This window comes from Triticum aestivum, chromosome 2A, assembly GCF_018294505.1.
Source record: "Triticum aestivum cultivar Chinese Spring chromosome 2A, IWGSC CS RefSeq v2.1, whole genome shotgun sequence".
Taxonomy (NCBI): domain Eukaryota; kingdom Viridiplantae; phylum Streptophyta; class Magnoliopsida; order Poales; family Poaceae; genus Triticum; species Triticum aestivum.
Window position 1 is genome coordinate 674217115 of NC_057797.1, and position 71136 is coordinate 674288250.

The 71136-nt window shown below is 48.1% G+C and overlaps 4 protein-coding genes across 4 annotated transcripts; all 4 read right to left on the bottom strand.

The window, feature by feature from the left end:
* Positions 1-19110: 19110 nt before the first annotated feature.
* On the bottom strand, positions 19111-20329 carry LOC123185868 (cyclin-P2-1). The gene has a single exon (XM_044597682.1). It carries the CDS (start codon positions 20073-20075, stop codon positions 19380-19382), a length of 696 nt encoding a protein of 231 aa, XP_044453617.1. The 5' UTR covers positions 20076-20329; the 3' UTR covers positions 19111-19379.
* A 22550-nt stretch (positions 20330-42879) lies between these two features.
* On the bottom strand, positions 42880-44346 carry LOC123185869 (expansin-B5). Its single transcript, XM_044597684.1, has 4 exons — positions 44172-44346; positions 43973-44085; positions 43695-43885; positions 42880-43567 (listed from the first exon to the last, which is right to left on the bottom strand). Exons 1-4 carry the CDS (start codon positions 44305-44307, stop codon positions 43222-43224), a joined length of 786 nt encoding a protein of 261 aa, XP_044453619.1. The 5' UTR covers positions 44308-44346; the 3' UTR covers positions 42880-43221.
* A 3928-nt stretch (positions 44347-48274) lies between these two features.
* Positions 48275-49716, bottom strand: LOC123185870 (expansin-B5). Its single transcript, XM_044597685.1, has 4 exons — positions 49460-49716; positions 49270-49382; positions 48989-49179; positions 48275-48901 (listed from the first exon to the last, which is right to left on the bottom strand). Exons 1-4 carry the CDS (start codon positions 49638-49640, stop codon positions 48541-48543), a joined length of 846 nt encoding a protein of 281 aa, XP_044453620.1. The 5' UTR covers positions 49641-49716; the 3' UTR covers positions 48275-48540.
* Positions 49717-62545: 12829 nt separating this feature from the next.
* Positions 62546-63927, bottom strand: LOC123185871 (expansin-B15). Its single transcript, XM_044597686.1, has 4 exons — positions 63722-63927; positions 63472-63584; positions 63179-63369; positions 62546-62932 (listed from the first exon to the last, which is right to left on the bottom strand). Exons 1-4 carry the CDS (start codon positions 63879-63881, stop codon positions 62608-62610), a joined length of 789 nt encoding a protein of 262 aa, XP_044453621.1. The 5' UTR covers positions 63882-63927; the 3' UTR covers positions 62546-62607.
* Between the last annotated feature and the right edge of the window lie 7209 nt (positions 63928-71136).

Genomic DNA, 71136 nt, shown 5'->3' on the forward strand with positions numbered 1-71136 from the left:
CGGTTCATCATGTAACGGTCATAACATAGGGTGACACAGAGCTAGCTCCAATTCATCAATGTAATGTAGGCATGTATTCCGTATATAGTCATACGTGCTTATGGAAAAGAACTTGCATGACATCTTTTGTCCTACCCTCCCGTGGCAGCGGGGTCCTATTGGAAACTAAGGGATATTAAGGCCTCCTTTTAATAGAGAACCGGATCAAAGCATTAGCACATAGTGAATACATGAACTCCTCAAACTATGGTCATCACTGGGAGTGGTCCCGATTATTCTCACTTCGGGGTTGCCGGATCATAACACATAGTAGGTGACTATAGACTTGCAAGATAGGATCAAGAACTCACATATATTCATGAAAACATAATAGGTTCAGATCTGAAATCATGGCACTCGGGCCCTAGTGACAAGCATTAAGCATAGCAAAGTCATAGCAACATCAAGGTCAGAACATAATGGATACTAGGGATCAAACTCTAACAAAACTAACTTGATTACATGATAAATCTCATCCAACCCATCACCGTCCAGCAAGCCTACGATGCAATTACTCACGCACGGCGGTGAGCACCATGAAATTGGTGATGGAGGATGGTTGATGATGACGACGGCGATGAATCCCCCTCTCCGGAGCCCCGAACGGACTCCAGATCAGCCCTCCCGAGAGGTTTTAGGGCTTGGCGGCGGCTCCGTATCGTAAAACGCAATGATTTCTTCTCTTTGATTTTTTCTCTCCGAAAGCAAATATATAGAGTCGGAGTTGGCATCGGAGGGCATCCAGGGGGCCCACGAGGTAGGGGCGCGCCCTAGGGGGGGCGCCCCCCACCCTCGTGATAAGGGTGTGGGCCCCCTGGTCTTCATCTTTGGCGAGGATTTTTTATTATTTTTTCTAAGATGTTCCGTGGAGTTTTAGGTCATTCCGAGAATATTTGTTTTCTGCACAGAAAACAACGCCATGGCAATTCTGCTGAAAACAACGTCAGTCCGGGTTAGTTCCATTCAAATCATACAAGTTAGAGTCCAAAACAAGGGCAAAAGTGTTTGGAAAAGTAGATACGATAGAGACGTATCACCTGAGCCAAGGAGCAAGCAAGAATTAGTAATGCGGCCGCTTTAAAGGCGGCCGAAGAGTTAAGAGCCGAAAAGGCTGCACATTGCGAGAGCAAAGACAAAATGGCCAAGATGGCTGTAAAGTTAAAAGATACTGCCGACCGTTGCCAGTTCCTTGAAGAAGAGAACCGAGTGAAGGCGACGGACCTCAAAAAGGCTACGATGGCGGCCAAAGACACCCGCTCTGCCATGAGGGCAAAGAAGGAAGAGCTGCATGAAGCTGGTGATATTGTGGCTGGGAAGCCCTTTTTGCTGCGGAGGAAGTTCGGATATCCACGGTATGCCCCTCTGGATCGGCTGTGGAGTTCGGCAGACGCATATCCGGATTTGACGGCGAGTGCTATCGATGCGGCCGAATACTTCCGAGATCAAACAGGTCGTGAAGTGGACAAGCTATTCTGGTCGCAGTTTAACGTTCCAGAGCATCCACTTCCACTAACTGATTAGCTTGCCGAATGGGCCGAACTCAATAGATTGTCCGGACTTGCCATGAGGTTCGTCGTAGATCATCTGTGACCGGAAAAGCCGAAGCCGAACAGCTATTTCAGCTTAGTGCAGCAGTTCCTTGGTGCGGTGTCGCGCATCAATGCGATGAAGAGGTCGGCGTTCATAGAAGGCTCGCGGATGGCCCTTGCCCGTGTCAAAGCATACTGGGCGGAGATGGCTGCTACCACTGTTGCGGCGCAGGGTTCGGCCATGGGCCGAGTGGCTGCCGAGCACTATTTTGAAGAAGTTCTTGAGGGTGCTCGTTTGATAGAGGCCCAGTGCCTGAAGAATATTATGTTTGAGTGACATGTATTCCCATTGTAAAAACAATGTTTTTATTAAATTTATCAAGGTTGTATTTATACTTTTGCCCGAGAGTAATATGATGCCTCCTGTGCGGCCATTTATGTATACATGTGTATAACCTGAAAGATTGCAGTCATCGGCTTCAACCCCCACGCATATAATGCAGGGGTGTTTGCAAAAGACGCGTATTCACACTTAATCCAACGTCTTGGTCCTAATAAGGAGGTGATGGCGCAGCGAACTAGGAAACAGGACTATAATGCTTTAACACTTTCACTTAGCCATAGGAGTTTGACAGTGGGGCTACTATATAGCCCCTGGTGGCTCTGCACTCATCCGAATTCGGGGTGCGTACATGCCTGGCCGGGAAACGGCCCTTCGTTAAGGTGGAGGAATTCTAACATTCCGATAGGTCATCGACTGGTTGACCAGTCTCACGCTATATCATGACAGTCAGTTTTCGGCTTTCTCTACTGAGGTGCTCGTCCGAATAAACCAGGGCACAATCGTAGTAGTTCTCCTGGTGTCGCCTTAGCCGATAGAGCGGAACGTAAGGCAGCAAAACACAGGAGCCGGGCAAACCCAACATTTGACCAAAGACATGATTCGGAGCTGATGCATATAAGGCCAAACTCGCGACGCCAAACACTCCCTAAGGTATTCGGTCTTTATGGTGCAAACCGGGCCTAAACAGTGCCCTTTGTAAGAAGCCCCTGGTGTCCAGGTACGTGCATTATTCTGACATGGCCACATGCCAAGACGTCAGCATCCTTCTCAATAGTACTGAGAATCCAAGGGATGTGTATCAACAAGAGACAGTAAGAAAGGTTTACACAGGGTCTTAATCTAAAAAGAATCCTTGGAACGGGTCCCTGCTGCACGTATGCGTCTGTGTCTCCGTTGTGCCGTATCCTGGATGGGTGTAGCATGGTGGTCATGTGTAAAAGAGAGGAACTTAGGTGAAAAGTTGTCATGCAAAAAGGTAGGTTGAAAGAAACCATGTACAATTCAAGATGAGTAAAAATTGCCACTTGTCTGCGCGCATTGAGCCCCTTGTATTTGTAATGGGCGTGTGGCCATCAAACCTATGTGAAATACATATAGCTGCGTCGGACTCGTCTAACCGTGTCCGTAGTCTTGACGACCTATCAAGTGCTTTAGTTGGTGAGGCCATTTTAGTGTGCGGCTGCCAAGGCAGCCGCACTCTCTTCGGCGCGCAGGGATCGCTCAATATTTCCATTTAATGTAATGATGCCACGTGTACCGGGCATCTTAAGCGTGAGGGAGGCGTAATGCGGTATTGCATTAAGGCGAGCGAAAGCTTCGTGTTCGAGTAGTGCTTGATAGCCACTTTGGAACGGAGCAATGTGGAAGGTTAAATTTTTGCTACGGAAGTTATCAGGGAAGCCGAATATAACCTCTAGTAGTAGGGAGCCCGTGCAATGAGCCCCTGGGCCTGGCGTTACTCCTTTAAAGGTAGTATTGCTGTGGCAAATTTTCGTTGGGTCTATCCCCATTTTGCGGATTGTGTCCTGATATATCAGGTTTAGACTGCTGCCGCCATCCATCAGGACTCGTGTGAAGTGGTATCCGTCAATTATTGGATCGAATACCAAGGCAGCCCATCCTGCGCTCCGGATACTTGCTGAGTAATCCTGATGGTCGAAGGTGATAGGTTGAGACGACCAGTGGTAGAACTCCGCGGTGATATGCCCTTGGGCATGTTTATTTGGGAGTGCCACTTTGCTTCTCCCCTTTATCACGTGTACCACGTTTACTGTTTTGACTTCTGGTGGAAATTTCTTCTGTTCCCCAGTGCTTTGCTTGCGAGGCTCATCCTCGTCTTCTCTTGGTATATCCTGCCCCTCATGTTCGGCGTTGAGCTTGCCGGACTGCTTGAAGACCCAACATTCTCTGCGGGTATGATTTGCAGGTTTATCGGGGGTGCTATGGATCTGACATATTTGGTCCAGAATTTTGTTTAGGCTGGACAGTTCATCTCTAGCGCCTTTAGAGGGCGGCTTTTGCTGACCTAGCCGTGAGCTTCTGAATCCAGCATTTATAGCCGTGCTCTTCAGGCTGTCTTCTTTATTCCGGCGCTTGTTATTTTTGCTACATCGTGATTTCCCGTTTCCATCTCTAACTTCGGATGTACTTGGGTCGCTGGTGCTGCATTGGGCTAGCCAGCTGTCCTCGCCCGCGCAAAAGCGGGTCATGAGGCTTGTTAATGCTACCATTGTTCTGGGATTTTCTTGGCCGAGGTGTCTGGCAAGCCATTCATCTCAGACGCTGTGTTTAAAAGCTGCCAAGGCTTCGGCGTCTGGACAGTCGACTATTTGGTTCTTTTTAGTAAGAAACCTGTTCCAAATCTTTCGGGCTAACTCTCCGGGCTGTTGAGTTATATGGCTTAAATCGTCCGCATTCGGAGGTCGGACATAAGTCCCTTGAAAATTTGCCCGAAAAGCGTCTTTGAGCTCTTCCCAGCTTCCAATGGAGCTTTCAGGGAGGCTTTTAAGCCAGTGCCGAGCTGGCCCTTTGAGTTTGAGGGGTAAATACTTAATGGCGTAGAGATCATCTCCTCGAGCCATATGGATATGGAGGATATAGTCCTCAATCCAGACCCCAGGGTCTGTTGTTCCGTCGTATGCCTCTATGTTTACGGGTTTGAATCCCGCTGGAAATTCTTGGTCCAGCACCTCGTCGGTGAAACATAGGGGGTGTGCGGCACCCCTATATCTGGGTGTACCGCGTTGTTCGGATGTTTGTTGTGTTGCATCGTGTGCTGGAGCGCGCTTGCGTGGTCCATAGATGGATCTGGTTGCGCCGTCCTTTTGATGCGAGCCCTCGCATGGATCGCGCATTGGCTTATGTGCGGTGTTGTTTGCCGCTCTATGTTGGCTGTGAGGTCGTCTATCCGGCCAGATGACCATTTTAATTTTTGGTTGCGGGGGATCTAAGGCCTCCTCATCAAATTCAGGTAACAACTTCCGCTTCGGGTAGCTCTTGGTGGGGCGATTACCGCCGTACTTCGCTGTTGTGTTGAGTGCTTTACTCCATCTGATTCTGAGTGTGTCTTGCGCAGCCTTGAGCCTTTGCTTCTGCCTTTTTAGACTCGTCACGATGGCAACAAGCCTTTGACGGGCATTCTGTTGCTCCGGGTGTCTGTCCGGTGTGATGTCGTCCAGACTATTATCTTTGACAGAGTCGGGTTGTTCGGTTTGATTCTCCGTGTTGCCGTGGTCCGGCGATGGTTCACCCTGCTCTAACGCTGGGTCTATATGATCGTTGTTTCTGTCGAGGCGGGATTTGGAGCGGCGCTTACGCCGCCGCTTTGACTGCTTCTCGAGGGGACAACCCTTTGTTGCGTCCTTCCGTTCCTCGTCGTCGTTTTCTTTTGGTGTGTCCACCATGTATACGTCATGTGATGAAGTGGGTGTCCAGTGCCCTATGGGCAGTGGTTCCTGTTCGTCGCCTGCATCATCGTCCATACCGTCGATGTCTTCGGAGTCGAAGTCGAGCATGTCGGTTAAGTTATCGACAATGGCTACTAAGTGGGTGGTGGGTGGGCGGCGAATTTCTTCGTCGTCCGCATCCCAATCCTGCCGGACATAGTTCGGCCAGGACTCTCCTGACAAGGAGAGAGACTTTAATGAATTCAGTATGTCGCCGAAGGGCGAGTGCTGAAAGATATCCGCGGAGGTGAACTCCATGATTGGCGCCCAGTCGGATTTGATAGGAACGGGCGCAGGCGGTCCGGAGTCCGTGGCCGGGGAAGGATCCGGCATTTTGGCAACACGGCTCTCGTGAAGGGTAAGGTCAATATTCGGCTCGATCGCCGCTGACGATACGGCCTCCATGACGGGATCTATCCACCCGTCCATGGATGGCGCAACTGGCTCTGAATTGAGGCTCGGAGCGGCTGCCGGTGCGATCTCCTAAATACGGTCCGATGGTAGAGCTAAATCGTACTCATCGTGACCGTGTGGCGCATAAGGCAGGGGCTCGAATCCCTCGAAGATCAAGTCTCCGCGAATATCGGCCGTGTAATTTAAGCTTCCAAACCTGACCTGATGGCCAGGGGCGTAGCTTTCGATCTGCTCCAGATGGCCAAGCGAGTTGGCCCGTCGTGCGAAGCCACCGAATACAAAGATCTGTCCGGGGAGAAAAGCCTCACCCTGGACTGCATCAGTATCGATGATCGTAGGAGCCATCAAGCCTAACAGCGACGACATAGAGGAACTCTCAATGAAAGCACCAATGTCGGTGTCAAAACCGGCGGATCTCGGGTAGGGGGTCCCGAACTGTGCGTCTAAGGCGGATGGTAATAGGAGGCAGGGGACACGATGTTTTACCCAGGTTCGGGCCCTCTTGATGGAGGTAAAACCCTATGTCCTGCTTGATTTATTCTTGATGATATGAGTATTACAAGATTTGATCTACCACGAGATCGGAGAGGCTAAACCCTAGAAGCTAGCCTTTGGTCTGATTGTTCTTTATTGTGTCCTACAGACTAAAACCCTCCGGTTTATATAGACACCGGAGAGGGTTAGGGTTACACAAGGTCGGTTACAAAGGAGGAGATATACATATCAGTATTGCCTAGCTTGCCTTCCACGCCAAGTAGAGTCCCATCCGGACACGGGATGAAGTCTTCAATCTTGTATCTTCATAGTCCAACAGTCCGGCCAAAGGATAGAGTCTGGCTGTCCGGAGACCCCCCGAATCCTGGACTCCCTCAATGACCTTCTCGAAGAACTTGTCCTTGGGGGCACTTGAAGACGACATGATGACCTAGATCTGTGAGAAAAACAGCTCGAAACAAAGACGAGAGATATTTGCGTGATACAGGAGTCAAAACCTCCGAGAGATTATATAATGAATTTTTACCGACCAAAATACGTAACGTGCAAGAAAACGGAGTCCGGAGAGCGCACGAGGTGCCCACGAGGCAAGGGGCGCACCCAGGGGGTAGGGCGTGCCCCCCACCCTCGTGGATCCCTTGTGTCCTTCCCGGACTGCCTCTTATTTTTCTATTTTTCTAAATATTACAAAACGGAGAAAAATTGCCATTAGAACTGTTTTGGAGTTGGTTTACTTACCGTACCACATACCTATTCCTTTTCGGAGTCTAAAACGTCCCGGAAAGTGTCCCTTATGTATTCCTCCAGGGTTACGGTTTCAATAACATTGGTTTCAACATTTATAGGATTACCTGAGATATGATGTTTGATTCTTTGACCGTTCACCACCTTCGGATTTGTGCCTTCGAAGTTGTTGATTTTTATGGCACTGGAACGATATACCTCCTCGATAACGTAAGGACCTTCCCATTTAGAGAGAAGTTCTCCTGCAAAAAATCTTAAACGAGAGTTGTATAACAATACATAGTCACCTACATTAAACTCACGCTTTTGTATCCTTTTGTCATGCCATCTTTTAACTTTTTCTTTAAACAATTTGGCATTCTCGTAGGCTTGGGTTCTCCATTCATCAAGTGAGCTAATGTCAAATAAACATTTCTCACCGGCAAGTTTGAAATCATAATTAAGCTCTTTAATAGCCCAATAAGCCTTATGTTCTAGTTCGAGAGGTAAGTGACATGCTTTTCCATAAACCATTTTATACGGAGACGTACCCATAGGATTTTTATATGCAGTTCTATTGACCCATAATGCATCATCAAGTTTCTTGGACCAATTCTTTCTAGATCTATTAACAGTCTTTTGCAAAATTAATTTGAGTTCTCTATTACTCAATTCTACTTGACCACTAGACTGTGGGTGATAAGGAGATGCAATTCTATGATTAACATCATACTTAGCAAGCATTTTACGGAAAGTGGCATGAATAAAATGTGAACCACCATCAGTCATTAAATATCTAGGGACTCCAAACCTCGGAAAAGTAACTTCTTTAAGCATCTTAATAGAGGTGTTATGATCGGCACTACTAGTTGGAATAGCTTCTACCCACTTAGTAAGGTAATCAACAGCAACTAAAATATGTGTATATCCATTAGAGGTAGGAAAAGGTCCCATATAATCAAAGCCCCAAACATCAAATGGTTCAATAACAAGTGAATAATTCATAGGCATTTCTTGACGTCTACTAATATTACCAATTATTTGACATTCATCACAAGATACAACAAACTTACGGGCATCCTTGAAGAGAGTAGGCCAATAAAAACCGGATTGCAATACCTTATGTGCAGTTCTATCTCCAGCATGGTGTCCTCCATAAGCCTCGGAGTGACACTTGCGTAGGATCTATTCATGTTCATGCTCAGGTACACAATGTCAAATAATACCATCTACTCCTTCTTTATAAAGATGTGGGTCATCCCAAAAGTAATGTCTCAAATCATAGAAGAACTTTTTCTTTTGCTGGTATGTGAAACTAGGTGGTATAAATTTAGTAACAATATAATCAGCATACAATGGAGCAGTTCGAGAAGCATTTATGACATTTAATTGTTCATCAGGAAAGCTATCATCAATAGGTAGTGGGTCATCAAGAACATTCTCTAACCTAGACAAGTTGTCTGCAACGGGGTTTCCAGCTCCCTTTCTATCAATAATATGCAAATCAAATTCTTGTAGCAAGAGAACCCATCTAATAAGTCTGGGTTTAGCATCTTTATTTTCCATAAGATATTTAATAGCAGCATGATCCGTGTGAATAGTTACTTTAGAATCAACAATATAAGGTCTGAACTTATCACAAGCAAATACAACTGCTAAGAATTCTTTTTCAGTAGTAGCATAATTTCTGTGGGCATTGTCTAGAGTTTTACTTGCATATTGAATAACATTTAATTTCTTGTCAACTCTTTGCCCTAGAACAGCACCTACAGCATAATCATTAGCATCACACATAATTTCAAAAGGTAAATTCCAATCAGGTGGCTGAACAGGTGCAGAGATCAATGCTTTCTTAAGTATTTCAAATGCTTCTACACAATCATTATCAAAGACGAACGGTATATATTTTTGTAATAAATTAATCAGAGGCCGAGAAATTTTTGAGAAGTCCTTAATGAACCTCCTATAAAAGCTGGCATGACCAAGGAAACTTCTTATACCTTTGATGTCCTTGGGACATGGCATCTTTTCAATAGCATCAACTTTAGCTTTATCAACTTCAATGCCTCTTTCAGAAATTTTGTGCCCCAAGACAATACCTTCATTAACCATAAAGTGGCATTTCACCCAATTCAAGACAAGGTTAGTTTCTTCACATCTCTACAAAACTCGATCAAGGTTGCTTAAGCAATCATCAAAAGAGGATCCATAAACAGAGAAATCATCCATGAATACCTCACAAATCTTTTCACAAAAATCAGAAAATATAGCCATCATGCATCTTTGAAAGGTAGCAGGTGCATTACATAAACCAAAAGGCATACGTCTATAAGCAAAAGTACCGAAAGGGCAAGTAAAAGTGGTCTTAGATTGATCATCAGCTGATACAGGTATTTGAGAGAAACCAGAATAACCATCCAGAAAGCAAAAATGTGTATGTTTGGATAATCTTTCTAGCATTTTATCGATGAAAGGTAAGGGGTAATGATCTTTTTAGTAGCCTTATTTAATTTGCGGAAATCAATTACCATCCTATAACCTGTAATGATTCTTTGCGGGATCAATTCATCTTTATCGTTAGGAACGACAGTAATACCTCCTTCTTAGGAACACAATGGACAGGACTTGCCCACTGACTATCAGCAATGGGATAAATTATACCTGCCTCAAGGAGCTTTAGTATTTCTTTTCTTACCACTTCTTTCATCTTAGGATTCAGTCATCGTTGGTGATCAATAACTGGTCTGGCATCTTTTTCCAAATTTATTTTGTGTTGACATAGAGTGGGACTAATGCCCTTAAGATCATCAAGAGTATATCCAATAGCAGCACGGTGCTTCTTTAGAGTTTTAAATAATTTTTCTTCCTCCTTCTCTGAAAGGTTAGCACTAATAATAACAGGATATATCTTCTTTTCATCAAGATAAGCATATTTAAGAGTATCAGGCAATGGTTTAAGCTCAAACACGGGATCACCCTTGGGTGGAGGAGGATCCCCTAAGATTTCAATAGGCAGGTTGTGTTTCAGAATAGGTCCCTGTTTAAAGAACACCTCATCTATTTCCCTTATTTCATTCATAAACATATCATTTTCATGGTCTAGCAAATATTGTTCTAAGGGATCACTAGGAGGTACGGCAATAGAAGCAAGACCAATAATTTCATCTTTACTAGGCAGTTCCTCTTCACGGTGTTGTCTACGAAATTTAGAAAAGTTGAACTCATGAGACATATCACCTAAACCAATAGTAACAACATCCTTTTTGCAGTCTATCCTAGCATTAACAGTGTTTAAGAAGGGTCTACCAAATATAATGAGACAAAAGCTATCTTGTGGGGAACCAAGAACAAGAAAATCAATAGGATATTTAGTTTTCCCACACAAGACTTCAACATCTCTAACAATCCCAATTGGTGAAATAGTATCTCTATTGGCAAGTTTAATCGTGACATCAATATCTTCTAATATCATGCATAATTTCTCTATATAAGTCAATAGGTATTGCACTAGCACTAGCACCCATATCACACAAGCCATGATAACAATGATCTCCTATTTTAACAGAAATAACAGGCATGCCTACCACATGTCTATGTTTATCTTTAGCACAAGGTTTAGCAATTCTAGCAGTTTCATCACAAAAATAAATAACATGCCCATCAATATTATCAGCCAAGAGATCCTTAACAATAGCAATATTAGGTTCAACTTTAACTTGCTCAGGGGGTGTATAAGTTCTAATATTGCTTTTACGAACCACAGTTGAAGCTCTAGCATGATCTTTTATCCTAACAGGAAAAGGTGGTTTCTCAACATAAGCAGTAGGAACAATATGATCATTATAAGTGATAGTCTTTTCTTCAACTTTAATAGGTGCAACTACTTTTACTTCAATGGGAGGATTATATTTAAACCACTTCTCCTTAGGGAGATCAACATGAGTAGCAAAAGATTCATAGAAAGAAGCTACTATTTCAGAGTCAAGTCCATATTTAGCGCTAAATTTATGGAAAACATTGATATCCATAAAAGATTTAACACAATCAAACTTAGGTTTCATACCTGACTCCTTACCTTCGTCGAGATCCCAATCTTCAGAGTTGCGTTTAATTCTTTCCAATAAATCCCATTTGAATTCAATAGTCTTCATCATAAAAGAGCCAGCACAAGAAGTATCGAGCATGGTGCGATTGTTATCAGAAAGCCGAGCATAATTTTTTTGGATAATCATTTCTCTTGAGAGCTCATGATTGGGGGATGAATATAACATTGATTTAAGCCTCCCCCAAGTTTGAGCGATGCTTTCTCCTTCGCGAGGCCAAAAATTATATATATAATTACGATCACGATGAACAAGATGCATAGGATAAAACTTCTGATGAAATTCCAATTTCAATCGTTTGTAGTTCCATGATCCCATATCATCACATAGCCTATACCATGTCAATGCATCTCCCTCCAAAGATAAAGGGAAGACCTTCTTGATAACATCATCGGGCACACCTGCAATCTTAAATAATCCACAAACTTCATCCACATAAATTAGGTGCTCATCAGGATGTAATATTCCATCTCTTGCAAAAGGATTAGCTAGCAGTTTTTCTATCATGCCCGAAGGAATTTCAAAGTAGACATTTTCATTTTCAGTAGGTTCAGTAGGTTGAGGAGCAACTCTTTGCTCTACTGGTCGGGGTGAAGATACCCCGAACAAGCCCCTCAGTGGATTACTTTCCATAGTAACAAGTGACAGTAAATTTCAGCACATTGTATAAAATTTTTCTTACCAAATTCCACCTACCAAAGGCGCTTCACCCCCCGGCAATGGCGCCAGAAAAGAGTCTTGATGACCCACAAGTATAGGGGATATATAATAGTCCTTTCGATAAGTAAGAGTGTCGAACCCAACGAGGAGCAAAAGGAAATGATAAGCGGTTTTCGGCAAGGTATTCTCTGCAAGCACTGAAATTATAGGTAATAGATAGTTTTGTCATAAGATAATTTGTAACGAGCAACAAGTAAAAAAAGTAAATAAAGTGCAGCAAGGTGGCCCAATCCTTTTTGTAGCAAAGGACAAGCCTGGACAAACTCTTATATAGAAAAAAGCGCTCCCGAGGACACACGGGAATATCGTCAAGCTAGTTTTCATCACGTTCATATGATTCACGTTCAGTACTTTGATAATTTGGTATGTGGGTGGACCGGTGCTTGGGTACTGTCCTTACTTTGACAAGCATCCCACTTATGATTAACCTCTATTGCAAGCATCCGCAACTACAACAAAAGTATTAAGGTAAACCTAATCATAGCATGAAACATATGGATCCAAATCAGCCCCTTACGAAGCAACGCATAAACTAGGGTTTAAGCTTCTGTCACTCTAGCAACCCATCATCTACTTATTACTTCTCAATGCCTTCCTCTAGGCCCAAATAATGGTGAAGTGTCATGTAGTCAACGTTCACATAACACCACTAGAGGAGAGACAACATACATCTCATCAAAATATCGAACGAATACCAAATTCACATGACTACTAATAGCAAGACTTCTCCCATGTCCTCAGGAACAAACGTAACTACTCGCAAAGCATATTCATGTTCATAATCAGAGGGGTATTAATGTACATATAGGATCTGAACATATGATCTTCCACCAAGTAAACCAACTAGCATCAACTACAAGGAGTAATCAACACTACTAGCAACCCGCAGGTACCAATCCCAGACTTAGAGACAAGAATTGGATACAAGAGATAAACTAGGGTTTGAGAGGAGATGGTGCTGGTGAAGATGTTGATGGAGATTGGACCCCTCCCGGCGAGAGGAGCGTTGGTGATGACGATGGTGATGATTTCCCCCTCCCGGAGGGAAGTGTCCCCGGCAGAACAGCTCCGCCGGAGCCCTAGATTGGTTCCGCCAAGATTTCGCCTCGTGGCGGCGGAGTCTCGTCCCGAAAGCTTTTTTATGATTTTTTTTCCTCAATGAAAGACTCCATATAGCAAAAGATGGGCATCGGAGGGCCACCAAGGGGCCCACGAGGCAGGGGGGCACGCCCAGGGGGGTAGGGCGCGCCCCCCACCCTCGTGGCTGGTGAGTGGCCCCCCTCTGGTACTTCTTGCGCTCAGTATTTTTTATATATTTTGAAAATAACTTCCGTGAAGTTTCAAGACTTTTGGAGCTATGCAGAATAGGTCTAATATTTTCTCCTTTTCCAGCCCAGAATCCTAGCTGCAGGCATTCTCCCTCTTTATGTAAACCTTGTAAAATAAGAGAGAATAGACATAAGTATTGTGACATAATGTGTAATAACAACCCATAATGCAATAAATATCGATATAAAAGCATAATGCAAAATGGACGTATCACTAACGGCACAGGGGCTTCGCCTAAGCACTACGACAAAATGACTGAGGTGGATTATGGTTGAGGGGGGCACCGCACACGGCTAAGGGATCAATGATCAACTTGTGTGGCTATGGGGTGCCCCCTGGCCACGTATATAAAGGATGGATGGAGGAGGAGGCCGGCCCTCATAGGGCGCACCCAAAATGTGGAGTCCTACTAGGACTCCCTAGTCCTAGTAGGATTCCACCTCCCACATGAAATAGGAAAAAGGGAAGGGAGAAGGAGAAGGAAGGAAGGGGGCGCCCCCTTTCCCTAGTCCAAATTCGGACCAGTCCATGGGGAAGGGGCGGCCACCCTTGAGGCCTTTCTCTCCTTTCCCGTATGGCCCATTAAGGCCCAATACGAATTCCTGTAACTCTCCGGTACTCCGAAAAATACCCGAATCACTCGAAACCTTTCTGATGTCCGAATATAGCCTTCGAACATATCGATGTTTACGTCTCGACCATTTCGAGACTCCTCGTCTTTCCCCCGATCTCATCCGGGACTCCTAACAAACTTCGGTCATCAAATCACTAAGTCATAATACAAATAATCACAGAACATTAACCGTGCGGACCCTACGGGTTCGAGAACTATGTAGACATGACTGAGACTCATCTCCAGTCAATAACCAATAGCAGAACCTAGATGCTCATATTGGTTCTTACATATTCTACGAAGATCTTTATCGGTCAAACCGCATAACGATATACGTTGTTCCCTTTGTCATCGGTATGTTACTTGCCCGAGATTCGATCGTCGGTATCTCAATACCTCGTTCAATCTCGTTACCGGCAAGTATCTTTACTCATTCCATAATGCATCATCCCGTAACTAACTCATTAGTCACATTGCTTGCAAGGCTTATGGTGATGTGCATTACCGAGAGGGCCCAGAGATACCTCTCCGATACTTGGAGTGAAAAATCCTAATCTTGATCTATGCCAACTCAACAAACACCATCGGAGACACTTGTAGAGAATCTTTATAATGACCCAGTTACGTTGTGACGTTTGATAGCACACAAGCTGTTCTTCCGGTATTCGGGAGTTGCATAATCTCATAGTCTGAGGAACATGTATAAGTCATGAAGAAAGCAATAGCAATGAAACTGTAACGATCATCGTGCTAAGCTAACGGATGGGTCAAGTCAATCACATCATTCTCTAATGATGTGATCCCGCTTATCAAATGACAACTCTTTGTCCATGGCTAGGAAACTTAACCATCTTTGACTAATGAGCTAGTCAAGTAGAGGTATACTAGTGACACTCTGTTTGTTTATGTATTCACACATGTACTAAGTTTCCGGTTAATACAATTCTAGCATGAATAATAAAAATTTATCATGACATAAGGAAATATAAATAACAACTTTATTATTGCCTGTAGGGCATATTTCCTTCATTTTATGGTATAGATTGCAAAATAAACAGAAATAGAAATAGCTTGTTGATGGGAGTTTAATATAATAGAGAATAGACCCGTGGGCCATAGGTTTCACTAGTGGCTTCTCTCAAGATAGCAAATTCTATGGTGGGTGAACAAATTACTGTCGAGCAATTGATAGAAAAGCGAATAATTATGAGAATATCTAGGCATGATCATGTATATAGGCATCATGTCCGCGACAAGTAGACCGAAATGATTTTGCATCTACTACTATTACTCCACAAATCGACCGCTATCCAGCATGCATCTAGAGTATGAAGTTCATAAGAACAGAGTAACGCATTAGGCAAGATGACATGATGTGGAGGGATAAACTCAAGCAATATGATATAAACCCCATCTTTTTATCCTCCATGGCAACAATACAATACGTGCCTTGCTGCCCCTGCTGTCACTGGGAAAGGACACCGCAAGATTGAACCCAAAGCTAAGCACTTCTCCCATTACAAGAAAGATCAATCTAGTAGGCCAAACCAAACTGATAATTCGATGAGACTTGCAAAGATATTTAAATCATGCATAAAAGATTTCAGAGAAGAATCAAATATTGTTCATAGATAATCTTGATCATAAACCCACAATTCATTGGATCTCGACAAACACACCGCAAAAAGAATTACATCGAATAGATCTCCAAGAGAATCAAGGAGAACTTTGTATTGAGATCCAAAGAGAGAGAAGAAGCCATCTAGCTAATAACTATGGACCCGAAGGTCTGTGGTAAACTACTCACACATCATCGGAGAGGCTATGGTGTTGACGTAGAAGCCCTCCATGATCGATTCCCCCTCCAGCAGAGCGTCCAAAAAGGCCCCAAGATGGGATCTCACAGTTACAGAAGGTTGCGGCGGTGGAAATAGGGTTTCGTGGTGCTCCTGGATGTTTTCAGGGTATATGGGTATATATAGGAGGAAGAAGTACGTCGGTGGAGCTGCAAGGGGCCCACGAGGGTGGTGGCGCGCCTACCCCCCTGGGCGCGCCCTCCTGCCTCGTGGCCTCCTCGCTTCTTTCTTGACGTCCACTCCAAGCCTCCCGGATCACGTTTGTTCCAAAAATAACTCTCCCGAAGGTTTCATTCGTTTGGATTCCGTTTGATATTCCTTTTATGCGGAACACTGAAATATGTAAAAAAACAGCAATTTGCACTGGGCCTTTGGTTAATATGTTAGTCCCAAAAATAATATAAAAAGGTATATTAAAGCCCATTAAACATCCAAAACATATAATATAAAAGCATGGAACAATCAAAAATTATAGATACGTTGGAGATGTATCAGGCCCATAGTTTTCATTAGAGCCTTCTCTCTCATAGTAATAGCATACGATGGGTAGATAAATTACCGTTGGGCAATTAATAGAAAAACACATAGTTATGACGATATTCATGGAAATGGGCATGTTTATAGGGATTACATCCATGACAAGTAGACCGACCGATGCCTGCATCTACTACTATTACTCCACCCATCGATCGCTATCTAGCATGCATCTAGGGAATTAAGTTCATGACAAACAGATTAACGTTTTAAGCAAGATGACATAATGTAGATAGAATAAAACCAAGCAATATGATTAAACAACAAGCCAAAAACAAGCAAAAACCCATCGATCGCTATCTAGCATGCATATAGGCATTACATTTAGGGTTTAGGGTTTGCTATTGATATTCTGGAAAGTCAAAAACAAGCAAATACCAGCAACTGGCACTGGGTACTGAGTTGATAGGTTAGTCCCCCCAAAATATATAAAATTGCATATAAAGCATTTAAGATAGATAATATAATAGCATGAAACAATAAAAAATTATAGATATGTTGGAGACGTGTCACACTTTTACTTCACGAGTCTTGTCACCGCCACTTATGGAGACGGCGGATGGAGGACGCGGTCGCCGGAAGGGAACAATAAGGACTTGGACGATGGATGCCGCCATAGTCTAGGTTTAGATACGCTCCCATTTTTTCTAAATGGAAACTATCCGAAATGTAACGAATGTGCTCTGGTTTGTATGAATATCATCCGGTTTGCATGAATTCCACCAAATTTATTTAAACTTGATTTGAAACGTATGCAGATAGCTTTGGATGGCCGGTTCTTCTATCCGTGTCTGCGGATGGACGCGGGAGAAATTTAAGGGTGAACGCTGGACATGCCCTAAGGGCATCTCCAACGCCGACCCACAAACCTCCCGCATCAGTCTAGGTCACGTTGTCCGGATCGGGGAAGCCATCCAACGCCATCCTATATCGGTCCGCGACGTGATTTCTCCCGCAAACCAGAGACAAAAATGGGGAGGTTTGCAGGAGTCCGAACCGCTGTCACGTCGGCTTCTGACTTCCCTGGCCCATCAAAACCCCTTCCCCGCCCGCGTGCGCTTCCTGCCTGCCGCCCAACTGCCCGCATTCATGCCGCTGTAGAGCGCACCGCTTCACATTGAAGGCAGCTCAGGGTGGATGCGACCTCTCACTGCCTCCGCCATTGAAGCGGTGCGCCGGCCGAGGGCGCCGCCCGCTGCACGCCCGGCTTAACGAGCCTGCTCTCTGCATTCAAGCGCCTCCATTAAACCCGCATGGAAGCCCAAAAGCCTATTTCAGCTACACGTCCGTTCACGAGCAGGCCGACATTAAACGCAACGTCGGGCCTGCTCCTCCCATCCACCCTCTATTTAAACGAGGCTAGGCGCCGGACAAGAATCGCATCACTCCGCCGCTCCCCATCTCCTCCTTGCACCATGTTCTCCACTCTTTTGATGGCATCCGACGAGCCGAAAGAGTAGTTCTTTGACATAAAAGCCGGCTGGGCGGCCCACCGAGTCCGCTGGATACGAGCGAGACAGCTCGGTGCTACACCTCCAAGCCCGACGGAGCAAGCTGCCACCTCAAGCCGGCGTGTGGTTCAGCAAACTCGCCGCTCGAAGCCAGTTCGCAGAGGAGTACCGAGTTGCTCCAGGCCGGCACATCGGGGAGCACAGAGGCACGGGCATCATCACTGCCGCCGACGATGGCGCATCGTACCACGCCACGAGTGCCTTTGACCGCGCCATCCGCCATCACGTGTGCGTAGCCCCGCCATACAGGTATTGAAAGAAGCTGGTTGCGCGGATGTCGACGAGGTGGTGGCCTGCATGTCCGCGTCCGCCACCATCATCAACGAGAAGTGGAACAGGGGAGGCGGTCGCTGCTTGTATCCCACGGAGGCCACCGCAGGCGCTTCACTGACTTGTACATCCGGTGACATGTCCTGGTCTTTATCTTAGACCATCTTGGGAACACCTGTCTGGGCTCCACGGAAGCACCCTTCCCCTCCGGCTGAAGCACCATCTTTGCCACTTCGATGAGCGGCGCAGCCGAATATAGGGAAGATACTGAGAAAGAATATGCCTCCGGGACTCGCGGTTGGCCGGTGAGCGGGCTGCCGAACATGGGGAAGACAAAGGGATCCGCCGCGGTCGACCATAGACTAGTGTAGTGTATCCATGTATTGGGAGTGGAGCTCTGCGCGATTGTACATGCACATGGTTTTACCTTTTTAGTTAAAATATTTCCAAAATATAACCGTTTTCATTTGGTTTGTATAAAATCCAGCTGTGCTTTTATGAATTTCACCCAATTTGTTGAAAGTGAGTTTGCAATGAATATGGCTAGCGTTGGATGACGGTCTCGTACATCTGTGCTTGCGGACCGAGGAAATTTGCAAGCAGCCGTTGAAGATACTCTGAGCCTTTTGGAATGCTGCTGTGTGCGCAAGTGCGCATGGGATGGACCAGGTTACAGGCCGGCCCAGGGGTATCCTCCGTGCACCTGCACTGTCAGGATCTGATCCACCAATGGACGGATACGAGTCCTTTTCCGTATCGCTGTGGGGGCTTGATGGGGTTGCTCCAGCGTGCCGGGGATGTGCTGTGCTGTGCCGTGCCGTGCCTACCACCTTTTCATTATCAGCAAAGTTATTGGCCGATGACATGATGTCGCACCGACGACACAAATCGCACATTTTCGAAGAGAAAATGAAGAAGATTGTGGAGGCTACGTTCAGCACTGATACGTTCTAATCATTTGTGGATTTAGAAAGTGGTATGGAATCATTTGTTGCCGTCGGTTGGCATGATCACGGGCCGGGAGTTACGCAAAGGTGTCCCCTTCTCTTTATTCTACGTAAATGGGAAAGATATATATTTTTTGACGGGAAAGATATTTTGTTACAATTCTCACTCGATCTGCCAGCCCCTGTCGATTCTGTTTAGCTGCTAAAAAGCAATCGTTTGTCATTGTGCCCGCATAAGTAAGCAGAGTAAAAAGAGAGATTTTCTCTTACTAATCCTCGCATCGGTTCTTTTTTCCAATCGAGGTTGTGTGTACAACTGCTAATACATGCAAGTTAGCAAACTTTCTACTACCATTATGTACGTACAGGTACAGCCCGTGTCCGTGTCGGCACTGGGCGCTCGATCTTGTCACGACACGGCACACGCCACGGCGACGAGCTCGTGCGGCCGCCGTCAATGGCATCGGCTACCTTAGTCTTTAGTGCGTCGAGGTTGGCGAGGACCTTTTACTGAGCTGCCGCCGCCGCTGGCGGCTGCCGGTGCTGCCGCCGCGCCTCCCCGGAGGAGACGAGGAGGGCCTTCTCAAGGCACCTCTCGACCTGGTACCCGCCGCCGTGGCCCGCCTCCCTCTCCAGGTGCCGGCAGTAGCTCCGGAACACGCTCACGCTGACGTTGAGCCGGAACCGCATCAGGAAGAGGAAGTCCAGCTCCAGCGAGCTCAGCTCCGCCGCGCCCAGCCCGCCCACCGCCGCGAAGTAGGAGTTCTTGTAGTTCCTGTCCTCCACGAACTTGGAGGCCACCAGGATGGCCGCGGTGAGCAGGCGCTGCGCGTTGGTCGCCACGACGCGCACCGCCCCGGCGCCGTCGCCGCCGCGGCGGAGCCGGTCCAGGTAGGCGTACGCCACCACGTACACCTGCGGCGACACGTGCGCGTACCGGGAGAACCGCTCCAGGAACTCCCGCATGCCCATGTCCAGCACCGTGCCGCCGTCGAAGGCCGCGGCCCTCCTCGCGTCCTCGCCGGACGCCGCATGGCCATGGGCGCCGGCCAAGGCCCTCTCGTTGCGCGCGATGTGCCGCTCCAGCAGAGACGCGAGCACCGACACGACCACCGCCGGCGAGAGCGCCGCCGTCGCGCCGTCGTCGCCGCCGCAGGGGAAGCCATACCCGTCCGACTCCGACCCTAGCTCGGCGGAAGCCATTTCTGGAAGAATTCTCTGGCGGTCACGGCTCACGAGGATCTTGGACGCACGCAAAGCTTGGCTGGTTCCTACCGCCACGCCCGCACCACGTACACTCCGAGGCCTCGAGGGCGCCGATACTTAAGCATTTGAGGGGGCGGCGGGGCGTGGGCCAGCGGCTAAACAATGGAGGTTGGAGGAAAGGACGGCGAAAGCGATGGCCAGCGCGGCATTAACATAATCGCAGCGTGCACGTAACAGGGGGGGCAAAGGACGACGGAGAGGAAGGCTTCACGCACCTTCTTCGTCCTTGGTTTAGAGGGTCTGAGATTACGAAGCGTATAATAACGGCGGATTCGGGCGCGATGGGCTTGTCCGGCGGTGCGGTTGGGGCGGCATCCGTGATCGCAGAGGCCGGTGCCAAATTGTCTTGTCGGTGTCTGCCGGTGCCGGTGGATCGCCGTACGGCCATTAACTATTCCTGACCGGCTGACCCCTCCCCGCGTACGTGCTGCTACCTGCTGTTCTGGTATGGGCGTCTGGATGGCACGCGTGACGCGTGGGCGTGGGCGTGGACGGATCCTCTTGCTTGCTTGCTTGCGAGAGAATAGATTGTCATTGTTAATGGTGCGATGGGGGCTTCGGTTAAGACGTCGCAATGCACCGCCGGAGACAATGTGGTTGGGCGCGCCCTAACTAACAGCTCTTAACCACTTGGTCGCACGTTTTTATATTTGTATAAATTCGTCAAACTCCAATTCAAATCTAAAAAATGCCAGATAAACAGCAGCGGAAAGGTCGTAACTTTTCAGAGTGGGCATTCGGGTATCTCGATTTTTTTCGGTCTTCGCTCTATTCAGGTTCTCTCTCTTCTTTTTTCTTTTCTTTTTTGCGGACAAGCAATTCACAACAGTATAAGAAATAGAAAAGTTCATAATGATAATAATGAAACTATAAATTATTATTTGAAGAAAATTAAGAATCTTCGCAACGTGGTTCTGGTCAAGAGAAGCATTCCAACGAGGCATCATGAACTTTATCATCGAGCTAAAGTGGAATCCGCAAAGTAAAGGTATGCCTTTAGTATGTTTTCCTAGTTTTTTCGGTCTCAAGGTTCTTGCTGGGAGATCAGATTAAAAGGTCGATACACATACTATCAAAAGGGGTTATTTGGCGCTAACTCGATCACATTGTGCTTAGATTGCTCAAATATTTTCATGTGTTTCATCCTCCATTTTGGCTAATCTTGGTTGGTTCTATATATGAGTACTTTTAACTTGTCTCTTATATCTTCAAAGGAGGCAAGATGATCAAAAGCAGGAGGGCGTAGAGAAAGATATGCGTTCTCGTGTAGGATGCTTTTGTTATTTTTGTGTATCGGAAGTCCCAGACCAGCCTTCGGGTGGACCTAGGGGCTAGTCCGAATGTTGTACGGACCTTCGCGAGATGGACATCCAGGAGGATCCAATAACTCTGTTTTACTCATTTCACCTAGATGTTTGGTTCGAAACCTTCAAACGGAACTTTGGGAGAGCTCAAGAGCCCCAACGGGCAGGTTTGGTTGCTCCCTATATAAAGGGGCCTTCTTAAGTATCTCATGGATCTAGGAGTCATGTATTGACCACGTTCATTGTTCCCCTTTTCTTGCATCCCTCCATTGCAAAAGTTGCTTTGGCTGAGGTTTCAGCGAGAGAAATAGAGAGAGAGAGAGAGAGAGAGAGAGAGAGAGAGAGAGAGAGAGAGAGAGAGAGAGAGAGAGAGAGAGAGAGAGAGAGATTTGAACATATCTTTGTTTCTATTCGAATATTTTTGGCTCTCTACATCGATTTGTTCAAGTGGGACTCCGAGAGTTTTTTACTCTTGGAGGCCACCGCCTGGTGTATGGTTCGGTGATCTCTTGGTGGAGTTTTCTAAGTGGCACGAGTTGCTCCTTTGTGGATATTGTGAAGTGGTTGTGGAGCTTGTCATCTCCGGACTGAAGGAAGAATCTAGTCATAGTGAAGGGAGCCCATACTTGGTTTGCTGAGGCTCTCAGAGAATAAGGTGACACAGAGGGTCCTTGGTGGTCCTCTGCCTCTCCATTGGAGAGTAGAGTATTAGTGAATACTTGAAGTCCAGTAAAAAATATGTTATCCCTTGTCACATTTAATTTCCATAATTATACTTGATACTCCCTTCGTTCACAAATGTAAGATGTTTTGGCAGTTTAATAGAGGGTGTACCATTGATAAAATGTGTGCTTGCTAGTTTCCTTTAGGTGGTTATCTTATTTAACTTAAGTAGCTAACACACTTCATAAGCCTAGCATATTCATGATTTATGCATGAAAAGTTTCCACCTAATTTATTTTCTGTTTAGGATAAGACACATTCCTAAGATTATCAAAACACCTATTATTCCCCCTTCTATGCGACATCTAGGCCCTTCTAGTAACCAAATAATGTGAAAAGCGATAGAAATCAAAATAAGCATCCATGTAGTCAAATCAAGAAATAGGGAGGTCATGGATATTAGGAGAGGAGTCCTTCACATGAGACATATAGTAAAAGAAAAATGGTGATGATAGGTTAATGATTATATTATTGGTTAATTGCTTTGGGGGAGTGCTATCTTCTCTTCCTTCTTTCACCCAAAAATTGTCTACTCATCCAAGTAGTTGGAGTTGATTTGATCTCTTTCTATCGTCTAAATTTTTTAATGTCCCATGTGAAATCTCTTTAAATAAAAAATACATGGACATACAAGGAATATAAATGCAAATGAAGTATCTACATGTAATTTGGTACACTATGAAATCCTTATTCCCGAGTTTATGATCTTGAATTTTGGTACTTACTCCCTCTATCTGGGCTTATTAGACCTCCTCGTATTTTGGGTCAATTTTTCACCATCTATTTGATTAATAAAATATAAATGACATGCTAGAAAAAGTATATTATTCAATTTATATTTAAGACATGTTTCCAATAGTACATTTTTTGTGACACATAGTTTCCATTATGTTAGATAAATATATGGTCAAACTTTAGTCCAAAATAAAAGGGGGGCTAATAAACCCGGTCGGAGGGAGTGATATGTAACTGATAGCTAGTAATGGACAAAGAGTATCAACTAAAGAGGAGAGGTGAATAGGTGAATTCATGTAATTAAAGGGTTCACTAAATACAAGTCGTCTAACTGGATAACCCTGCATGATGCAATAATCTAACGATTCTATAAGCATAACAAAAGATAGGATTACTATGGATAAGCAATATGGTCAACTATAGAGCGCTCAAACAAACATATATCTAAAATCCAAATCCTTAGAGGATTCTATTTCATAGTTGGGTGAATTTCACTAAGATCTAGCCTTATTTTACTTGAGTTTCGGTCACAATTCAAAGTCTGAGCTCTGGCCTCTTTGAGTCGTGTAATTTTAAACATAAGAATAGAAAAATACATGAATTTTATAGGAATCCACGTGTAAAATAAAGGATTGAAAAACCACATGAAAATTTAAAATGAATTGTTTGAATGGTAGAATCACAAAAAACACATGAATTTAAGTAACGACGATCCATCACCAGCTAGAGTTACTGACCCGTGCATCATGCTTTGCCTCGATCATACGCATAGGAATAAAAGAAATTGATGCTAAATGTCTTACATTTTTCCCTTTGAAATATCATGCAATGAAAATCGTTGTGATTTTCCTTTGCTTCATTCCAATGAGACAAATTGTGCTACAGTGAGAAAATGCATATGAGTTCTAATCCTCTGTTTTTATTCCAAATCAAAGAGAGTTTGATAGTATGATCACGATGCAATCTTCCCCCTTCAACAAACTTCCCATGGAAAGTTCATGAGCTTGGATGCTCTCGAACAACTTCAGGCATTTAGGAGTCCTCCCATCTATGGTTGATGAAGAACTCATTGTCGAACATTGTCTTGGTTAGATCCGTGATTCGGTATCGAATCTCACTTTTAGCCACTTAAAGGAAGCTTGTGCCCTTGTTGGAGGAGTTGGAGCTTAAAAATGGCGGAACCGTCAATAATTCTCTATGTTATTTTCCTGACTAAAGCAATAATTTCTAAATCTTCCACGAAATAGGAGGCTGAAATATAAAACATATAATAGGGAACACCAGAAAAGTATATGAATTGAGGTTCACAATTGTATTGCTAAGCCCCAAGCGAGCATGGACAACCGTTGTATGAGATTTTAATTTCCATATATCAATATTTACATACATTTGACATTGGTTGTTCTAACCATAATTTATATTGTGGACCTTATTCGGATAGTCTCCTTGTGTGGGTATCAAAGATATGAATTTGAAGCCTTTTAGACAGTTCAATCATATGCAAGAGCCCATCACCCATTAGAGCTGTTGCCTTGGGGCATTTTGGACTTTGCACATGAAAGAAAGAGACGTTTAGCCTCCCATCCAGCAGCCACCGAGAGGCGTGATGCAAATTTTAGGTTAGAGTTCATTGTGAAATAAATAAAACCAAATGAGAAAGGAAGGATCGAGGGGGAAAACAGGATAGTAAGCAAAGGGGGTTACTACGAGGAGTTCAGACCCACTGCCATGTCTCATTCAAGCTACAGCCTCATTATCTTTGAAGAGATTGTTTCAATCCCTAACTCGTTCAGTCCAAAAGCTTCCCGTTGTTATTGAAAATATTGAAATATTAATTTACAGATTCGCTAGTGATATCCCTGTTGGAAATACGAGCAATTTACCGAATGACTTTATTAACAGAAATACTAGATAAAATATGACCAGTATAGTAGTGATAAAACAAGCGATGCGATTTGACAAAGAGAAGGTAAACAACATCTTCATATATGAACTGTAACTAAATATATGTAGAGCAGACAGTATAGCAAGTTGCATATATGAAATAGTGTCTAACATATCTAGGGCAAATACTAGAACAAAGAACTGTAGCAGGACCTATAATAGAAAGGAGAAGATCACGTACGGGACAGCAGCAACAGAAGCGCTGGACTTGGGGTCCGTGTCCTCGCCTGCCATGTCGTCGAGGAGGTCGTGGATGTCGGGGAAGAAGTCGTCGTCGGGGAAGTAGTCGTCGGTGACCGGATCGTCCGTGATGAAGCAGCCAGTAGTCGCGCTGAGCGCTCCCCAAAAACCTTATCACCCTTCTCCCGTACAGGACTCAAAAGGTGCGGTTTCGGAGGCCTACTGTCCCGACGTGTGGTGCACGCCGCAAGCCAGGATGAGGAAAACAACAGCAGCTCAGAGATGGAACCGATGGCGAGGGGAGTAGTAGTTCTGGTGCATCTCTCTGGGAGGAGCGACGTCCCTTTTATAGGCGCAAGAGAAGGAGGTGAGAGGGCAGCGGCGAGAGGTGAAACGTAGAGACGGAGATGAAGCGAACAGCCAGCAGTCGAAGGGCTGCACCGTTCGCATTCGAACTCCACTTTCACAAAAATCTTTTCAGCTTCCGTGTGACCTTTCGTATACCCGTAGTGTGTGGCAAAAATTTAGACATCGGCTCATTCCCGCAACCCGCGGCGCGTCGTGATGTGGCGAGGCGGGCGGCGGAGGAGGAGCGCGCGTGGATGTCCCTCTTGTCCTCATGCTCATACAAGTGGGGAAAGAACCTCCCTTATAAAGAGGTCCAACTCACTCTAAACTAGCAATGTGGGACTAAATTTTAGTTCCACCTCTTGCCTTGCACGAATGGGCTGCGTGGGCCTCTAGGATTTATTAAGAATTTTTGAAACTGCTATTGGGCTAGGCCCAAAATAGACAAAATTCCAGCAATCCCCCACCAGATCCCAGAGACACACAAAAATTGCCTTTGGTTCCAAAACACTGTTTTATATACCGGTACTGATATCGGTGTCAAACCCGGTGGATCTCGGGTAGGGGGTCCCGAACTGTGCGTCTAGGCCGTATGGTAACAGGAGGCAAGGGACACGAAGTTTTACCCAGGTTCGGGCCCTCTCGATGGAGGTAAAACCCTACGTCCTGCTTGATTAATATTGATGATATGGGACGTACAAGAGTAGATCTACCACGAGATCAGAGAGGCCAAACCCTAGAAGCTAGCATATGGTATGATTGTTGATGTGTATGTTGTCCTACGGACTAAAACCCTCCGGTTTATATAGACACTGGATAGGGTTAGGGTTACATAGAGTCGGTTACAATGGTAGGAGATCTGAATATCCGTATCGCCAAGCTTGCCTTCCACACCAAGGAAAGTCCCTTCTGGACACGGGACGAAGTCTTCAATCTTGTATCTTCATAGTCCAGGAGTCCGGCTGAAGGTATAGTTCGGCTATCCGAACACCCCCTAATCCAGGACTCCCTAAGTAGCCCCCGAACCAGGCTTCAATGACGATGAGTCCGACGCGCAGATTGTCTTCGACATTGCAAGGCGGGTTCTCCTCCAAATTCCATGCACCTGTTGAATAAAGTCCGGTTTCTTGTAGATGTTGCGCTCCTGGGCTTCTGCACCCAATAATGGCTGCTCCCCACGTGTCAAACGAATATGAAAGGTCTGAGTGTTTTTACAATCACACCCCTAGCCGCGTAAACAAGTTGACCTATTTAAAGAGACGAGGATTTAGATCCAAACCACACCTTCCCCCTTTCGCGAGTGTTCATCAGAGCGCATTCGACAAAGATCCATTCCACCATGGCCAGCCATCACGACTCCTCCTCCCGCCCTTCCAGCCCTAAGCCTGGACATTGGGAAAGATGCTCCATCCCGCATAGCGAGTTAGTGACGCTCCAGACCAAGGGATTTCTCCCCCCGGCCTATATGATCCCAGTTCGAGCTGGTCTTGCCGTTTATAACAGCGGAGGGCAAGCGGAGAGCGCCCCTAATCCCGCCAAAGGAGAGCGGGTGTGCCTCATCCCTTATTTAATAAGGGGGCTCGGATTTCCCATCCATCCATTTCTCCGGGGGCTGCTGGAGTTCTACGGCCTCCAGCTACATCATCTCACGCCTGCCTCAGTATTGCATATCGCGGGCTTTGTAGCTCTCTATGAGCTGTTCTTGGGTGTTGAAGCCCATTTCGGATTGTGGAGGGAGCTATTTTGCCTCATGCCCCGTTCCAAGAAGGAGTCTATGTATCAAGTGGGCGGAGCCGAAGTATGGCGCGTCGCCGGGACCGGCTATCTGTCCGGAACCCCAAAGAAGGCGTCCGAAGACTGGCCCTCGGAATGGTTTTACATAGAAGACGTCCCGCTGCCGGATCCTGTCCAGATCGGCCTCCCTGAATTCAACAATGCTCCCTTAAAGAAGCGCCTAAGCTGGCGCCCACGGAGCCCTCAGAGGGAAAGTGACAGGGACGTTGTTTACCTGATGGGCCGGATAAGATTGTTAGCTCATTCCGGACTAACCATGATCGGGGTCATGGCCGCATGCATCATGCGAGGGGTGCAGCCGCTACAGTATAGAAGCCACCCCATGTGGGATTTCAACGGGGAGGACGACACCACCCGCTACGGCCGTAAGGGGCCGGATTCGGCTGCGGTTCTAATAAAGACCTTGTCCGCTTTGTACAAGGGAGAAGAGGAGGATTTTCTCCGCGTTAACCCAAAGGGTGGATTTTCCATGTACAATCCTCCAAGCTGGGTGAGTGATCACATCTTGCCCATCCATTTTATATCCCCATTGTTAAATATTTAATCTTAGCGATTTCGACGCAGGAACTGCGCCAGGCTGTTAAAGAAATAAACAGCCCTCCTCCACAACCCGAGGACCCAGGACGGTCCCTCGACCCGGACTCGCAAGAGGATCCGGAGCTTTCGGTGGATCTGATTGATGGAGTGTTCCATCAATTGAGCAAGGACAACGCCCTGGTGGCCATTACGGCCGATTATCCAGGGCTAATCCCGGCCTCCCAGAAACGGGAGGCCGAACCTGCGGCGACAAGCCAACGAGGGGCCGCAGGGCCCCGTGGGCAGAAAAGAGGTGCAGTCCGGACCGGGGCGTCAGCGCAAAGGTATGGCGCACCCCCTTATCCCAGGTGTCGTACCTTCAGGGCATATTAACACTTGTGCCCTCTTCAGGACAAAGAGACCTCGCCGAACTATATTCGGAGAGACCGCCAATCGCGCCTCCACCAGCCAGGCTCCAAAGCCTGGCCCGGAAGCGGGGCCGAACACAAGGCGCGCACCGGACGCTCCTCCGACGGAGGATGTGGACAGGTTGTCTGCCACCAACTCTGAGGTGGAGAGTGCCATGAACCACAGGCGTCGCCGGACAATTCTTCGCGACGCTTGTTTCTCCCAAGAGGCGTTAGATGCCTTTAAGTCGGGAGATGCGTACCTCCGTGCCGCTCAAAATGGTCTAACCAGAGCCACGGAGCAATATGTAAAAGACATACGGGTAAGAAAATTTTGGTAATTATATATATACCAGTAGCCCCCGAGACTTGAAACAGTTAAAATAACTGATTTAAGGATCATTTGTTATGCAGGTTCTTACAGAAAAGAATTCCCTACTGTCCAAGGAGCTGGAAGAGTGCAAAGCCCAACTTGAGGCCGCACTAGCCGCGGCAGGGGAGCCTAAGGAGGCCCCCGCTGGTAATATACACTTTGAAAGATAAGTATTTTGCGAAGCACGACTTTGGTGCGAATATGACAAATGAAATTGCAGATGGCGCCGGATTGGATCCGGAAAGGCAACATCTCCTACGCTAGCTAAAGGCTGGTGAGAGGGTGCTGTTGAAGGTGATGGGGGAGAAGAACGATCTCCGAGATGCCAACACCAAGCTGGGCGTCGAGCTGAAAGATGTTCGTGCCCAGCTGTCAGACTCCGTGAAGGAGAATCAGCGGCTTCGGCGCGGCATATTTAGTAAGTGCTTGAACGAACCTTTTAAAAGAAAGTTCGGCGGGGAAGTCGACTAACAAAGCAATGTCTGTAGGTGTGCTGACAGGCCGTCCTGGAGAGGAGATGCCCGGTTCTACGGGTGACCTTCTTCCCGAGCTCTCGCAACTGCTCGATCGAGTTCGGCAGGCGATGCGAGGCGTCGCCCAGGCCCTGTGGCCATCCGTCTCCATGCCCGAAGGTCTTGGAGAGCTTGCGGAGAAGCTAAAAGGAGCACGGCGGCGCTTCCAATTGTGGAAGATATCAGCCTGCCGTCAAGGCGCTAGGGAGGCCTGGGCTATGGTGAAGACGCGGTACGCAAAGGCTGACCCCAACCACATGGCCGAGGTCGGTCCTATAGGGCCCGATGGGAAGGAGATCCATGTAAGCTTAGTATACGGCCAAGTAGAGTTGGCCGCAAAGTATTCCCAGCAGGACTGTAAATTAGACAGCCTGTTAGATGGTATTGAAGAGGAATACGATCAGTCAAAATGACTATGTAATTTAGTTGACATTTATAATGCCTTCTAGCCGGATTGTAGATCATTTGTCATGGCCGACCTTTTCGCTTCAGCCTCGGGACCTGACGGTCCGGAGTGTGTCCGAATTCCCATGCGGTTATATAGGAACCGGGGAATGCATGGAGACCAGGCGTAGGGGTCATTAGTGCGTGAACAGACAAGTGCCCGACTAGTTATGTTATATTACATGGTTAGTAAGAAACATCTTCCAGGGAGAATAGTTCCGTTAGGGGTTCCTTTCCCTGGGAGGCATGCCCTAAGGTGCATGTCCATGCTGCGAAAAGAAACGCAGGAAAAACATCTGGGGGCGTAAAAAATAAAAAAGATCATCTTTAGTTCACCGACCGAATATTCCCTTAAGAACGCTAGCTTTCGGCTTCACCCAGTCTGAGGTACACGTCCGGCTGACCCGGCAGTAACAATCGCAGAGGTGCTCCCTTTACCACCTAGCCGAACAATCCGGAACGTAGGGGTAAGAACAGGAGCCAGGCAACCCAGCTTGGCCAAAACTTAAATCATATCGATGCATATAATGGTGAATAAAAGGTACATGCGGAAGTGTGACGCATGTGTTGGGCATGAAGCCCGTATGAATAAGCTTCTGTTTAAAGAAGCCCCCAGGTTTAATGAGCGCGGATGGCGCGTCACTGTATGAGCCTTTAAGGGCTATAAGAGAGAGAGAGAGAAAAGAAGAAGAGAAATGCAAGACAGAAAATATATAAAAAATGGACAGAGGAAGGAGACGAACATAGAGTCCGGCGCTAGGCATAGAATCTTCGGAGACGGGCTACGTTCCATGGGTTTGGCTCGAGTCGGTTATCCGATGCATCTCGCAGGCGGTACGCTCCACCAGTCAGGACTTGGTCGATTATGAAGGGACCTTCCCACTTGGGCTTGAGTTTGTCCTTTTTCTTGTCCGGTAGTCGTAGAACTAATTCGCCAACGTTGTAATTTTTGGCCGGTACTTCTCTGCTTTGGTATCTTCGAGCCTGCTGTTGATAGAATGCGGAACGGGCTTTTGCCATGTGACGCTCCTCCTCCAATGCGTCTAGCTGTCCTGCCGATCGAGCTCGGCTTCCCTTTCTTCGTACATGCGCACTCGAGGTGAGTCATGAATTATGTCGCAGGGCAAAACTGCCTCTGCGCCGTACACCATAAAGAATGGTGTGTATCCGGTGGTGCGATTCGGTGTGGTCCGCAGCCCCCAGAGTACGGAGTCGAGCTCCTCTACCCAGTGCGTGTTAGATTCCTTGAGGGACCGCACTAATCTGGGTTTAATGCCGCTCATGATAAGACCATTTGCACGTTCGACCTGGCCGTTAGTTTGTGGGTGATAGACGGAAGCATAGTCGAGCTTGATGCCCATGTTTTTGCACCAGAGTTTTACCTCGTCGGCCGTGAAGTTCGTGCCGTTATCAGTGATGATGCTGTGGGGAACGCCGTAACGGTGTATGACCCCGGATATAAAGTCTATCACCGGTCCGGATTCGGCCGTCTTAACAGGCTTGGCTTCTATCCATTTGGTGAATTTATCCACCATGACCAGTAAGTATTTTTGCTTGTGGGTTCCGCCTTTAAGGGGTCCAACCATGTCAAGCCCCCAGACCGTGAAGGGCCAAGTAATGGGGATGGTTCGGAGGGCGGTGGGTGGCATATGGCTTTGGTTTGCAAAGAGCTGGCAACCGGTGCATCGTTGGACTAAGTCCTGAGCGTCTGCCCGGGCCGTCGGCCAATAAAAGCCTGTATGGAAGGCTTTGCTTACGAGGGACCGAGCTGCAGCGTGATGACCGCCCAGTCTGGCATGAATTTCAGCCAGGAGGTTTCGCCCCTCCTCTTCGGAGATGCACATTTGAAGGACTCCTGTAGTGCTTTTCTTATAAAGCTCTCCCTCGTGGACTCTGTAGGCTTTGGATCGCCGCACTATGCAGCGTGCCTCATTTTGGTCCTCGGGGAGTTCCTGCCTAGTGAGGTAGGCGAGGAATGGTTCTGTCCACGGGGCGATGACGGCCATTATTACGTGGGCTGAAGGTGTTATTTCATTGGCAGAGCCTCCGATTGTGTCAGAATGTTCGGTGTCGGGCAGTGCGGTTGGGTCCAGGTTGTTATTGTTTGGCCCCCCTTCCCATACTACGGATGGCTTGAACAGCCTTTCCAGGAAGATGTTGGGGGGGGGGACTACATCGCGTTTTGCGCCGATGCGTGCCAGGACATCTGCCGCCTGATTATTTTCCCGGGCTATATGGTGAAATTCAAGCCCCTCGAACCGAGCTGACATTTTTAGGACGGCGTTGCGGTAAGCTGCCATTTTTGGATCCTTGGCATCGAAGTCTCCATTTATTTGGGATATAGCGAGGTTCGAGTCCCCGCGCACCTCTAGGCGTTGAATGCCCATGGATACTGCCATCCGGAGACCATGTAAAAGGGCCTCATATTCGGCTGCGTTGTTGGAGTCCGTGTACATAATCTGGAGTACGTATTGAACTGTGTCTCCTGTGGGGGACGTCAAAACGACGCCAGCCCCCAGTCCGGCCAACATCTTGGAGCCGTCGAAATGCATGATCCAATTTGAATATGTGCCGTACTCTTTAGGGAGTTCGGCCTCCGTCCATTCTGCGACGAAGTCGGCCAAGACTTGCGACTTGATGGCTCGCCGTGGCTTATAAGTTATGTCGAACGGGAGGAGCTCAATGGCCCATTTTGCAATCCGGCCCGTTGCGTCACGGTTGTTTATAATATCGTTGAGTGGTACTTCCGAGGCTACTGTTATTGAACACTCTTGAAAGTAGTGTCGTAGCTTCCGGGATGCCATGAATACCGCGTACGCGATCTTTTGATAATGCGGGTACCGTGATTTGCAAGGAGTGAGGACAGTGGACACATAATAGACCGGCTTTTGAAGGGGGAATCTGTGTCCGTCCGCTTCTCGTTCGACGACGAGCACTGCGCTTACAACCTGATGTGTTGCTGCAATGTATAATAGCATTGGTTCGCCAATATTTGGCGCGGCCAGGACTGGGTTTGTTGCAAGTATGGCTTTTATCTCCTCGAGTCCGGCCGTGGCTGCATCCGTCCATTCGAAGTGTTCGGTGCGCCGAAGGAGGCGGTAAAGGGGTAGGGCCTTTTCTCCCAAGCGGGAGATAAAGCGGCTTAGAGCCGCCACGCATCCGGTTAACTTTTGTATTTGTTTGAGGTCCTTTGGGATATCCAGTTGCGACAGAGCTCGGATCTTGGCCGGATTTGCTTCGATTCCTCTACCGGATACAATGAAGCCCAAGAGCTTTCCGGCTGGAACGCCGAAAACGCATTTTTCCGGGTTGAGCTTGATGTCGTATGTTCGGAGGTTATCAAATGTGAGCCTCAAGTCGTCTACTAGAGATTCGACATGTCTTGTTTTGACGACCACATCATCTACATATGCCTCCACTGTTTTGCCGATCTGGCTTGCCAGACATGTCTGAATCATGCGCTGATATGTTGCGCCGGCGTTTTTGAGCCCGAAGGGCATTGTGTTGAAGCAGAATGGGCCGTATGGTGTGATAAATGCCGTTGCGGATTGGTCAGATTCTGCCATCTTGATTTGATGGTAGCCGGAATATGCGTCGAGGAAACACAATGAATCGTGTCCTGCGGTAGCGTCGATAATTTGATCGATGCGGGGGAGGGGGAAGGGATCCTTTGGGCAAGCCTTGTTAAGGTCTTTAAAATCAACGCACAGGCGCCAGGATTTGTCCTTCTTTGGTACCATCACCAGGTTTGCTAGCCAGTCCGGATGTTTTATATCTCTGATGAATCCGGCCTCCAATAGCTTTGCTAGCTCCTCTCCCATAGCCTGTCTCTTAGGTTCGGAAAAACGCCGAAGAGCCTGTTTGACAGGTTTGAATCCTGTTTGGATATTTAAGCTGTGCTCGGCCAGCCTGCGTGGGATTCCTGGCATGTCTGAAGGGTGCCAGGCGAAAATGTCCCAGTTTTCTCGTAGGAACTCTCGCAGTGCGGCGTCTACATCAGGGTTTAACTGTGCCCCGATGGAAGCTGTTTTATTTGGGTCCGTTGGATGGACTTGGAATTTGACTATTTCGTCCGCCGGTTTAAAGGAGGTGGACTTGGATCTTTTGTCGAGTACCACATCGTCCCTATTCACCGTAGAGCGCAGCGCAGTCAGTTCCTCAGCCGCTAGGGCTTCGGATAGTGCCTCGAGGGCCAGTGCGGCTGTCTTGTTTTCGGCGCGGAGTGCTATGTCCGGATCACTAGCGAGAGTGATGATCCCGTTAGGCCCGGGCATTTTGAGCTTCATGTACCCGTAATGGGGTATTGCTTGGAAGATTGTAAACGCTTCCCGCCCTAGCAGAGCGTGATAACCGCTGCTGAACGGAGCCACATGGAACGTGATCTCTTCGGACCTGTAATTATCCGGCGTGCCGAACACCACATCTAGTGTGATTTTTCCTGTGCAGCGCGCTTCCCGACTGGGGATTATTCCTCTAAAGGTTGTGCTGCTTCGCTCAATGCGGTTCCAGTCTATTTCCATTTTTTGAAGGGTTTCCTCGTAAATGAGGTTCAATCCGCTGCCGCCGTCCATGAGTACCTTGGTAAGACGAAAGCCGTCCACTATTGGGCTGAGGACCAATGCGGCTGGTGCTCGGGCTGTTCGGAATTTAGGTTCATCACTGGCGTTAAAGGTAATAGCCGTGTCACTCCATGGGTTTATTGTTGCTACTTGGTAGACTTCGGCAAGGCTGCGGAGTGTCCTTTTTCGCATATTATTTGATGCGAAAGTCTCGAAGACTGTTAATACCGTATGGGTGTCTCTGGGGTGGCTTTCTGTGGCCTCCGGAATTAGGAGGTTTTCGCCAATTTTGGCCACCTGCCGGAGTATCCAACATGCTCTAAGGCTGTGAGTTGGTGTGGCGTCCTCTGTACTGTGAATTTTACAGGGTCCGTTAAGCCATCCTTCCAGTACGGTTCCATGCCCTATAGAGGGTTTTTGCTTTTTGGTATTTGACCTGGGTGTCTGGTTATGCTGCACCCTTTTATTTCGGACTGGGTTTGTATTTAGGGCCGGATTGTCCCAAAATTTTATTTTGGTTTTCCAGGCGCTTTCCATCGCACAATACTTTTGTACAATGGACGCCAAGTCAGCGAAGCGTGTGATATCACGGCGACTTATGGCGTTGAGTATTCCCTTGTCCGTGCAATTATTGCAGAAGATTAAGATTGCGTCTTCCTCGCGGCAGTCCCTTAGCCTGTTCTTAACCAGGAGGAATCTAGCCCAGTAATGATGTACTGTTTCGTCGGGCTCTTGCCTGATTTTGGATAGATCGCTTATGTTGGGGTGGGTGGGTGGAGTTAAATCCGAAGCCTCACCCCGTCTGAGGCTCAGAGGCCGAGGAATTTCTGAACTCGAAAATTTGGATCCCTGGGTGTTGTCCAATGAATCCAGCCCGTCGCCTGACTCTAAGTTCAGGTCTTGAGTGATATCCTCCCCTCCGCGGGTATCCGGCTTGGAGGGATCGGGAATCCGGACGTAGCGAGTCCTTAAGATAGACGAAGGGTCGCCGCACTGTCCCTCTACCACGGCAACGTGATGGGTGACTTGGGGAGAGTTAATCTCTCTCAGATCGGTTTTAGGCCCAATCTGGTCGTAATCCGTAGCGACTCCCAGGGCGGCGAAGCGATCCAAGAGCTCGTTTATGGAGGAAAGCTCCATTGGATCTAACTGCTCGGCGAGTTCCGAACTGACATGAAGATTGTTTTCGATGGCTCGAGAGGTCATCGTCGGCGCAGAAGCCGAACAGGCGGTCATAAGAAAACCACCTAGCCGGAGGGTTTGGCCGACAGCCAAAGCTCCCTTAGCAACGGTGCCGTCTTTAAAGACGGGGCGAGGCATCCTTCCTGATGGCGACGACACAGAGGAACTCTCAATGAAAGCACCAATGTCGGTGTCAAAACCGGCGGATCTCGGGTAGGGGGTCCCGAACTGTGCGTCTAGGCCGGATGGTAACAGGAGGCAAGGGACACGAAGTTTTACCCAGGTTCGGGCCCTCTCGATGGAGGTAAAACCCTACGTCCTGCTTGATTAATATTGATGATATGGGTAGTACAAGAGTAGATCTACCACGAGATCAGAGAGGCTAAACCCTAGAAGCTAGCCTATGGTATGATTGTTGATGTGTATTTGTCCTACGGACTAAAACCCTCCGGTTTATATAGACACTGGATAGGGTTAGGGTTACATAGAGTCGGTTACAATGGTAGGAGATCTGAATAACCATATCGCCAAGCTTGCCTTCCACGCCAAGGAAATTCCCTTCCGGACACGGACGAAGTCTTCAATCTTGTATCTTCATAGTCCAGGAGTCCGGCTGAAGGTATAGTTCGGCTATCCGAACACCCCCTAATCCAGGACTCCCTCAACTGCAGTGGAGACTGTTAAGTTGAACTTCCACCTAGAACTCTATGCTACACTAGTAAGTAACTTGAACAGTGGACTGGGCCTTGAACTGCAAGTTTTCTGTGAATCTAGCTTCACATAAAGCCTTGACCGATACGTGGCTACCGTGGGTCTTCCCCGCGGGTGGAGCTTATGCGTCATACTCTGTGACCTTTCATGAGTTTACTAGAGAGAACCCTACTCTCATAGATTGCGACGTTTGACAATCAGACTCATATAGGTGTGTTCTTCAAAAGATATTCTCTAGGATAACATCTCTGCTTAAATGAGCCACTTAGAACACATTAAGATATACATCAACCTGCCATGCAGATTAGGAGAGTATTGCATCTTCATGGAGTGGTATTGTGAATAGTAAGGATACTCTCCTCTCAGTTGACCAACAACTTGTCTTCCACATCTAATTCACGGGATCTCCGATCACAAAGAATAGGTTACCACTGTGAACAACTCATATTGTGGGTCTCATACCCATCTCCCTCGATGCATTATCTAAAAGATTACGTGATAGACCCTTAGTAAAAGGATCTACCAGATTTTTAGATGTTTGGATATAATCCAATGCAATAACTCCGGGGTTTTTCATTTTCCTGACAGACTTTAACCTTCTCTGAACGTGTCTTGATGACTTCATGTTATCCTTTGAGCTGCTCACTTTCGTGATCACAGTTTAATTGCCGCAGTTCATAAGGATACCCGGTACAGGTTTCTCAACATCCGGCAAGTCATTCAAGAGCCGATGAAGCCAATCTGCTTCGACCGTAGCTGTATCTAGTGTTGTGAGTTCTGCTTCCATTGTTGACCTCGTTAAGATGGTCTGCTTGCAAGACTTCCAAGAAACAGCGCCACCTCCATGAGTGAATACATATCCGCTCGTGGCCTTTATCTCATCAGCATCTGAGATCCAGTTTGAGTCACTATACCCTTCAAGCACCTTTGGGTGCCCGGTGTAGTGAATTCCATAATTTGCAGTGCCTTTCAAATAACGCAAAACTCTCTCTAGAGCTTTCCAATGCACATCTCCTGGTTTTGAGACAAACCGACTCAGTTTGCTAACAGCAAAAGAGATGTCAGGTCTTGTAGCACTGGCTAAGTACATAAGCGAGCCAATAATCTGAGAATATTTCAATTGATCTCTAGCAATTCTTCGATTCTTTCGAAGTAACAGACTTGCATCATAAGGTGTCGAAGAGGGCTTGCAGTCACTATAGCCAAAGCGACTCAAGATCTTTTCCACATAGTGAGATTGAAGCAATGTAATTCCACCATCATCGTCTCTCAACAACTCGATGTTCAGAATGACATAAGCCACTCCTAAATCCTTCATCTCAAAACAGTGAGATGGGAAATTCTTGACCTCCTTAATAACATTCAGATTTGTTCTGAAAATCAGTATGTCATCAACATACAAGCAAAGGATAACTCCCTCGCCCCCACCATGGTGATAGTACACACATTTGTCAGCTTCGTTCACAACAAAGCCTGCAGCTGTTAAAATTCTTTCAAACTTCTCATGCCACTGTTTGGGTGCTTGCTTGAGTCCATACAAAGACTTCAGCAACTTGCACACTTTTCTTCCTAACCATCTAGTATAAACCCATCTAGTTGTTCCATATAAATTTCCTTGTCCAACTCTCCATTTAGGAAAGCAGTCTTAACATCCATTTGATGAACGAGAAGACCATGCGAGGCAGCTAGTGAAAGTAGAACTCGAATAGTGGTCAGTCGAGCCACAAGTGAGTAAGTATCAAAGAAGTCTTCACCTTCCTTTTGGGTATAACCCTTAGCCACGAGCCGAGCCTTGTACTTTTCAATAGTACCATCAGGCCTAAGCTTCTTCTTGAATACCCATTTGCATCCTATAGGTTTGCACCCATAAGGACGATCAGTTATCTCCCAAGTTTCATTTGCCAAGATAGAATCCATCTCGCTACGAACTGTTTCCTTCCAATAGTCAGCATCTTCAGATGCATAGGCCTCTGAAATAGAACTGGGAGTGTCATCTATGAGATATACAAGAAAATCATCACCAAAGGACTTTGCAGTCCTCTATCTCTTGCTCCTAGTAGGAACTTCATTGTTCTCCTCCACGGGACTTTCAAAGTGTTCTATCGAAATGGCAGGTTTGGTAATTGTAACCGGTTCCTGATTCGATGAACTAGGCATCTCCTGATTAGATGAGGTAGCCATATCCTTCATGGGAAAGATATCTTCAAAGAAAGTCGCATCATTTGACTCCATGATCATACCGACATGCATGTCAGGTACCTCATATTTTACAACTAAGAATCTATAGCCAATGCTATGAAAAGCATATCCCAGGAAAACACAATCCACAGTCTTTGGTCCAAGCTTCCACTTCTTTGGAATTGGAACATTGACTTTTGCCAAACAACCCCATGTTCGTAGATAAGAGAGTTTTAACCTTTTCTTCTCCCATTCCTCGAATGGAGTTATCTCTTTGTTCTTTGTGGGAACTCGGTTTAGGACATGACATGCCGTCAATATCGCCTCCCCCCACCATGCCTTGGAGAGACCCGATGTGTCTAACATGGCGTTAACCAAATCAGTTAGAGTACGGTTCTTTCTTTCGGCCACTCCATTTGACTGAGGTGAGTAGGGAGGCGTCCTTTCATGGATTATACCATGTTCCGCACAAAAAGCATCAAATTCATTGGAAAAATACTCTCCACCACGGTTGGACCTAAGCCTCTTGATTCTTCGATCAAGTTGGTTTTCCACTTCAGCTTTATAGATCTTGAAAAGTTCAAAGCCTCATCCTTAGATTTCAGAAGATACGCACGGCAGTATCTAGTGGATTCGTCAATTAACGTCATGAAATATTTCTTTCCACCTTTTGTTAAAACACCATTCATTTCACAAAGATCTGAATGTATGAGCTCTAGTGGGGCAAATTTCTCGTTTCCGCAGTCGTGTGTGACTTACGAGGTTGCTTAGCTTGCACACACACTTGACACTTGGATCCCTTGACAGTGGTGAAATTAGGGATTAAGTTCAACTTCGCTAGTCGCGACATGCAACCAAAATTAACATGACAAAGACGTGAATGCCACACATTTGATTCACTATTGTTGCAAATATGATTAACAACTTTATTGCAAACGTCTGATAAGGATAAACGAAACAGGCCTACTGACTCATAGCCTTTACCAACAAAGGTTCCATACTTGGATATTACAAATTTATTCGACTCAAAGACAAGCTTGTAGCCATCTCTACACAGAAGAGATCCGCTAACAAGATTTTTATTGACGGAGAGGACATAATGCCCGTTCTTCAGCCGCACGATCTTCCCCGAAGTAAACTTCAGATCGACCGTGCCAACACCACGAACAGAAGCACTTGAACCGTGGCCCATCAGCACAGTTGAAGTCCCTGCGGTCTGATAAGACGAAAACATGGAAATATCACTGCATACATGCACATTAGCACCCGTGTCAATCAACCAATCAGGAGAATGACATACTGAAAGAATAGTGGGAAATATACCATACCCAGCATCCTTCATATCAATGTCTCCAATGACAACATTAGCGGTCTTGCCTCCTTTCCCAGGATGACGCTTGTCATAGTGATTAGGGCAACTAGGAGCCCAATGATCAGGATCCCCACACACATGACAGGCACCTTTCTTCTTGTCATTCTTCTTCTTGAAGTTCTTGTGCTAGAGAGCCTTGTTCTTCCCATCAAACTTTGCTTTACCATCAAACTTGCCCTTGTTCTTGAACTTGTGGGGCTGGAAGTTCTGCTTCTGTACCACATTGGCACTAGATCCTCCCTCAATACCTCGAGCACGTGTGTCCTTTGCTCTCACCTTTTCTTCCACATCAAGAGTGCCAATGAGATCCGGAACGGAAAACTCCTGCCTCTTATGCTTCAGTAAGGTAGCAAAGTTCCTCCATGAAGGAGGAAGCTTAGTGATGATAGCTCCGGCAACAAACTTGTCCGGTAGCATACAATTGAAGTGCTCAAGTTCTCTAACAAATGACTGTATCTCATGAGCTTGCTCAACCACGGAGCGCTCTTCAGTCATCCAGTAATCATAGAATTGCTCCATGATGTACAGCTCAGTTCCTGCATCCGAGACCCCAAACTTGGCCTCGAGTGCGTCCCACATATCTTTTCCATTATCAATTGACGCATAAGAATCAACTATGTTCTCACCAAGAACACTCAAGAGAGCAGCCTTAAACAGAGTATCCATTTTCTGAAACGCTTGTTCCTGTTGGGCATCAAGCTCCCCTTCAGGCTTCCCAAGCGTGGCGTCATAGCAACTCATGGTTTGAAACCACAAGACTGCTCTCACGCGCCACCTCTTATAGTGGATACCCTCAAACATAGGAGGTCTCATGGAATCAACAAAACCACTTGGGGTAAATTGCCTATGATAAGGTTTTTGGATTGTTGGAAATATGAGCAATTTACCGAATGATTTTATTAACAGAAATACTAGATAAAGCATGACCAGTATACTAGTGATAAAACAAGCCATGCAATTTGACAAAGAGAAGGTAAACAGCATCTTCATATATGAACTGTAACTAAACATATGTAGAGCAGACAATATAGCAAGTTGCATATATGAAATAGAGTCTAACATATCTAGTGCAAATACTAGAACAAAGAACTGTAGCAGGACCTCTAATAGAAAGGAGAAGAACACGTGCGGGACAGCAGCAGCAGAAGCGCTGGACTTGGGGTCGGTGTCCTCGCCTGCCATGTCGTCGAGGAGGTCGTGGACGTCGGGGAAGAAGTCGTCATCGGGGAAGTAGTCGTCGGCGACCGGATCGTCCGTGATGAAGCAGCCAGTAGTCGCGCTGAGCGCTCCCCAAAAACCTTATCACCCTTCTCCCGTACAGGACTCAAAAGGTGCGATTTCGGAGGCCTACTGTCCTGACGTGCGGTGCACGCCGCAAGCCGGGATGAGGAAGACAGCAGCAGCTCAGAGATGGAACCGATGGCGAGGGAAGGAGTAGTTCTGGTGCGTCTCTCTGGGAGGAGCGACCTCCCTTTTATAGGCGCAAGAGAAGGAGGCGAGAGGGCAGCGACGGGAGGTGAAACGAAGAGACGGAGATGAAGCGAACAGCCAGCAGCCGAAGGCTGCACCGTTCGCATTCGAACTCCACTTTCGCAAAAATCTTTTCAGCTTCCGTGTGACCTTTCATATACCCGTGGTTCATGGCAAAAATTTAGACATCGGCTCGGCTCATTCCCGCAACTCGCGACGCGTCGTGACGAGGCGTTGCGTGGCGAGACGGCCGGCGGAGGAGGAGCGCGCGTGGATGTCCCTCTTGTTCTCATGCTCATAAAAGTGGGGAAAGAACCTCCCTTATAAAGAGGTCCAACTCCCTCTAAACTAGAAATTTGGGACTAAACTTTAGTTCCACCTCTTGCCTTGCACGAATGGGCTGCGTGGGCCTCTAGGATTTATTAAGAATTTCTGAAACTGCTATTGGGCTAGGCCCAAAATAGACAAAATTCCAGCAATCCCCCCTCAAAGAAAATAGTGTTAAATTTGGTGTCTATGTGCTGATGTTAGGCCAACTCCACCGCGCGACCCCATCCTGTCCGCGCCCGTCCGTTTGGTGTAAAACGGACGAACCAGACGGCCCAGCGCGCGGGCACAAACGGACTTTTGTCTGTTTTGTGTCCGATTTTGACCCATCCCCGACCCAAGTTTGCGTCGATTTTGGGGTGAAACGGGCATCACGCGGACGCGCGGGCCGTCTGCGCGTGTCCTCCCCTGGCCCGCCCATCGGTGGCACAGGGGCGCCTTTTTCTATCATCCCTTCCTCCGGCCGCACGCCCTTCATTCTTCTCCACTCTTCCCCACCCTTCTCTCGCCGCCGCCACCGCTGCCATTATAGCTATGCAGTTCGAACACGCGCTCGCCCAACCCCTTCCCCTCGGCGCCCCCGAGCTACCCAACCACGACCACCTGTTTTGCGCACCCGCTGGTCGGATTTGGGGCGGATCCGGTCGGTCTTGAGCTCGCCCGGCCGTGGGAGGCCGCGCCACGCCATGGACTGGCCGGACACCGAGCCAGAAGGCCATGGCAGGGCCGCAAGGCCACATGCAGGCAGTGGCTCCTCCTCTAGCCGCTCGGATCTACACCGTCGGTGGTCCGCCGGTAGAAACACGAATGGCGGTCGGCCGGGCTCGGTGCTAGCCCAAAAGCTCGTCGGCGCACCGTTGCTGCTCATTAAGTGCGACCACTGCCTAAAGATGGTCGTGCGCCGCGTGTCTACAACGCCGGAACATCCCGGATGGGTGTTCATCAAGTGCTTAAACGATGGGGTATGTGCTCTTTTTAGCTTCTATTTGTGCTCTAGATTTGACTAGTTGTGCTAACTTCAAATTTTGTTGTGTAGAATGGATGCAAGTTTTGATATTGGAAAGAAGAGTACATCGATATATTGATAGAGCGCAATTTAGTAGATGTTCATGCACCTTTAGCTAGCATAGAGGCTGTAGATGAGACAAGTGCACTTGTTGCTAGATTAGAGGCTAGACACGAGACTAGATGCGAGGAAGCAACCTCTACTTCTTTAGACTCGAAGAAAAAAGAAACACACAAGATGGAGGCGGCTCCTCCGCAGATCAACAATGAATGCATCGAGAAGACACTAATCCAACTTACAGGAGCAGTTATGGAAGTTGGATATCTTCTAAAATGTATTTTTGTGGTTCTTGTTTTCTTTGGTCTTACTTTTTCTAGTCAAAATTTGATGATGTATTCTTATGTACCAAGAATGAATGATGAAAAGAAGTTTAAGGGCTTGCATAGAAAAAGTACGCGGACAGGATGCGGCCGGGATGAGTCCGCGTATTGGGCGCACGGCCACCGCATCCCAGAACACGCCCGGACACGACCTCATTTTCCTACCCAAACGGACAGAATCCGGTTAAAACGGACGTCCGTTTGGGATCGTGCGGTGGAGTTGACCTTACTGCTGCACTTTAGAGTGATTCTGTTGACCTAAGACAATATATGAGGTGTTATCTTAGGTGTCTCTAGGGCCATTTCCTCTCTATGTTGATGCATACATTTTCTTCCACGTTATCCAACGATCTTTGAATTAATACTATACAAAATGGTGATAAAACTATACATGCAGTTTTTACGTTAAGTAAGTGCTAATTCCCAACATATCTCCGAGTTTCAAATTTTGTACTTATAGTTGCATGATGAAATGTATCCATCCGATTGTGGATCACGAATTGTCGACCATTTTTTAGGTACTCATATCCAGTGCTCATATCGGTTGTTCACCATTTATTTGACCTGTGGCTTGTCCACGCTCCTCAAAGAGTCCTGGCTCCGCCACCAAGGAGGCCTTCAGGCGGGGTAGTTCACCTTGGACTCGTAGCACTTCCCAGCATTCCACCCGGCGGGGACGACATTGTTGGCGACGAGCACCTTGCCGGAACTCGAGGTGAGCCGGAAGGAGAATGGGGCTTCCAGAGGCTTCCCGGTCTTGGAGTCCATGCACCACAGGGCGCCCCACGACTGCCGCATCTTTTCCCACTTGGCGTAGCCTTTTTTGCCGCCGGCCTCCATGACTTCCACGGAGTTGAGGTCTCCGTCGCCGGCCTCGTATTCGACCAGCATGGCGAGGTAGAATGGGTTGGCGCCCGAGTCCATCTTGAAGCTAATCTTCTTGCCATGGTACTTGCACGGCACCCTGATGAAAGAAAAGTAAGACACCAACATCAGTTGGTCGCCCTATCATTCACAGCACATCCGTGCATGTGCACAACGTTAATCGGACGAGATCGATCTGTAAAACAAAACTCGAATGCGTTTTTCACCTCTCGAATTCGATATTGAGGACTCCGGCGTTACGCAGTTTATCGGCCATCCCGGGCTTGGCCATGGCGCCGAAGGCGGTGCCGCTCATGTCGAAGTGCGGCCTCTTCTGGCACTGCGCGTCGGGGCACTGGTCGGTGATGACGACGGTCACGTGTTTGCCGGAGCATTCCGGGTTCTCTTTGCACCTGACCTGTAGGGCATTTGATTAATTAGCACAGCAAAATAATCTGAACGTCAAACGTGGCACATGGAACAAACGAACGACTGTGTCGTCCACCTGATAGCATGAACCGCAGCCTTTGCCGTTCTTGAAGATGCCCACTCCGCCGGCGGCGATCAACGACGAGAACGGGTCCTGGCCGACATCGCTTTTATAACCACACGCGCCACCTGCGTATCGCATTGGCGTAGTAGAGTGAGTTTTCCTCGCGTTGTTGCCGGTTATCGTGCGTGCAAAGTCATATCCATGAATGTACCTTCGCTGCCGTCGCCGTTAGGGCCGCCGTACCACGTTGCGCCACCGTTCGCCCAGCCGTGCGTCGCCCTTGGGAGTGATAGGATTGACAGGACGGCGAAGGTGGCAGATAGGAATATGCCTCGACTGCAAGCCATCCTTTCTCTTGGTTGACGGAATGAAGAGAAGATACTATTTGATGGCATGTATATATATAGGTACCGTTTTATAGTAACGACTGGTTAACTTGCAAATCTATATATAGGGATTATTTGGGTGGTACATATAGGACAGTTTTAATTATAGGATGACTACAGACATGAGAACGTGGCGCAACTACAGTTAGTTTTTGGTTGTGTCTAAGTGCACCTCCAACGCCGACCACTAAACCGGACACCGCGTTTGTCTGAGGACATGAGACTGATGCAACGACAATCCAAAGCTGTCGGCATGCGTCCCGTTACATTTGGAAGAATTTAAGTGAAAATGAAAAAATTTGATGTATATTTGAATGCATCGGACAATATTCATTCATACTTGGATAACTTTTAGATAAAACTGGATGTTTTTTATCTAAACTGAAACAAATTCATTACATTTAGACATATTTCAACTAGACCGAACTCTAGAACTAACCTAAAATGGCCACCGGTGCCCATTCTTCATCTCCGGCCTGCCATGAGCCCCGAAGAATGAAGCCCCGCCTCCTCCGCGCACATCAGCGCTGGGAAGTGAAGCTATCCGCCTCCTTGCGCCGCAAGCGGCTAATCGGCCGACGATGAGGAGGCCACCAAGCTTGGCTTCAACAAGAGGGGAGAAGCAGTGGCTTCCATGGGATACAAGGGTCGGCGACCTCCCATGGCCTACTCTTCCTCATTGTCGGTGGCGCTCGTGGACGAGCCGGCTTCGTGGTCATGGTGGCGGGGCGCGGCCGAGCTGGCGACCTCGTCTTCGTCCTCGCTCTTGCTGAACACCTCATCCACCGCCTCGTCCATCTCCTTGTAGGCGGCCTCTAAATCCGCCTGATACTGGTGGTAGCGCTAGTGCTCGCAGCGGATGTCGCGGGCGGAGCTGTAGGACTTGAGTAGCACCTCCTGCTCGGGCACGTCCATGTCCATTGCAATGGTCGTGCCGGCAGTGAGTCACCCTTTTGCATGCCGGTACTCGTCGAGGAGGCGGAGATTGTAGGCTTGGTCGGCTTGCGCCTACCGGAACGCGGCCTCCCGCTCTTCCAGCACCATGTCCATGTAGTGAGCACGGGCCTCGCCCATGGTGATGTTGGCATTGGCCGGCACGGACGGTGGCATCGGCTCATCATCGGCCGCCTCGGCCATTGGCGCATCGGCAGCACTAGCCTCCAGTGAGCTCGTCTGGCTGGCGCTCTGCAGCCGACCACAATGGCGGCGATCTCCCCCTTCTGTTCGGACGACAGGTCATCCCACAAGGCCTTTGGAGCTCTAGTAGGCCATGGCAAGTGTGGTGTGGAGAGGAGATAGAGAGCAGAAGAGTGTGGATGGATGCGGATCTACTGCCCGCCTGTGGGGCCGGTTAAATAGTAGGCCAGAGGGCAGGCCAAGCAGCGAGGTCCTTAATGGTGGGCAGCACACGGATGGACGGGTGGCACCGGAACAAGTTACTCAACAACCGTGTGTGTTTAATGGAGGGAGGCGGATGGACTACTGTCGTTTGAATTCGGAGAGGCGAGACATGCATCGGGAAGCGGCGTGGCATCGCTCTCGATCGAGACGCCACTTCAATGCCGACTCTAGTGACAGGTCGCATCCGCTCTGGGCCGGCATGAATGCGGCAGTGATGCTTCGAAGCGATGCAGACCAAAGTAGGGCAGGAAAGTGTGCGGGTGCAGGAGAGGGTTTTTTGGTGGGCCAGGTTAGTCAGATGCGGGCGTGGCAGCGTTCCGGACGCCCGCAAAGCCCCCTAGTTTGTCTCCAGTTTGCAGGAGAAAGTGTGTCCGGACCATCGAACAGACCGATGGAGGACCACGTTGGAAGGCAAAACATGTCCGAACCGTGTGGTACAGACGGTTGAAGGCGTTTTGAGGGTTCGATATGCCCTAAGGCTTATAATGCTTTGGCATTGTTATGTCACATGTAAGTGATTTCATTATCTAGATTGTGGCCCTTGTGCGTTAACAACAACAACTTTGAACATGCTTCGAATGCGACAAGCACCTCTTGCCAAGCTTGTGGATACATTTTGGACCAGGGCTACTAGAAGAAAGAATCCATACCTCTATGGAAGATCAAGTTGTCATGTTCCTTGATGTTGTAGGTCATAATTAGAGGTTCAGGGTTATTCACAGCACATTCAGGATTTCCAATGAGACCATTTCCAGGTATTTCAAGAAAGTCTTGCATGCTATTGGGGAGCTCAGAGGAGAGATAATCAAGCCACCAACTGTTAATAGTCCTACCAAGATTCGCATGAACACAGGATGGTATTCATATTTCAAGGTGAGCACTACTCATAGTTCATGCCATGACATACTTGTATTGTTGTGATAGAGCCATAAAAATGTGTTTTCATGCCAACACAGGATTGTATTGGCACAATAGATGATACTGATGTGACTAATAGAGTGTCGAGGTCACATGTTACAACATAGAGGGGGTAAAAAATATTACACAAGCCAGAGTGTGCATGCTGCTGTTGACTTTGATCTGAACTTCACATGTATATGTGTTAACTGGCTGGGAAGGATCAACCCATGGTGCTAACATTCCTACTGATAGCATGTCTAGACCTGATGGGATCAATATACCCAATGGTAAGTTCTAACTAGGAGATGCAAGATATGCATGTCGGCTTGGTGTCCTTCAACCCTTCAAGAAAAGCATGTGCCATTCTCTTCAAGTAACCATCCTATGACTGCTGCAAAATTGTTCAATCTCAAACACTATAGCCTTAGAGTTACGGCTGAGAGGCCATTTAGAGCTCTGAAGAATAGATTTAAGATCATGGATCAAAAGTCATTCCACTCTTTTCCCATCCTAGTTAGGCTTGCTCTTGCATGTTGCATTCTCTTTAACTGGATCCTAGAACGAGGTTGTGATGAGCTTGTGCCGGAGGAGGAAGATGTGACGATTGATGATATTGATGACTCCAGCCATGGTGTGGATACACATGACAATAAAACTTGAAAGAGTAAAATGTTGAAGTGGGCTGCGACAATGTGGGCAAACAGAGGTAACACAAGGATATGAAGTGCAGCATCGACGAACTTTCCCCTACTGAGCCATATGACTATTAATTTGCACTGCAATTTGTTAGTAGTTAGGATGAACTGCTATTTCATTACTAGTTATGACTAAAACGATGTTTATTTCATATTGCATATGTAGTGTAATGTATGGTAATGTCACCACTAGTGAGAAGGGTGACCACAACATAGGTCGTGCACAACCAAGCATCATGTTTTGCACATTGACAACCATAATCCAGAACTCCCGCCAACCGAAAACTTGTCATAAAATTGCTCAATGGTGCAATATTGCAGATAGCCAAACTATGTGTGAAACATGATTTATTTATTTTGGTTGTATTCACTCAACCAGACCCACCTTAGTCACAGATGCAAATAGCCCAAAAAGGATGCAACCTACCAAACGCATCCTAAATGGACATAAGAGTGGCTGGATGTGATTCAAAGCCTCGAGTGGTTGAGGATTTCAAACAATTCTTGGACAACTTACAAATAGGTTAAAAATTTATTTGCATGCAGTCAAATATTTTCTAGTTTGCACATTACCAAGATGTAACTTTGGTTGAGAATGCAAATATTTAGTGAAGTGGGGTTATGTGCCTAGTCATGCTCTGTGATTTGCGAATGTGTTAAATATTACTTCTGCACAAGTGCAATTTTTTTGTCATTATTTGTGTTATCTTTCCTCCTTTTGTCTATTTTTCCTCTAGTTCAGAATGCAAGTAAAATATACTAAAATGTCTATTTTTGATGTATTTGGCATTACGGCGAACGTTCATGATCCCGTTTGTCCAACCAGCTTTTGCATATTTTCCGCTTTTAGTTAACAAGTTCTTTTCTTCTGATTTTGTGGCCATTTTCGTATACCAAGTTTCAGCACCCCAAACCATAGCCTGGGCGATAAATGGACCCAAGAAACATCGCATCTATTGCTGCATCAGTACAACTCAAGAAGAAGACATCACTAGGAAACAACTGCAAGGCAGTGGCCTCGGAGAGGGAAGAGCAAAGAACACAACACAAGAACACTTGACTTTCTTCCTCTTCTGACGCGGCCGCTCACAATTCCCGGACGCGCATGCATGCCGATTACCGGATACCGGCCTTTGACAAGGTAAAAGCTCACAAATTGCAGAACGAGATCTAAAGCATACAGTCGGCGCCAACCGCCCTAACTGGCGTAGTTCGCCGAGGAGCTGTAGGACGTGCCGGCCGACCAGCCGGAAGGGATGGCGTTGGTGACCTCGAGGACCTTGCCGGAACCCGAGGTGAGCCGGAACGAGAACGGGGCTTGGAGAGGCTTCCCGTTGTTCGACTGGAGGAGCCACAGCGCGCCCCACGACTGCGTCATCGCCATCCACGGCGCGCCGTGGTCGTTGTGGTGGCCGGGCGCGCAGCCGCCCTGCATGATGTCGACGGCAGAGAGGTCTCCGTCGCCGGCCTGGTACATGATCAGCACGGAGAGGTAGAAGGGGTTGGAGCCCGCGTCCACCTTGAAGACAATGTTCATGCCGTTGTAGTTGCAGGGCACCCTGAGGAAATTAACTGACCAGTGTTACGCACGCACGCCTTCGGTAAACACACTCTAGGATTGTCAGGTCAAAAAAATGCATTTTCACCTCGCGTAGTGGATCTTGAGCTGTCCAGCGGAGCGGAGGCGGTCGGCCATCCCTCGGTTGGCCATGGCGCCGAAGGCGGTGCCGCTCATGTCGAAATGATCCTCCGAGGCGCATATACCGTCGGGGCAGTTGTCGGCGATGACGACGGTCACCGGGCGGCCGGAGCAGGCCTTGTTACCGGTGCACTTGACCTGTAACGTACATCCACTTTGCACGCTGATTCACATGAAATTGCTAAATCCTAAATGTGATCATATATGCCGACCGATCTACGTGCGTACCTGATAACATGAACCGCAGCCTTTGCCGCTCTTGAAGAAGGAGGGCCCGCCGGCGGCGATCATCGACGAGAACGGGTGCTGGCCGACGGCTCTTTGATAGCCGCACGCGCCACCTGCATTTCGCCCACGGAAAAAGAGTAAGTCTCAGTCCGACAAGTGTTTATACTCTGTACATGTACGAGAGACTTACCGTCGCTGCCGGCGCCGTAGGGGCTGCCGTACCACGTCGCGCCGCCGGAGGACCAGGACCGGCGGCTGCTAGGGCGCCTGGTGCGGGTGCGGCTCGGCTTCCAGTAGCCGGAGATGGGGCTTACGAAAATTGATAGGATGACGAGCACCGTCGCCAGCAGCAATGTGCCTGGACTAGCCATTGATGATTTTCTCAGTCAGGAGACAGAAAACCAAGGGGCTAGCTAGGTTTGTTGAGTGGTACTACGAAGAACTCGGTGTTGCTTGCAGGACTAGTGCGATTAGGGGTGGTATATATAGGAGGGTTTAGGAGTTATAAACGTGGGAGCGAATACGTTTAGTCGTGCACACACGAATTATGGAGGCGAACGTGGCGGCGACTACTGAGGTTTAGGGAGAGGGTGCGCATACATGCATGCACCGGGGTCAACTGAGCCGGAGCGGCGGATCCTGTGATGACGGAGATTTTGGGTAAAGAGGACTCATCCGGCCGGGTTAGTTGCGTGATTGCGTCCATATATGTGCACGTGGGGGGTCAAACACTCAAACGGCCCATCTTGAGCCAATTGATCATACAAACTGATGCTTCCGAGACATTGAGCTCTTCAACTTGGCACTACTTGCCCGGCAAGCCTGGCGGCTTCTGACCCAGCCGGACTCTCTCAGCGCCCGGATTCTGCGAGCGGTATACTATCCATCTTCTTCAATCCTTGACGCAGAAGTGGGGAGGAACCCATCACAAGTTTGGCGGTCTATCGTTGAGGGGCGGGATGCACTAAAGCTCGGCCTTTTGAAACGCATCAGATCAGGAGATGGTACCAACATTTGGCACGATAACTGGGTCCCCCGCGACTTCAAACTCCGGCCGGTTAGCCCAAAATCCCAGAATCCTCCTCAACAGGTATCTGAGCTTATAAACCCGGTCACCCACACCTGGAACCGTCCAGTGCTTGATGAACATATGTACGCGATGGACGTGGAGGCAATCCTCAACATCCCCCTTAGCAGCAAGGTTCATGTTGACTTCTGGTCGTGGCATTACGAGAGGAGAGGGATCTTCACTGTGAGTTCAGCGTACAAATTGCTGGCAGCGACAAAACAACAACGTACAGATTGGATGGAGCATAATGACAGTCACTCCAACGTCACAACCGATAGTCGTTCATGGGCCAGACTTTGGGGAGCAGCGGTTCCCTCAAAAGTACGTGTCTTTGCGTGGAGACTTGCCAAAACCTCTATACCCACGGGGGCTGTTCGACAACACAGAAGCATGGCCGACTCCGCTAAATGCTCTATCTGTCACGCGGCGGTGGATACGTGGCGTCACGCTCTTTTTGATTGCCATATGGCTTGGTGTGTATGGGCTCTCGCTGATGAAGAAATCACTGAAACAATCATCTCTAATCGGACGGATGATGCTAAGCTATGGATGTTTTGGTTAGTGGATACCCTTCCCATGGCGGACCTGGCGCGGGTGCTTGTCGCGATGTGGGCAATCTGGTGGGCGAGACGCCGAGCTATCCATGACGAGCAGTTCCAGAGCCCCCTCAGTACCCATGTTTTCATCACCAAGTTCATGGCGGAGCTTGATCAAATCCCAGAGAGGGAGGGGGGCGCACGAAGGACCTGCACGCGCAATCGAAGGACTTGCATGCAATATCCAGGGGCATGCATGCAATGCCCAGGGACTCGCATGTAACTACGGGCGCAGGACAGCCGATGCGGTCTGCATGGCTACCGCCAGAACTGCACGATACCAAGATCAATGCTGACGAAGGCTTCTCCAAGATTGGCGACAAGGGCGCTTCCGCAGTAGTGTGTCGAGACAGAAACATGAACTACCTTGGGGCTTCTGCGATCATTGTCGAAGGCCTCCTGGATCCGGTGATACTCGAAGCACAAGCCTGTAGCGAGGCGCTAGCGCTCGCTACAGACTTACAAGTCCAGTCCATAAGTGTGGCCACAGATTGCCTAGAAGTGGTGACAAGGATCAAGGATGACTTCACATGCAAGTTTTTCCCAATTCTGCAAGATATCAAGCATCAGAGAAGAGCTTTGAGGGCAGTAGAGTTTATCCATGAGAGCAGAAAACATAATGGAGAGGCTCATGCTTTAGCTAAGGCTGCCGCATCCCTCCCTCCCGGGCTCCATGTGTGGCTTTCATCTATGCCCGATATTATCTGTATTCCAATGACTGTTCATGCTTAATAAAGGATACAGATTATGCTCAAAAAAATTGTTGCACCATTCGGCCCATGCCAGTCATTTTCAATACTTTGCGTGGAGGGCAAACCCTCAAGGTTCCTTTGATTGAAAGAATTTTCATAGAATGTGTTAGAAAAAAGAATTTTCATAGAAATTTTGAAGGATTAGAATCCTAAGAATTTTTTTCTATGTTGATTGTTTCATTCATAGGATTGAATGATATTGAGTATCATGAGCAATAAACATTGATTCCACCAATCCCCCTCTATCCCTTCTAATATGGTATCAGTCTAACCGATCCAAACCCTAGCCGCAGCAGCTTCCGCTCCACGCCACCCCCGGGGCGGTCGGTCTTGATGACCGCCACCAGGGCCGCGCCGCCTGTACCTAGGGTTCGTCCGCCGGTCGTGTTGACTTGCTGCCCTAGATTCTTTTTCTTGATCCTTTGATCCGAGTTCTTCTCTCCCGCCGGTTATCTTGATCGGCGTTTTTATTTTTGGTTTTCCAATCTAAGATCGGTTTGCGTCGCCCGCCACTGCCGTTGACCCTACACCTCTACTCCGACACTGATGCGACTACCCGGCCTCTACTTCGCCCAACCGGCCTGTCACGGCCGTCGCAACCATGCTCCCAACAGGACTCCTGCATCACCCACCGTCTCCGCTGCCGGCTGCTGGCTGCGTTAGCCACCTTGCCGGCTGCCTCGGGCCGGCCGACTGCTTCGACCCCCTCGCCAACTGCCATGGACTCGTCGGCCTCGTCGGTGATGCGTTGGCTGCTCAAGCGCTGGACGCGCTCTTCCACACGCTATTCCCCGCCGGCCGTTGTTGTCTTGGTCGTTTGACCACCCCGCTTCACCGTCATCATCACCGAGCAGCGCCCCCGACCTTGTGTGCGATCGGATTGATCACCCGCCTGCCGCGATCCGCTCCACCCATGTTGCACGCGCATCCGCAGGTCATGTGAAGGTTGTGCCCGAGTACAGCGTGCCCCTCCACCTATCGAGCAACGGGCTGCCACCGCGTCTCCCCGTCAGGCCGCAGCGCCGCCACCCCGTCATTCTCCCCGTGGCTGCACCGACCCGCGCGTTGCCGCTGCTTCGGCCCTTCGGCCATAGTAGCGCGACAGATGGTCAACACCACGGCCCTGAGGTCTTCCCGCCGTCACCCCGACCCGCGCATTTCCATTGTGTCGCTCCTTCGGGCCGTAGCATCGCGGCGCGCGATCCCCTCCGCCGTCCCCACGCGTCGACTTCCACGTGGTATGCGCTGCGCAGGCTCCCTTGGCACGGGAACGTCACCGTCTGCGTCGGTCTTCGTCACGCTGTCGGGCTCTTCCTCGCCTACTTCGACCATTGCCGCCGTGCTCCTAACCTTCTGCCACCGCCGCCGTCGGGCCGCTCGCACACCTAAGCCATGCAGCCGTCCATCCCACTTCATCTTCATCCAGCACCAGCTCATCCTCAACGTCAACATCATCTTCCCCGGCCACTTCATCTACTCCGACCACCGCGGGCGACATCAGCCTCGCGTCGACTGGCGCCGCAACCGTCGTCGTGTCCTTCTCTGCTAGCCCCCTCGACATGGTGTACAACTCGTGTTGGTTCCCATCTACGCATGCCCGGTGCTGCCAACATCGACACGTGCCTTCGTCCACGATGTGTCCCCATGCCTGGCAAGCCTGGAGTGGCGCATCGTCAATACCGACTTCGTCCGTCTACGCATGCCCGGTTCTGGCAACACAGATGCGTGCCTTCGTCCACAATGTGTCCCGGGCTTGGCAAACCCGACCCGACGCCTCGTCAACAACATCTTCTTCCCGGCACATCACTACTTCGACACCACTGTGCCCATGATTAACTCGGCGCCTCCTTGCCCCCGCGGCTCCACGACAACTACCTCGACACCGGCCACCCCGACTCGGCATCGACCACGGCTACACCACCCACGCTCTTGGCTACCTCAACAACAGCGAAAAGGGCTACCGCCTTGCTTGAGCAACCTCGTCGATTTTCACTCCAGCCACAACTTCCATGATGCATCGACCATTACGGCTATGGGGAGATGTCCGTCGGCTTACCTTCAGATTCTTCTCCAGTCTCACTGTCTGCGTTGCTGCCATTGCGAGTGTAGGGGGATGTTAAGTATCATGATTATTAAGAAAGATATGATAGTGTAGGATCTTATTTCTAGCCGAAAGATCTTTTCGTTCCCCTCACGGCCGCCGCCATCACAATTCGTTTTCACAACCGCCGACCATGATGGAGGCCCCAGTTCACAGCCGCGGAGGAGGCCTCTCCTCCTCGGCCTCCCGGATGAGATCGTCATCTAGAAGATCCTCGCCCTACTCGGCCCCAAATCTCTCCTCCGCTGTCGCGCCGTCCACGGCGAGCTGCAGTTTCCTCCTTGACCACCACGCCCGTCAGCCCACCCCCCCCACTTTATCCTGCAACGAACACCGTCTCGGCGTCTGGTGCCATGACATACTCGCCTTCGACCATCAGGCTGCCACCGACGCCCAGTTCCACCAACGCCCCAAATCTCAAACGGCCCATCTTGAGCCAATTGGTCATACAAACTGACGCAACCTAATTGTTGCACCATTCGGCCCATGCTAGGCATTTTGAATACTTTCCATGCGTGGAGGGCAAACCCTCAGGGCTCCTTTGATTCAAAGAATTTTCATAGGAATTTTGGAGGATTAGAATCCAAATATTTTTTTTCCTATATTGATTGTTTGATTCATATGATTGAATCCTATAGGAATTTTTCCTAAGCATTTCTTTTAACTACTTCCCATAGGATTTCCAGCATCCAATCAAACCTCTTTGAATGAATTCTTCATTTTTCCTACGATGGTGCCAAACAAACCGAAATCCTATAGGACTGACATGAGCATGACGTTCTAACCCTATGTTTTTCCTATTCCTGCATTTTTAGAATCATGCCAATCAAAGAGGCCTTCAAGTTTTATGAAGTTGGAGTCATTTTTATGTCCCATCAGTAAAGTACAAGTGTATTAAAATATGCAATTATGTAAGAAAAGTGCAATTGCGGAAAAAGTGCAACTGCAACAAAAATACAAAACTTAAAAGCAACACAAATTCAAAACTAAACGAAAATTAGAGTAAACAAAAAGGGGTCGGAAAATACACACCTTTTCAATTTTAGAACATTTTCTAAATTTCATGTACATTGTTTTTAAGTTCAACAGCTAGTTTTTTCAGAGGAAAAACGATTGAAAAACTTAAGGATAAGAAACAGAAGAAAATCGCTAATCAGAATAGTGCTCCACGCGTGTCAATTGTTTGTGCAACTTTTAGAAAAATGTTGATAGCATTCAAAAAATGTTCGTAGCATTTAGCAAATGTTTACAGATTTTAAATAAAATATTTTTGCTATTTTAAAACATTTAATAATGTAAAAATATGTTCGCATAATTAAAACAAAATGTTTCATAGCAATAACAAAATGTACATCATACTTAAAAAATATTCACTAGTTTCAAAACTATTTTCGTAATGTTTAAAAAATGATTTCTTCCACTCAAAAAAATGTTCATGGTTTCGAAAATATGTTCGTAAATTTTGAAAAGTGTTTATACAATATAAAAAAATGTCCAAAAGGTTTAAAACGAATGTTCCGACCCTTTAAAAAACATTTCATAATATGTATTTGGAATAATGTTCATCACATCTTTAAAAAAAAATCAATGTCTAACAAATTCCAGATGTATATAAAAAATGTCCAAAGTGTATGAAAAAGATACATGTATTGAATAGAAAAGAAAACCAAAAACCATAAAAAGCGACTTGCCTACTACAAGATGGAGTACCTTCTCGTCGCAAGAGCTATTTCACGCATTTTGCGAGTCTTATGGTAGTTTTGCCTCAAGGGTTTTTCCCATCGCGTCATTACTGGGCTGGCCTGTTTCTTCACTTCGTGAGTAGCGAGCGAGCTATACGTTGGTTTCTTTTTCTTCTTTGCCTCAGAAAAAAACCCTGGACTGGTCTCGTTTTACAATGTTCTTGTTATTATTTTGTTTTTTCATTATGACTTTCATCGCTTTTATATAGTTTTCATTGTTTTTTCTTTTCCTTTCATTTGTTGTGTTTTCTTTATGCTTTTCTTGTGTTTTCGTTGTCTTTTTGTATTTTATATCTTTTTCCCTTTTTTCAGTACTTGTCTAATTTTTTTAACACACGTTCTACATTTTTTAACATTTCTTTATACACACTGAACATTTTTTATACATTATTAACATATTTAAAATACATGTTTTAAACATTTTTTTTGAATTTGAGACTAAGAAAACGGTCCATCCTGACCGAATTGGCGAACTGGTCATACAAACTGATGTAACTTGATTTTTTTAGTTGGATGTAACTTGATTGTTGCACCCTTTGTCGCCTTGTACCATTCCAGACATTTTCAATATTGTCGATCTCTAGTTAAGAAAAATAAATAGTTCTAAAAAATAAAAAATAAATTTCTAACTCTAGGGTTGTATATTGATTAGGAACATGCATGGATAAACAAAATTAAACATACACTGGCACACATCACAGCATGTTGGGGCTGGACAGTAATAATGCGCTGAACAAATTCGCCGACACGACAAATATGCATACTACACAGTCCCCTCCACTTGTGATAAACTTTGAGGACAACTTCAACCAACAAGTAAGTAGCGGAATAACACAAACAACATGCACATGTGACACAAGATTTAACATGAAAAACCTCCTCAACTTGAGAAGTAAAAAACCACCGCTATAGACCGACCGGTCCACGCAATTTCACTATAAAAATGATTAGTACAAAGTCTTCACTAAAACCTCTAGAAAGATTTACAACACACTCTCCACGTTGCCAACCGGCAACAGCAACAACAGCCACAAGAAGCAAAATTTCAGCAAAGCAGAGTTTACACAACTTCTGTACCCTTTAGTGTTCTACAAACTGCTCTTAAACGCTCAAGCAAACAATATCAAATTTGGCAGACAAGTAGACACATGAGTTCTGGATATCCCCTACAAATTTCAGCTCAATCGAACATCATTTGTCTTTCGAAACTGTTCATCTCTCAAAACTACTCTGTTCTGAAACTGCAGCAGTCAGAGCTGACAAAATCACTCTCAAATCTGATGCTCCACTGACCCAATCCTCAAACCAGCTAACCAGATCGAAGTACTCAAAGTAAGGAACGAGCTCATCAAATTTAGGATCAATCCAAACACGTTTGAGCCTCCAATCACCAGCTTGAACACTATCTAGTCAGATGCAGCAAATCTGGACATAACCTCTGCTTCTACTTCTTCCTCTCTCTCAGGTTATGTTTTCTTTTGTGTGCTCTCTCTCACTCTCATGAATGGCAGCCGCCACCAGCAGGGGTGGAGTGGCTAGGGTTTTCTCCTTGCTTCACTTCACTTGGAAGCACTTTCAACCGTTGGATGCAGCAAGGATCAACGGCTTGCATGTGTTGGACTTATGGGTTGATGTTGGGCTGCCAACACACTTCCATGTGGAGGGACTTAGCCCAACAAGCCCCCCCCCCCCCGACATCATGGAGGGTCTCACTGCCTTCCGGCAGCCATGTCACCACTTTAGTCAACATATCAGCCCCATTGTCATCGGTGTGAACTTTCTCAAGTTGCATTTTTTTTGGAATACAACACATCTCGAATCAAATGATAACGGACCTCTACACGCTTAGACCTTGAATAAAAGCTTGCATTCTTACTTAAGTGGATAGCACTTTAGTTGTCATAAAATAACACATATTTGTCTTGCTTAAAACCAAGCTCACAAGCCAACCGTTTCAGCCACAATAGCTCTTTGCTCGCCTCTGTTACTCCCATGAATTCAGCTTCAGTTGTATTCAGTACACTTTTGCAGCCTGCTTTGCCATGACACCGCTCCCCCTGCATAGGTAACCAAATAATCTGAAGTAGACTTTCTTCTGTCAACATCTCCAGTCATGTCAGAATCTGAAAAAGCAATCAGCTTGGCCTCACCATCACCGAAGCAAAATTTCAAATTTGTGCTGCCCCGAAGATATCTCAGAATCCACTTCAAGGCTTACCAATGAGGTATTTCTGGATTGAATATAAATTTGCTCACAGTACTAACCCCATGAGCAATGTCAGGCCTTGTACACACCATAGCATACATCAAACTCCCAACCGCTGAAGCATAAGGAACATGATGCATTTTTTTCTGCTCATCAGTGGTAGGACATTGCTTTCAGCTCAACTTGAAATGGGCTGCTAGTGGACAACTCACAACTTTAGAATTTTCCATCCTGAACTTCCAACGTACCTTCTCAACATACTTCTCTTGAGACAAGTACAACTTGTTGCAATTTCTGTCTCGCTCAATTCTCATTCCGAGAATGTTCTTTGCTGGACATAAGTCATTCATAGCAAAACATTTGCTCAACTCCTTCTTCAACTTAGCAATACTAGAGACATTCTTACCAACAATCAGGATATCATCAACATAGAGCGATAATATGATGAAATCACCACCTGAGAACCTCTGAATAAACACACAATGATCTGAGCTACACTTCCTGTAGCCTTGCTCCCCCATGATAGTTTCAAACTTCATGTATCATTGTCTTGGTGCTTGTTTCAGGCCATAGAGACTTTTCTTCAGCTTACACACATAGTCTTCTTTGCCTTTCACAAGAAACCACTCAGGTTGCTCCATGTATATTTCTTCCTCCAACTCACCATGAAGGAATGCAGTCTTTACATCCATTTGCTCAACCTCCAAGTTGAGACTTTCTGCCATGCCAAGGATTACTCTTATGGATGTCATCTTCACAACCGGAGAAAATATCTCATCATAGTCAATGCCTTTTCTCTGGCCGAATCCTTTTACAACTAGCCTGGCCTTGTACCTTGGATGTGATGTGTGTTCTTCTTGCTTGATTATGTAGACCCATTTGTTCTTCAAAATTTTCTTACCTTTGGGCAACTTCACCAACTCATAAGTATTCTTATGCAAGGAATTCATCTCTTCTTGCATAGCATTTTCCACTCCTTGTGCTCATCTTCCATTGCATATGCAAAGCATTCAGGTTCTGAATCGTCAGATAATAACACCACGTATTGATCTGAGGGATACCTGCTGGAAGGAATTCGACCCTTGTTGGATCTTCTGAGTGGAGCAGCTGGTGGACTTTCTGGTGCTGGTGCTTCCTGCTAATCCGGATCATCAACTTCAGCATCATACTCTTGTTGCTGCTGCTGGGGAGCATCTTCTTCACCTCCACCACCATGTACATCTTCTGCATCTGCTTCAACTTGCACGGGAGCTGGAGCTGTAGGAACTGGGTTAGAATCAATCATGTCTTGCTGCTGCTGAGGAGGAACCTACCCCTTTGTCTTCACAATATCCTTAATTGTTTGGTCTTCAACAAACACAACATCATGGCTTCTCACAACTTTCCTTGCTATAGGGTCAAACAGCTTGTAGCCATACTCATCACCACCATAGCCAAGAAAGATACACTGCCGTGTCTTCGAATCAAGCTTTGACCTTTCATCTTGAGGAATATGAACAAAGGTCTTGCACCCAAAAATCTTCAGGTGGTCATATGAGACGTCCTTGTCACACTAGACCCTATTAGGAACACCTCCCTGCAAAGGATAACTTGGTGAGAGATTAATAAGATAAACTGCAGTCATCAAAGCCTCACCCCAAAAGTGTTTGCGTAGCTTTGCACTTGACAACAAGCATCTAACTCTCTCCACAATTGTCCTGTTCATCCTCTCAGCAAGACCATTCAGCTATGGTGACTTCGAGGGAGTAAATTGATGCCTAATACCTTACTGCTTGCAATATACATCAAATGGCCCAATGTACTCTTCTCCATTATCAGTGCGAATGCACTTGATCTGCTTCTTAGTTTCTCTCTCAACCGAGGCTTGGAATTGCTTGAATACACCTAGTACTTGATCTTTGGTCTTTAAAGTGAAGGCCCAAACTTTTCTGGAAAAGTCATCAATAAAAGTCACAAAGTACTTAGCACCACCAAGAGATCTTACCAACATTTTGCAAACATCGGAATGTATCAAGTCCAGCTTCTCAGGATTCTTGTGAGGAGGTGGAGTCTTGAAGGCAACTCGGTGTTGCTTCCCTACTAGACAATCTGAACATTTCTTGATGTGAACTCCTTTCACACCCTTCAACAATTTTTCTTCACTAGCACTGTCATCCCCTTCTCACTCGTGTGCCCAAGTCTCTTGTGCCATAGAGCATAATGATCATCCTTCTCTAGTGCATTGACAGAAGCACTAAAGAGCTTAGCATGAACATGATACAACACCGAGACCATTTTACCTCTTGCAACAATCATGTTGCCTTTGGTGAGCTTGTACTGCCCTTTTTCAAAACTGCTCAAGTAATCATCTCCATCAAGCAAACCAACCGAGATAATATTGAGACGAAGTGCCTCGACATGCCTCACAGATTTGAGGACTAACCTTGTACCATTTGCGGTCTCCAAATGCACATCTCCTTTTCTAATGATGGCTACTTTGTCATTGTTTCCCATCTTCACAACACCAAAATCACCTGATATATAGTTAGTGAAGAGCTCTCGGCGAGATGTAGCATGAATGGTAGCACCGCTGTCCGGTATCCAAATCATCTCGTCACCATCCACAAGGTTGGCGGTTTCATCAGAAACAACAATGATCTTCTCCTCAACAGTGGAACCAAATCTACCCTCGTTTTCTTCATGCATAACAAGCATGATGTCCTCTTCTACTGCGGTAACTCGGTTGCCCTCTATGTCACTATCACTGTCAACTTGCTTCTGATCTTGCTTCTTCTTTTTCTTTTTGTCTTTCTTCCACTTGTCACATTGCCACTTAATGTGGCCCTTCTGATGGCAGTGATGACACTCATAATCAGCATACTTACTTTTTGATTTGCTCCTACCTCTTTCTGCCCCTTTACCTGGACCTCTGCTCTTACTTCTCCCCCTGGACTGAGTGACCAACATCTCTGAATGTGAGGAAAAACTAGCTTCAGCCACCTTTCTGAACTCTACATTTAGTACCCTGGTTTTCACAAGATTCCAAGTGACAACTCCATTAGGTGTTGAATTGCAAACCGTGACCTTAAAAGTCTCCCAGCTGTCCGGTAATGAGCCTAGTAGCAGCAAACCTCTCACTTCATCTTCGAATGTTATTCACATTGAAGAAAGATGATTTATAATGCCTTGGAATGTATTCACATGATCTGCAATTAGAATGCCCTCTTTGTACCTCAAGCACATCAATTGTTTGATCAAGAATATCTTGTTTGTACCTTCTTTCCGGGCAAACAACTCTTTCAATTTCTGCCATAAGGTGCGTGCATGTGTCTCATCAATGATATGGTTCAAAACATTGCCATCGACCCATTGCCGGATGAACCCACAAGCTTGGCGATGAAGTACCTTCCACTGACCTTCCTCAATGCCCTCCGGCATCTTAGTGGAGAACACTGGCTTCCAGTATTATTTCCCATACAACAAGTCCTTCATCTTGCCCTTCCATGCTTGATAATTTGTAGCATTCAACGATATCATCCTGCTGGTATTCACTTCCATCTTTCACCACAAGAAACTCAATACTTTGTACAAGCAAACCAAGACTCTAATACCACTTTGTTGGGGCTGGACAGCAACAATGCGTTGAACAAATTCACCGACACGGTAAATATGCACACTACACATCCCCCTCCACTTGTAATGAACTTTGAGGACAGCTTCAACCAACAAGTAAGCAGCGGAATAACACAAACAACATGCACATGTGACACATGATTTAACGTGGAAAAACCTCCTCAACTTGAGGAGTAAAAAACCACGGCTGTGGACCGACCGGTCCATGCAACTTCACTATGAGAATGATGAGTACAAAGTCTTCTCTAGAACCTCTAGAGAGATTTACAACACACTCTCCATGTTGCCAACCGGCAACAGCAACAACAACCACAAGAGGCAAGATTTCAGCAAAGCTGAGTTTACACAACTTCTGTATCCTTCAGTGTTTTACAAATTGCTTTTAAACCGCTCAACCAAACAGCATCAAATTTGGCATACAAGTAGACACATGAGTTCTTGACATCCCCTCTAAATTTCAGCTCAGTCGGACATCATTTGCCTACCCAAACTGTTCGTCTCTTAAAACTACTCTGTTCTGAAACTGCAGCAGTCAGAACTGACAAAACCACTCTCAAATCTGATACTCCACTGACCCAATCCTCAAACCAGCTAACCATATCGAAGTACTCAAAGTAAGGAACGAGCTCACCAAGTTTGGGGTCAATCCAAACATGTTTGAGCCTCCAATCACCAGCTTGAACATTGTCTAGTCAGATGCAGCAAATCTGGACAGAACCTCTGCTTCTACTTCTTCCTCTCTCTCAGGTTGTGTTTTCTCTTGTGTGTTCTCTCTCTCACTCTCACGAATGACAACCGCCATCAGCAGGGGTGTAGTGGCTAGGGTTTTCTCCTTGCTTCACTTCACTTGAAAGCATTCTCAACCATTGAATGCAGCGAGGATCAACGGCTTATATGTGTTGGACTTATGGGCTGATGTTGGGCTGCCAACACACCTCCATGTGGAGAGACTTAGCCCAACACATGCATTAACATAACTCCATATATATTGCACGTATTAGGCACTGATAGAGTGCACCGAGCTGTCATTACATGTTTTACACGTCCACATAAACATTGACTAAACGGCCAACAGGGGAGAACCATACCCATGCAGCGCCTCCTCCTCAACGGCCGTCTCGCCGCCGTTATTTCAGTTCTTCCTAGTAGCACTGCGCGCTACACATCGAACACACGCACACACAGTACATAGGTTGCATGCATGTTGCACCATCTCGTGCATGCAATCCAATACAAGTATATATAGAAAACCCATACGGATTAGTAATTGACCGCCGACTGGTACGCAGAGCCGGCCTTCCACCCGAGGGGGATGACGTTGCTGGCGACGAGCTTCTTGCCAGAGCTGGACGTGAGGCGGAGGGAGAGCGGCGCCTGCAGGGCCGACCCGGCGTTGAGCTTCCAGACAGCGCCCCACGAGTGCTGCATGGGCTCCCATGCCGCCGCGGCACCGCTCTGCATGAGGTCGACGGCCGAGAGGTCCCCGTCGCCGTTCTGGTACTGGATGAGCACGGCGAAGTAGTTCGGGTTCGAGCCGGCGTCCACGATGAAGGTTAGCTTCACTCCAGCCCAGTTGCACTGCACGCTGTAAATCACATGCGGAGTAATGAAAAACCAGTTATTACCACGGAGGATCATCAAGGACACAGCTCGATCGATGCATCGCAGTTATGCATGGAAAACAGTACATGTGCCGGCCCGTGGTCTATCTATGGTGACAAAGGTAATAATCATTAGGTGTGTTCCAACGGTGCGTGAGGTGCATGTGGCGTGTAGCACCCTGGCCGTTTCAAGCGGGGCAGTGTTAGAGTGTGCGCTGATGCGGGCGTACCGGGTGAACTGGATTTGGAGGACGCCGGCAGCACGCAGCTGGTCGGCCTGGCCGGGCTTCGCCATGGCACCGAACGCCGTCCCGCTCAGGTCGAAGTGCGGCTCTTCCAAGCAAGGGCCGCCGGGGCACTGGTCCGTGATGACGACCGTCACCGGGCTGCTCGAGCACGCGGCGTTACCAGTGCATTTCACCTAGATTAACACGTTACGTACGACAAAAGGTCACAAACCACACATGCATGCGAGACCTGGTATAGTTTTCAGTCTGTTTCATAGGGGACACTGATCGTGCACCTGGTAGCAAGATCCACAGCCCAAGCCAGAGGCGTAGAGGGAAGGGCCGCCGGCGGCGATCATGGACGAAAACGGTGGCTGGTCGACGGCACCCTTGTACCCGCACGCCCCACCTGTATATGTATGTAAATTAGAACGGTACATATGATGCTAAACCGTGAACTATGATCGATGCTAGCTTGACTACATACTTTTTTCATCAAAGATTCTAGCTTAACTTATCATACATCAGTTTGGGAAGTATGCATACCATCACTCCCGGCGCCATTAGCAGCGCCATACCATGTCGCGCCGGCATTAGACCAACTGGCGAGCTTGCGGTGAAACTCAACGGATGCGCAAGGGTGGATAACCGCCGCGAGAACCACAATGGCAATGAAGGAGGGCAGGAGCTGGAGCTTGGAAGCCATGGCTAAAGTTGCTACGAGTCGTGGGCTTTGCAAGTTTAGTGAGGCTTGCAAGTTGCTATGAGGAATGGTGTGTGTTATGTTGGGCGTATGGATGTGCTCTATTTATAGGCAGCAAAGCGGTGGCCTGTGGCTCCGTGAGCATCCACATGCATGCATGCAGACGGATCTCAGTGCCTCCGTTGGATTGTGGCACATGGCTAAAGTCAACATGTTATGTCCATTTGAAATGCAATTAGCTACATATTTACTTAACTGGCACGTACCTAGAAACCTAGCTAGCGGTAGTAGTACATAGGGCGGGTACTTTGTGTGGAGCTCACTTGTTCGATCCTTAATTCGATCGATCGGGACCATATCAAATTGGCACTTGCAAGCCTCACTAAACTTAATCTGACTTTTTGTTCTGTATTAGATGTACTTCCTCCATTCCAAAATAGAAGACCTAATTTTATATTAACTTTAATACAAAATTAATATAAATTTGAGTCATCTATTTTGGAATCTGAGGGAGTAATAGATAGCCAGTGAAATGAGTAAATAACCATAGGCTGGAACCAGTTTTTGGTTAGCGTGCATGCACTCCAACGTGATTTAAAGTTCATACAACACCCATTCATGTCAATCTCAAATCTACAGTGTTCTAAATTTATTTCAGTGATACCCACGTACACAATACAATCCCGGGGAATTTGTAGTACCGCTTTGCTCTGTTCTGAGATGATAGAAGCGGCAGTTATTGCCCGTCGGTGAGGCCAGATCCCGACCCCTCTTCGTCCGCTGCTTCGACGGCTGCTGGAGAGGGGTGGGATGGTGTTTCCATTCCTGTTGTTCCACTGATTTAGGGCTTCGTTTTCGTTTAGTAGTACCAATTTGGTGAGATTGATGTTGCATCGAATAATGTGGCCTCGGCCTCTTTCTCACCACGGCGATCTTCTTTTCGGCGACGCCTGAGCCGATGGTCTCGTCTGCTTGCCGTTCGTTCGGACTGATAGGCCTTATGTTTCTTGTGTCTGGATGTTGTCGTCTCTCATAGCGGCGCCGATAAGTGGGACAGATTGATGCTGGTATAGGGTTGGTGGCCCGACGACTGCAGATTTGGCGTTCTTCTCCGTCAACGGCGGCGAAATGCGTTAGATCTGAATCCAGGTTGGCATGTGGAACATTCTCGGTCGACACGCCACATCGTCAAGCGCCTATTCTACAGGTCTGGTCTTCGGCTCACAATGCCTACAAGGCTATGGCGTTGGCCTGGATTTTGATTTGCTGGTGCTCTGCCTCTTTCCCCGGTGTGCGTCTCAACAACGCGGGTGGTTGACGGCTATTGCAGATTTGGTTGTTTGCAGAGGCTCCAATAGATTTATTTGTAAAAAAATTGTGTGGAGTTCTTTCTGCAAAGTTTTCTAGACATCTGTCATGTCCCGGTTATTCTGATAGTTTGTACTAGTATGTTTTATTGATTAATATAAGGGGGCTGCTAGGCGTCGGCCGGCGGATTTTTTAAAAGATCCGCTGCCTCGCGAGTCGTCGAATCTAACACAGATTTAGCGGGGTGAATTTCTTTTCTCAACTTTTCAACAAAGGCCTTGTTGCGAAAACATTTGTAACAGAGATTGTGTTGCAGAATTTTTGTGTAACTAAGGTTGTGTTGCAGAATTTTTTTGCAACTGAGGTTGTGTTGCAGATTTTTTTTACAACAAAGGTGTTTTTGTGGATATATTTTTTTGCAATAGAGGTTTTGGTGCGATTTTTTTTGCAACAACGGTCTTGTTGCACATTTGTTTTTTGCAACATCAGTGATGTTGTAGAAGTGGGCGGAGGTCATCTTCTTCATCACCGGCAGCAGCAGGAGTGGGTGGCGCCGATCAAGGAGAGGGAGGAGGAGAGAAGGTTGGTGGTGGTGGAGGCGGCCGACGACCGCGACGGCAGAGCGCGTGCTCGCTAGCGTCAACGACGTCACGGCTGGATGAAGAAGAGAAGAGGGAGGAGGAGAGAGGGTTGATGGTGGTGGAGGCGACCGACGACCGCGACGGTGGAACGTGTGCTCGCCGACGGCCGACAACCGCGACGGTGGAGCGCGTGCTCGCCGGCGTTAGCAGGGGTGCTTGACGGTGGCGCGACGGGGTGCTCACCAACGACAACGGTGGCGCATCGGGGTGCTTTGGAGGAGCACGGGCGGTGGCTGCTGTCGAGGGGATTTAGATTTAGATCCCGCAACAGATCAGTTGTTGCGGTGGGAGAAATCGCAACAACAACTCAGTTGTAAAAACTAGTCTAGGTAATACATTGCTTGTCGTGGAATTGTCACGGCAGATGTCCTAGTGTGAGGACTTAGTTGTGGAGCCATCGCAATAAGCTAAGTTTAAAGGGGTTAATCACGACAAAGGACACGAAGAGTTTATACTGGTTCGGCCCCTTACAATGAAGGTAAAAACCTAGTCCAGTTTGTAGATAGTATTACTAGGGTTTCGATGAGCAGGGAGCGAATACGCTTGATCCGGCTCTCGAGCTGTTGTTTCTTGTCCTAAGAGCAACTCTAGCAGACCCCGCATCCGGCGCAAATCCGCATAATTCCGGCGATTATACGGGCTCGGCCCATTTTTCTGGCCAGACCAGAGCCCGCATCGGTGTCCGGCCCGTAATTTTTTTTGCCGCAGCCCACAAACGCAACCCCTGAGCCACTATAACTGCAGGTTTGCGGGGCAGATGCGCGTCGAAACCCTATCCTCCTGCCGCCGCGTTCCCCTCCAATTCCCCACCGTGCCGCTCGATTTCTCGCCGTCGGCGAGCCTTGGACCACCATGGCCGACTCGGGGGATGAGGCGGAGCGCCGCCGCCGTGTCAGATTTGACGCCGCGCGCAAGCGGTGGGCGCGTTGGTGTCTCAACCAGGGTGTCCGGCCGCCGCCGACATTCAACCGGCGCGAGCTCGACGAGTTCGAGCTCGAGCGCGCCCGTTGCGGCCGCGCCTCCTCCGGCAACTGGTCCGCGGGGAGCTCATCCGGCCACGGGTCCACGGGGTGCTCATCCGCGGGCGCATCGAGCTCGCGGCTCGTTCCGGTGAAGAGGGGGCTCGAGGAGGCCGTGCCCGATGCGCCGCCGCGCCGAGGCGTCATCGGACCCGATGACTACCTCCCACCGAGGCAGGAGGAGCTCCTCGAGCGCGTCGTCATCGAGCGGTCGGCGAGGGATCAGAAGGAGATGGAAGAGCGCATCCGGAGCGAGCTCGAGTACGAGCAGCTCTTCCTTAAGACGGGCCTCACGGCATCGCAGGCGCACGCATCGAAGGAGGCCGACCTGCGCGTGATGAAGGAGGAGCAGGCGAAGCTCTTCGTCGACCTCGACTCCGACTCCTCCGACTCCGACTGATCGCCGCCGGTGGACAGCTACCGCAGGAGCTTCGATAAGCTCAATTTTGTTGCTGTGGTGCGGTAGCGTAGGCCCTATCTAGCATATCTAACCTTTATGTATGTATGTGGCGTGTATGAACTTATTATGCGAAGAAGAACCATCTATGCGAGCGAGCTCCGGCGAGCTGTTGCTTAAATTTCTCGCGCGAAACAACTTTTTTTAAAATTTAGGGGTTTGTTTACGGTTTCTAGTCTGCCGCCGTAAATTTTGGCATGTGTAACCGCCCCCGTTCGACCTACAAACACATTTTACTGGTCGGCAAAATGCGGGGTCTGCTAGAGTTGCTTTAAGCCGCCGCTAGGTCGTCCCCTTATATACACGGGTTGACGCCCTAGCGGGCTACAGAGTCCTAGCCGGCTTATACAACGTGTCCGGCTCGATGACCTTTCTTACATGTCTTACAATACAAATTTACATACATGGCGGTTTATATCTATGGGTCTTAAGCCGTCTTCGGGTCTGGGCCCTCTACCAAGCCTATCTATGAACCGCCATATAATCTTGGGTTTCATTGTGATGAATCATCATAGAAATAACCCGGCCCCTCTTGGGCGGGTCATATCTAATAGTTATATCCCCAACATTGCTTTTAGCCATCTCATTAAAATCTGATCCAAACTGCCGCCTTACCCAAAATCCACGCGCGCGTATCCATCAGCCGCCGCCGAATCCTGTTCGCGTCAACTCCCCACGATCATCGCTCCTCCGTCCGTTGCCCCGATCGGACGGAAGCCTCCTGCGGACCCGCTCCCGGCCGCCGCCGCCCCCGCAGTCCGGCAGGCCCCCTGCATGCGGCGAGCAGCAGAAGGCGTGATTCCGTGCAGCTCTGCCGCCCCGATCCCCTCCCCGTGGACGCCATCCCGTCTCCGCGCGCCCCAGAGTCTCACGTTAGGCCGGCCGGCCGGGATATCCGAGCGCCGGCCACATGCGCGCTGCTGCACGTACTGTGGTTCGCGCGCGACGTTTCATAGATCGTGTGGAGTTAGCTTGCACGGGTCGTGGTGGTCGTAATAAGTGCGCAGGCTGTTCAGTACTGTGATCAGGTCAAAAAACTAGGAGATTTATCCCGGTAACACGGAACGGCACCTAACGTGATGTTGTATCACCGGCTCTGCTTTGTATATCTCCCTCCTGGCGGCCCGTACACGGTTGTGTTTCCTTTCTTTTCATTCTTCTTTTTTTCCTTTTAGTTTTTTAGGGATTTTTTTTCTTTTGAGGAATGATCGACTCTTTACTCATAGAGCTTCAGCTTATTAGGGTGTTTCGCTTAAACCTTTTTATTTCGATTTTGCCTGGGTTTTTCACTCTCTTGGTTCTTTGGGTTTACCCGTTTGTTTTGTTTTGCCGATTTTTTCTGTTTTTTAAATGGTACGTGTTTCTAGCGTGCGTTGTAGCCCCGCGATGAAGCATCATTGTGTTCCCATCAGGAAGCACATATGCATTATGCAAGGACAACAAAGGCAGTAAATGTTCTAAGTAGGGGAGAGCAGCTATGCTCTGCCGTGAAGCACACAGGGCACTACATAGGGGAGTAAAAAGTACATTACATGTGGAATACAAATGCGCTAGATGTGGAAAGTACAACTACACTATCATTAGGGAGTGCATTTTATTATGGAGGAGAGCACACGTTTACTAGAATGTAACACCCCAGGAAGGAGGAGAGGGAAAGGGGATCCAGATCGGGGGATGAGGGAGAGAGTGACTTGGAGAGGAAGGAGGATAGATTGCAGAGGAAGGATTTGGGTACAGAAATGTCTACGCACGCATACCCCTCACGGCCATAGGCGGCCACCCTTTTACGCACACACATGCAGCCACTTGGCTGGCCAGCTGGCTGGGCCCACCTGTCAGCTCTAGGACACACTAACCCGCTGGTTAGGTGTGACATTCCTCCCTCCTTAAGACAGTGCATCGCCCTCTTCGCCTTCAACGTCATCGCCAGCGTCTTCTTCCTCCCAGAGCTCCGCAGAAGGAAAGCGCTGACGAAGAACGTCGTAGTTCTCCCACGTCGTTGGTGCGGAGTCCCCAACTCCCCATTGTACCTTGATCTGTACCACGGGCGCTTTCCCCAGCTTCATCATGCGCCGGTCCAGGACGCGTGTGGGAGAGAGACCGGTGGTGGAGAGGTCGGGCACCTTGGGCAGCTCACTGTACACCGGCGTGAAGTCCGGTGTGAATGGCTTCAACTGCGAGACGTGGAAGACGGGGTGGATCTGGCTCTCTAGTGGCAGGTCGAGCTTGTACGCAAGTGAGCCGATCTTCTCGATGATCTTGTAGGGCCCGAAGAACTTGAACGCGAGCTTGGCGCACGGGCGATTGACCATCGAGCGCTGCGCGTAGGGCTGGAGCTTGAGCAGCACTTGTTTCCCTGCCTGGAAGTGGCGCTCGGTGCGATTGCGGTCCGCATTCTTCTTGAATCGACGCTGCGCGCGCTCCAGCTGGGCGCGTATGTGCGCGTTGTGCGCCGCCCAGTCCATCTCTTCGCCGGCGGCTGTCGACGCCTCCCAGGACGCCATTGCGCCCAGATTGGCTTCTTTGCCGTAGAGGGCCTTGAAGGGCGTACCCTGAAGAGAAGCGTGGAATGTGGAGTTGTACCAAAACTCTGCCATGGGCAGCCAGCGGCGCCATTTGTGCGGCGAGTCGTGGACCGCGCAACGGAGATACATCTCCATGCACTGGTTTACGCGCTCACTCTGGCCGTCCGTCTGGGGGTGGTAGGCCGTCGAGTAGAGCAGTTTGGTACCGGCTCCGGCGAGGAGCTCGCGCCAGAGGTGATTGGTGAAGATCTTGTCGCGGTCGGAGACGATGGAGGAGGGGATGCCGTGCAGCTTCACCACATTGTCCCAGAACGCCCGCGCCACTTGCGTGGCGTTGAATGGGTGGCGGAGAGGGACGAAGTGCGCGAACTTGGTGAAGTGGTCGACGACCACCATGATCGTGTCGCAGCCCTCCGAGCGCGGCACGCCCTCGACGAAGTCCATGGTCAGGTCCTCCCAGGGCGCGGCCGGAATTGGCAGCGGGGCCAACAGCCCCGGCGACTTGACGTGCTCGTGCTTGGCCTGCTGGCACACCGCACACTGCTGCACGAACTCGTCGATGTCGCGCTTGAGGCCGCGCCAGTCGAAGTGTTTGCGCACGCGCTGGTAGGTGGCGGTGCTGCCAGAATGGCCTCCCACGGCGCTGCAGTGCAGCACGGCGATGAGCTTGGTGCGCAGAGCAGCATTGGCACCGATCCAGAGGCGCCCTTGGCGTCGGATAGTGCCACGGTAGAGCTCGTAGCCGTGCTCGTCGGGGCTGTGCAGGGCGAGCTGCTACAGCCGCTCTTGTGCGTCCGCATCGGTGGCGTAGGAGTTGATCACCTCCTGCATCCACGCTTGCTGGCACGCCGAGAGCGCGGCCACCTCGAATTGCTTGCCCACGCGGGAGAGCGCGTCTGCGGCGCCATTGTCCAGCCCGCGTCTGTACTGGAAGCGAAACTGGAGTCCCACAAGCTTCGCCATGGCCTTGCGCTGAAGCTCTGTTTCTAGGTGATGTTCCCTAAGGTTGCAGAGGGATTTGTGGTCCGTGATGATGTCGAAGGGGCCGCGCTGCAAGTACTGGCGCCACTTGTCGACGGCCATCATCACGGCGAGGAACTCTTTCTCGTAGGTGGAGAGCTTCTGGTTGCGCACGCCCAGCACCTTGCTGAAGTAGGCCACCGGGTGGCCATCTTGCGCCAGTAATGCGCCAACGCCCGTGTCGCAGGCGTCCGTCTCGATCATGAACGGGCGCTCGAAGTTGGGCAGCGCCAGGACCGGCGTGGTGACCATGGCGCTCTTGAGCATGTCGAATGCAGTTTGCGCCTG

Bases quoted from the DNA above. Each gene is read 5' to 3' on its own strand.
- LOC123185868 (XM_044597682.1), bottom strand. From the start codon at position 20,075: ATGGCTTCCGCCGAGCTAGGGTCGGAGTCGGACGGGTATGGCTTCCCC.
- LOC123185869 (XM_044597684.1), bottom strand. From the start codon at position 44,307: ATGGCTTGCAGTCGAGGCATATTCCTATCTGCCACCTTCGCCGTCCTG. The intron at 44,086-44,171 runs GTACATTCATGG...TGCGATACGCAG, and splicing joins TAACGGCGACGGCAGCGAAG to GTGGCGCGTGTGGTTATAAA. The intron at 43,886-43,972 runs GTGGACGACACA...AATGCCCTACAG, and splicing joins GCTGCGGTTCATGCTATCAG to GTCAGGTGCAAAGAGAACCC.
- LOC123185870 (XM_044597685.1), bottom strand. From the start codon at position 49,640: ATGGCTAGTCCAGGCACATTGCTGCTGGCGACGGTGCTCGTCATCCTA. The intron at 49,180-49,269 runs GTACGCACGTAG...TGTACGTTACAG, and splicing joins GCTGCGGTTCATGTTATCAG to GTCAAGTGCACCGGTAACAA. The intron at 48,902-48,988 runs GTGAAAATGCAT...TAATTTCCTCAG, and splicing joins CTCAAGATCCACTACGCGAG to GGTGCCCTGCAACTACAACG.
- LOC123185871 (XM_044597686.1), bottom strand. From the start codon at position 63,881: ATGGCTTCCAAGCTCCAGCTCCTGCCCTCCTTCATTGCCATTGTGGTT. The intron at 63,370-63,471 runs GTGCACGATCAG...GTGTTAATCTAG, and splicing joins GCTGTGGATCTTGCTACCAG to GTGAAATGCACTGGTAACGC. The intron at 62,933-63,178 runs GTACGCCCGCAT...TGTGATTTACAG, and splicing joins CTCCAAATCCAGTTCACCCG to CGTGCAGTGCAACTGGGCTG.